The sequence below is a fragment of the Adiantum capillus-veneris genome, chromosome 2 (genome assembly GCF_014529385.1).
Source record: "Adiantum capillus-veneris isolate H3 chromosome 2, ASM1452938v2, whole genome shotgun sequence".
Classification (NCBI taxonomy): domain Eukaryota; kingdom Viridiplantae; phylum Streptophyta; class Polypodiopsida; order Polypodiales; family Pteridaceae; genus Adiantum; species Adiantum capillus-veneris.
The window spans coordinates 84,807,973-84,880,061 of record NC_140932.1 but is presented as its reverse complement, the minus strand read 5'-3'; the positions used below and the strand labels follow the sequence as shown (position 1 = coordinate 84,880,061).

At 41.6% G+C, this 72,089-nt stretch overlaps 1 pseudogene; it reads right to left on the bottom strand.

The window, feature by feature from the left end:
- Nucleotides 1–33,908: 33,908 nt before the first annotated feature.
- Nucleotides 33,909–50,599, bottom strand: LOC147463101 (uncharacterized; annotated as a pseudogene).
- Nucleotides 50,600–72,089: the final 21,490 nt, after the last annotated feature.

The window sequence follows — 72,089 nt, the reverse complement described above, 5'->3', positions numbered from 1 at the left end:
ATAAGCCAAGTGCTTATAGCTCCTTCTAACTACCACTTTCGAGTCTTACCATACACTGAGCGAACTTTATCGAGCAAAGTTTAAAACCAAGCAAGACTCGCCACAAACAATGAACACTCAAAGCAATTGAACACTAGTTTTATACAAGATATCCTCCCCTCTATCTATGTTTAGGGTGTGGACCCATGGTTGTAACACGTCAAGTGCTTGATAGGTGTGGCACACCACTTACTACCACTCCCTCTTGTTGATTTCTTGTGGAGCTCTGATAATCAAAAACATCACACACATTCCCTATGACCCTCCTCCAAGGCCACTAGGGTCATAGTACTGGATCACTGCTTTGTATGGGAGCTTTAAAAAATAATAATCTTTAATATATTATCACTAGCTTAAAACATAAAAGCCAAACTAGATTTCAACAAGAAAATTGGCTTAAACAATGGATGAAATTAAAATTACATTATTTTTCTTGATAACTGAAAATCACTTGCACTACATGGTTGTGTGCCAACCCAATGAGTCTTTTCTCTCTCTCTCTCTCTCTCTCTCTCTCTCTCTCTCTCTCTCTCTCTCTCTCTCTCTCTCTCTTTTCAAGGCATCACAAAATAGCTTACGTTTAATGTATTTTTCAAAAATCTATGTCAAATTTCAGGCTTGTCTTGACAAAAGAATGTAATAGAATTTAATGCATTTAAGTATAAAAATAGATGCAGCCTTCAAAAATTTGATCCATAAATTTAGATAAACTCTTGTTTGACCTGCTGTCTATTAAAATTTGAACATTGTTTTATGGGTACTAATTGCCCTAGTAAGTGTCTCCCATTTTGTTTCATTCCCCATCGGCAGGAATAAATATGCATTCCACCATCTACACAATCTTTTAAAAGTCTTATCTTGTACTATATTGGAGGCTAACAATTAAGAGATTTTTTATCATCTTTTGTCTAGGGCTACCAGACATCCTTCATATCTAATTGCAAGGAAACAACTGGGAGGAACCATCTCTCTCTCTCTCTCTCTCTCTCTCTCTCTCTCTCTCTCTCTCTCTCTCTCTCTCTCTCTCTCTCTCTCTCTCTCTCTCTCTCTCTCTCTCTCTCTCTCTCTCTCTCTCTCTCTCTCTCTCTCGGAAAAATCTTTTGTCTATATTACATTACTTTATATTTGTACATCTTTATTTCATCTTACAATGCATCAATGTACTTTCATATCTGCCTTTGCATTCATTCTCTCTCTCTCTCTCTCTCTCTCTCTCTCTCTCTCTCTCTCTCTCTCTCTCTCTCTCTCTCTCTCTCTCTCTCTCTCTCTCTCTCTCTCTCCAAGCAAGTTCATGAAGTGCTGGGCACAAGGGCCTACAATGGAAGACAGTGATTGAAATCCTATGTGACACAAGTGCATGGAATCCAATAAGATTCCTTTAAGGAATCTAGTGAATTTCCAAATTTTGGCTACTATTAACCTAGCAGTTTCCTCATAAAAGAATCTCATCATCAATAGAGATTTTTAGTAGAGAAAAATAGTAGTAGTAAGTGTCAGTGTTAGAAAAAAATCAGGGTCCACTGTATTTAAATCGGTTGAAATAGTAAAATCTTGGTTGAATTTTGAGGTTGCCTTTAAGAAAACAGGAAAATTTATGCAAGTTTTAGTGTAATTACCGGCAAAAGATTCAAATTTTGACCTGAAAACCGGGAGAATTTCATGTTTGCCCCTTATTTTCATCGGTTTCGGAAAATGTATTTTGCTAGCTATCATAAGTGTGGCAAATTTTGGTTTTGGGATTTATTAGACCATTGATTAGAGTGGGAAAGAAAAGGAAAGGGAGGGAGGGACGGAGGGAGGCCAATATTTTTCTATATGTGTGAACGAGAAGGGAGGGGTATAGAGATAGAGCAATGTCGTGCGTGAACTCGAGCTCAAAAAGCAAAGAGTCTCTCTCTCTCTCTCTCTCTCTCTCTCTCTCTCTCTCTCTCTCTCTCTCTCTCTCTCTCTCTCTCTCTCTCTCTCTCTCTCTCTCTCTCTCTCTCTCTCTCTCTCTCTCTCTCTCTCTCTCTCTCTCTCTCTCTCTCGTGCACATGTGCTTTGTATCTGCATCATCTCCAAAGACATTGGGTGTTGGACAAAGAGAGAAATGTCCAGCATGGCGTTTGATACACATTCTCTCTCTCTCTCTCTCTCTCTCTCTCTCTCTCTCTCTCTCTCTCTCTCTCTCTCTCTCTCTCTCTCTCTCTCTCTCTCTCTCTCTCTCTCTCTCTCTCTCTCTCTCTCTCTCTCTCTCTCTCTCTCTCAACCTTGAAAGAGGTCTGAAAAATCTTGAAAACAGTCCGCGGTGACACGGACTGTTTTGAGAAGTTTTGAAATGCTTAAACCAAATTAAAAAATTATCTTGGAGGAGTTTTGAGGTTGTGGTAAGCAAGTGGCAATAATTGAGGTCCTGAGCATGGCCGATTGTCAAGTTTTCCCTCCTCGAGACTTGTATCCTTGTCATGCCAAGGGTAGGACTATAGGAGGGCACGGCCCTGGCCAGGGGTCGATGGATACACATGCGATACAGGGACTATATATAGGAAGGCCAAGGGCCTATATATAGTTATGGTTGGGTGGTTAGTGGCATGTGTATCTCCCTATGTCCTTCACTGGTATCAAAGCTCAGGGGAGGAGAGAGGTATGGAGGAGGGGGAAGGACTCTCTCTCTTGGTCTCTCTCTCAATCACAGCAGCATGAGGCATGGCCTCCCTCTCTCCGGAGTCTTCTCTCTCTCCCTCGTTTTCGAGAGTAGGCCATGCATGGTCTTGCATATCATGCAAGCCGTGGTGTTCAAGGTCGGGGATGAGGCATACAGTGTGTGCATGAACTCTTGCCAGGTGGGGACGACGACGAAGGGATCCGCATGCAACAGCCCTAGCAAAGGAGGAAGGAGGCAGGTCGACCTACTTGAAACCAAGTGGAGGAGGGCTTGGCGAGGTCGCTTCAACCTGCTCGGAAGTTCACGTCACATGCGTGCAAGCCGGGGAGCCTCACATCGGGCACTCTCTCTCTCTTGCAAGCTTTTGTGCTGTCGCTGCACCGATGCCATAGCTCCAAAGAGCGTCTTTTCATATTAAAGCGCCCAACTTTAGGGCCTTTTAATTAAGCCAAGGGAGGTGCCCACAAGCTACCCCCCCCCCTCCCCCCCCTTTTTCATCTCTTTGTTCTCCGTTCTCGGCACCACGGGAAGCCACCGAGTTGGGGTGAGCAAACAACGGAGCAGTATGGGTTTTCAGCATGCAAAAATTTTGTAAAACTCAGAAACTCACAACACTTATCGAGTAAGTGCGAATTCACGAAGAAGTTTGTGGGAATCTCCGTAGCGAGACGGTGGCCTTCCAAGGCACGGAGATTCCGGATTTGCAGTAATACCAGACAAGGCACGGGCCCGAGAATTTCAGCTCTTGCCGGATGACGTGAATAAACTTTGTCTTTGATCTTCAAAGACCTGTAAGTGCATCCACAAGCAAGGCTTGCATTCACTTATGTGCATCGACCAAAGGGTTTCATTGCTTGTTGGCATCCACGGCTATGACTCAGACGGAGTCCAATTGGGCGTTTCTACCATAGTTGGCAATGAGCATGGCTCTCTTACAGGTTAAAATTCTCATGTTTGCGCTTTCACATTCTTGCAGTTTTCACAATTTTATGTGTGCAAGAGTATTGCAGACACATGTAATTATGATAATATTGGCTATGTTTCCATGCGAGACTACCTATGGGTCAAGTATGCCCATGGTCATTATGCCCACTTTTCTTGCGCATCAGGCAAGGCCCTTGATAGCAGGAGTAGATCATCTATTGCACCAAACAACAATGTCCAACAAGATTGGTCGGCAGGGGTGCTTAATGAGGGTTGTCAATTGCTTATGAATCATTTGACCTCGATGGAGCATGTATCACCTCTATTGCATATCTCTAACATGCATCAAAGGAGACATGCATGGCCTCTTACTGGACTTGTTGAAGGAAGCAAGTTCCTTGGCGTGGCCGACTCCTTGTCACGGTTTTTACACACTGATGGAGGATGCTTACCACATAGTACTGGTTAGTTTCAATTGAAATTGCTCGACACGGTCGATTCTTTTTGTTATGGTATCTACCGCCACAGGCTTTCATCACAAACATATTTATGTGAAGCAAGGCTTCAATCTATGACTCTTACATTGAGATTTTTCCTATTTGGGGATGCTATGAGCACACGCCTTTGGGGAATTTCTCCATATGCCTGCAGGATATTTCAGGCCAAATTTCTATCGTGCAACAGAGATGGATATGATCTACATTTGTGCGAGTTTTAAGCACCCATGATCTACATTTGAGCAAGTTTTTCTTCCGCCATTTCGAGACAACTATTTATAGCGGGATGACCAGGTTAGACCATGTTCAGTATTGTTTATTTTTCCATGTTTATATATTTACATTGGAAACTAATGCTTTTGTGCAAAGCAAAGTTCTTTGCAAATTTTACATGAAGCAAGGCTTCTCCCTTGTGCCAAGGTACTGCCCAATGACTTGGAATCATGGGTAGTGGCACAAAAGTTTGAAAAAACTGGCAAAATAGGGAATATCACCAGTTTAGATTGTGCAAGGCACTAATTGTTTTGGCTCTCACATTTGAGGCCATCACTCTCACCAAGGGCTTAACAATTCGTATGCAAGGCATACTAACCAAGCAGCATGAATTCCACCACTTCAGAGATTACGCTTCCGCTATCACACCAAACACACGGACAAATTAAGTTCTGGATTGTTTAAATTTTTGGTTGTTGTCAACACACAATACCACTACATGGAACCTAAATCTAGGACTTATTTCACAGGCAAAGTGCCATATTAAGTCATTTTTGTAAAGTCATGACCCCATACATGGTAAGTGGGTCAAGTTGTGGCTTGTGTTTTTTGTTCCCTCTCTCGATGAGAGTGTTGTATAGGCAGATTGTTGTATGCTTATAGGATAAGCTGCAAGTCAGGCATAATAGGCATCAGAGCACACATATTGGGCACAACATATACAAAGTGATCACTTAAGGAAAGTTCCTCAGCCTAGCATTTTCTCTCTCTTTCTTCTTTCTCTCCATAAATAATGCAAACTTTCTATGCAGATTTTGATACGTGTTTTGTTTGGGAGTCATCATGAGCCAAGGTGCTCTAACTCTCAAATAGAAATTGGGCAAGACGCCTTCTACATTAGTCTTCATCGTTTTGTCGATTGAACACTAATTGCCATGCACCACACACGCTAGCTAAGAGTCATCGTCAGATCTCGGGCATGACCCAACTGTTGGCATTCCTTGGGTAATTGTTCTTAAGATCGAATATATCTACCCACTGGACTACACAACGACGTTAATGGACAAGCAAGATTCTTGTCATTACGGATGTTTATGGTGTCATTTTTGCATGAAATGGTTTCAGTGAGACACTTGAGTTGAGTTTTTGATAACCATAAACTCAACTTAGCTGATTTCTACCATGGATGTTAGATGCAACATACCGTTGCGACAACTTGGCTGTCCATAAGAGCTAGGCTTTCCACTTGTGTGGATCTCCTGCTCTCTCTATAGCACTACAAGGGTCTATGGATGCATTGTTTTGGAGTAAGACCCTGTGGGTGCTTACTAAATCATCCCATAGGCATTGAGGATCACAGTTTGATCTATTCCCGTTATACTCTCAAGGGAAGAATTCCCCAATCTACCCCGCGGTAGCGAAAAAAATCAACTTTTCAAGTTGATTCTCATCATTCTGTACACGGTTAACTATGTTGGTTATCGTACCCAACGGGTTTGGATTGTAAAGGCAACACCCAGGGTTTCCAATGCAATGTTGCTTGGTTTTTTCACAAGTGGGAGATGTGCTCCTGTACATTTGAATACGGGTAACTGAACTTTCAATTTAATCCCCAGGGCCATGTCAAGGGTAGGTGGGAGAAAGTATTTTGGGCCATAGTGTCCAAAGTACATTATGCTGTTATGAATCTACTTGTCGGATTCGATTTGGCACATGTTTTCACATGGGATACAACATGGTCTAGGGACTCAAGGAGTTCGGTTTAGCCAGTGTGGAGCAATGAATGAGGGTCCTCTCACTCTTGTCGTCGCAGAGTGTTTGGAGTTACCTCCACACACAAGTACATCTTGTACTTATAGGATGTTCTTTTTCCATACATCCTTAGTTGAGACATATTCCACATGTGACGAATATGAGTCTCTGGCACTGACACTGGCACCCACTCATTCAAATATTTGTCAGGAAAAAGTACCTAGGTGCGAGTCACATCTATTTTCTAGACCATTTTTAGCACGATGTATCAAGAACAATTTCGGTGGCCAAAAATTGTCAGATACTTAGAATGATTTTTTTAGGTACAAGTACTACTAAACAACATTACAGATGGTTGTTTATACATATAGCAAGGCTCTAAGTTGTTAATGAAAAAGTTTCATTGTTTGTTCCTAGAAGTAATTAATGTTTCACCTCCTATTATGGTTCAAACGTTTAAGCAAGGCTTACAAATGATTTCAGCAGACAATATTTAGTTTCTTTTTTGAACTATTTACATTCCTCTTTAATGTGTGCTATGAGCGTCATTATCACCATAAGTATTGGCAAAGCTAATCATGGATATACACGTTCAAATCTGTTTTTTGCTAAATGCATGCACACTAGGTGTTATGGGCCCTAGTGTTTAGCAAAGGATGATTTGGAACGGCATGCGTATTCATCAAGTTGTTGCTTATGAAGCATTTTTGCACTCTGTGTGCAGTATCTCTATGAGATTACTTCTGGGTCTACTAATCACCAACAGAGGTCATGGATCGGTTTGGGTGTTTGTGGATTTTTCAAGTTAACCACAATGGTTACCCCTGACATTGTTGATTCCTCAGCAATGTTATACGATATTGTGATTCCCATTTACAAGTCATCTGGGCAGACTGTCTGTAAACCATGGGGGAAACACACCTCAGTACTGTTAGTTATCCAAGGGGATAGGCAGATTACAAAGTGTAATCTTGGGCTAAAAGATATGCAAAGTGCGTACATTAGCACCAAGCACTCCAATTAATAAGCATTTATTGCTCTACTTGGAGTTTACTTACTATCAGTTAACGCATGTTTGCCACTAAGTTTAGTCTCTTCATGTTTAAATCAGGCTCTCAACCTTGAACACTAGTTATGGTGGGGCTGTTTACTGATGAAATTGGAGAACAAGTCAGGGACTTACACTTGGCTGATGAGTTAGTTTAGCAAGTTACTTTCACGGAATATGAAAAGCGATACTCTTTCAGGTACATCTTTGTCGTGATAACTCGTTTAGCATGCTCATGTGCATTCTAAATGGAGTCTATATACTAGATGGTTCCAAATGGACAACAATGTACAAAATCAAGATGTTATTCATGATTTCATTGAACCTCCTACTACACCGTGTTTTCAGTCAAACAAATAGCTGGGTCCATGAATGATACCACTCTGGAAAACATTAGTGTTCTTATGAAGATCCTACCACTTTTGTTTTTGCGGAAAAAAACGCTTCTCCAAGGGGGGAGTAATGTCATGCCAAGGGTAGGACTATACCGATGGATACACATGTGGTACAAGGGCTATATATAGGAGGGCCAAGGGCCTATATATAGGTATGGTTGGGTGGTTAGTGGCATGTCTATCTCCCTATGTCCTTTCAGTCCTGCTCACGTATAGCGTGCTTGTTGTTCTTGTGAGGCCCTCAACGCCTTTGATGAATCTATGTCCGTGATTCTCTGTGTGCAATTTTCTTGAAAAGTTGGTTTTTCATGACATATCTCTCTACCAACTCCCCTTGTCACGTTGTTCCCTTGGCTCTACTTCTCTAGACTTTTGGGTCCCTGCTTAGCTGGGTTCATCTTCTCCTCATGCGTTCCTGCGTAGGAAATGATATGATCATGATCGATCATAGTAGATAGCTTGAGATTCTCTAATGAGTGAATTTGCTACTGCACTCTCCAATCCACCTGTGTAATTCAATGCATCTCGACCTATAGCTCTCTCTCTCTCTCTCTCTCTCTCTCTCTCTCTCTCTCTCTCTCTCTCTCTCTCTCTCTCTCTCTCTCTCTCTCTCTCTCTCTCATCTGAAAGTGGTCCACAAACTCCTGAAAACAGTCCGCGCCGCCGCGGAGGAGTTTTGCAATTCCCTGAATATTAAAGAAAAGGAGGTTTCAAGTCTCATTCACATGCACCATCACCCTTTGAGTAGAGAGGGATCCGCCGTGCGACTTGTCCCACCTCCACCATTGCTCCAATCGATTATCCTCTCTTAATTAATAGATCTTGCTAAACCCAAGCAGTGGCCACGTTATTGACTCATGTTGATTGATCTCACAAGCTCTTTTTAATGTGTGAGAATCTACTTCACCACGCTTTGTAAGTGTACAATCATGAGACAACTAACAAAAGCACGCCAACTACCATGCCCTCAATACCACCAGGGTGCTCCCTCAATGACACCATTGAGTACCATATGAAAAATCACACATTAACTCACAAATAATCCTTGGAAAAAAAGAGCAAGCAATACAGGAATCACTTATACCCACTTTCATTCGACAATGACCATCTCTTTTAGGCGATATGACCAAAGTTTTATGCACAGGACATCTTCTAAAACATATTGTCGGTATTGATACGCCCACCTCTAGGATGTATGTTGAGGTACCTTGGATGCTCAATTGCGATCCACTTTCATAACATTTGCAAATTTGTCCATAACTTTTTGTAATCCAACAACCCACTCTTACTGCAAGTCTACAAAACTTTGCTTGGACGCATGTCTAGATCATCCATGGGTGTTAGACATGATCAACTTTATTTCGCTTTTGTTCTCAATACAATCATTTTCCTTTATATATTACTCAAGAAGATAAATTGAAAAGCTTGAGAAAATTTTGACTACTTTACAATATTTCCCTCAAAATCCTGATGGTGGTCTCTTTCCTTTCCTCTTTCACCTGTGTGTGTGTGTGTGTGTGTGTGTGTGTGAGTGAGAGAGAGAGAGAGAGGCAATGTGGGAGTTTCTCTGTATATCCATTAGGAAATTCTGGAGGTCATTTGGAGGGCCTTATTGAAGAGAGAGAAAAGAAGGCATAGTCAATGAGCAGCAACCTTATGCAATGTAGAAATACATGGAAAACAATACAAAAATGAAAGAAAACGTTTTAAAATATTGAGTTTTGTCCCATTTTCGCAAGGTAACTTCCTCGTCTCACAAAGTAGGTCCCAATGCTAGTAGCCATCAAGTTCATGACACCTGACTACTGATTGATAGCTAACTCTCTCCCTTCATTAAAAGATATCCACTACCTTTATGAAAGGCTTTCAAACCTCATTCTCCCTCCATTTTACCTATGGCTTCGTCTTCTACCCGCCCAAGAAGTTCTAGAGGTTGCTCTACATTGTCCCCAACTAGCCTCACCATTAGTGTGCCAAGAAGACCATGTAGTAGCATAAGCACTATCTCAATCTCAAATTCTCTCACTACAGATAATAGGTGGCAAGAGCAGAGGATAAGCAAAGCCTATTCTTTGGTTCTTATGCAGCCAAGAAGGAGAAAAATCTCGAAAGCAACAAACATATTTTGTTATGCATGGAAACCAAGAGTTCTGGATTTCAAAGTCGAGGTTGGTAAGAAGACTGTGAAAAAAGTCTTTGTTCAACATGTTTTCACTCACTCTGATGTGATTGCTAATGGCGGTGATGTCTCAATGGTGCATAATCCATGGTGCAACTGTAAGTTAATCATTTAGCACTCCCCTATAAATGTTATCTTACATTTCAAATGTGAATCTTTTTTCTTCTTCTCTTATCACAGGTATATAATAAGGTTATACAGATGTTTGTATTTATTTCTATTCTATTACATTCACAGATATTTATCCTTCGTCATATGAGGAATCGGAGCCAATGGAGTGCATTATAGGTCTCATATCTGTGACCCATGCTCATATTGGAGTCTTGCAATATGCTGGCAGAACTAGCAAAAGCCTGGTAGACGAGGGTATTTTCTTCTATGACCATTTCTACCAGCTCAATCAAAGGAATTAGAGAGGAGTTTTGGTGAAGGTTCCACTACTAACCAATTGGAACTCCGTGGATTGGCCCGTTCCCAACACAACAATGAGTGAGGCATTGAGGAGCAGGCTCTATAGGGATGTTCAGAGGTCTCTCTGAAACTCTATACCCACTAAATTGGTGAAACTTGCAAATTTTTGTCCTATTGGTCTCTTTGTTGAGTTATTTCATACCTGCAAAGTACATGTTGCTAAAACTATGCTGCTCTGCAAATCATTTGATTCCCTCTTGTGTGATAAGCTTCTTGATCGAGGGTGGTATGTGAAAGAAACAGATGGCATATTGTGCAAGATTGCTCTTCACACTTTCATTGTCAAGTATATGATTGCGGCACAGAAATTAATAATCTCCTTTTGGTACAAGAGTTCTCACATTGTTGAAGGTTGCTATGTGCCTATGGATCAAGAGGCAGCAAGTTTGGCAAACAATGTTGTCATAGACGTGGAAGTGGTGGACAAAGACCTAAATCTTATGATAGTAATTACAATAAGGAAGCAATGCAATCTTTTGAAACTTCGACATGACATAGTGGAGGAGACTGTCAACATTGACTCCGTAAACTTTTATTTCTTGCTAGGCGGACGAAGAGTAATGCAACGAAGGGAAAAGCATTTTTTCTGTGGAGATCTTTCTGGCCGTATTCAAATTATGCGCATGTAATCAGCCCTGAATGGCTTCAACAAAATGTAACTTTTTTGACTAGTTTAATCTTAAGTGTTTGCTCAAGGCTCTCTCTCTCTCTCTCTCTCTCTCTCTCTCTCTCTCTCTCTCTCTCTCTGAGTATTCAAAATACATAGACAAGTACACAGTATCAATTTAAGGTATAATCAATGAATTACTAAGTACATTTCTAAGTACAAACTCCGATGTGCTCAATGGGCTTAAGTACATTGCTTGGAGGTATGGGATCAAAATGTCCTCTAGGTAAAAATCATGAAGATGCCCTTCAAATGAAGGTGGGGAAATAGTAGTGCCGGATGGATTAACTAAACCCTTTTATGGTGTGTCATCAATCAGCAAAGTATTGAGAACATCATAAGACACATTGATCTGTTCAAGGGCTTGTAGAAAAGTGGTACATTAGCTTTAGTTGGGTGGAAATGTCCCGCAATGGTATTATAAATTCTTTGACTATACACAAAATAAAAATCCGATCTCTGGATTTCAGTCAAATTGCAAACTATGGTTACAAGGGGATTCAGGCTATGGGCCTGCATTGAAGACCAGATAGCAACCCTAAATCGTGGAATCAAAAAATTCAAAAATTCCTTTGTGCCTGTTCGAATTAATACTTTGACATTTCCCAAGCGTAAACTACGTAAATTGAAGAACTCTATATGTACATTGTACGACTCGTAGCAGCAACAATCCATTCAGATCCAAGATAATCAGTATCTCCAATCATGTGTGCATACATACAAGTAGTTAGAAACAAAAAAGCGTATATTATTTAAGTACAATGGATATTACCGGAACAACCATATCTACTTGAAGCAAGAGTCCATACTGGTCATGTCTATTGTTGACATTCTGTTGCTGAGTGTTGATGTTTCGTTCTGTATTGCCAAGGGTATCCACCTCTTGTGGTTGTGCAGTACAAGACTCTTGTGTTTCCATGGCCGAATGGTTAACCTGTTCTATAGTCTTTTCCTGGCCTTGATTTGCAATATTGGCCTCCTCCTCTACATGGTCAAGACACTCTATATCTTCTCTCGACTTTGAAGAACTCTTCACATCTGCAATTACAGGAGATTGGACTCCTTGATTTTGATCATGACCCGCATTTTGTGCCACAATAATAGGCACTCCCTTATCCTCCTCTGCTTGGCCTAGAACCTCTGTTGCATTCCTCGTCTCTGAGAAGCATTTTACATCTGCATTTTCAGGGGCTTGGTCTACTTCACATTGATCAACCCCAACTTCGGATTTAGCCGCTCCAACTACAAAGCTTATTGGTGTCTTTTCCTCTAATCAAGGATCAGTTTTAGGAATTTGGTTTCCAGTGGTGGAAACTGGCATGAATTCCTCTGCACCGGTCATTGTTAAAGCTATACTATGGTCGTCGACAAAACTGTCTTCTGCATCTAAAACTCTTGGTGTTGATAGAGATAGTAGATGTTGAATCATTGAAGCGCAGTACCTCTGTAATTATTTCAATGTATAATTTTCCAAAGCATTCTGCAAAATTAGGTTAGCTTGTGGTCATTACTTTAATTAATAATAGCACCATGTTGGTCCATACCATAGCAAGGAAATACCTTTGACATAAATGATTTAGAGCAAAAAAACTTTGGAGTATGTACTCTACATGGAGAAGACATCTCCAACCACATGAATTTGGATTCGTCTGATTGGGCACTTTGACAGCTTTAAAGGTGGACTTGTTCATTATTTCCATAGAGCCTTCCATAGACATGAAGTAATCTTTTTACACATCTATGAATAGTGAAGGTTATTTGTTATTAACAATATTAAGTTCATCAACCATGCCCCAAATAAACACTAAAGGTTTTATCAACACTTGCACTCTTATCTCTGAATGTGTTGCTTGTATGGAGTTGATAGTCCATATCACTTGTTTGTACAGTTCTATGCATACAAGGCTCCAATGATTATTTGATTCGTTTGGCAACACCAGAGTTGTCACCTGAAGGATTGAACAATGGGCAAACCATCTCTCCAATGTGCCATGAGGAATGTTCTTTATATGGAGTGGCACAGACAATTGTGGATCTAAAATATAAATTTCATTATGGGTTTCTTGAGGGAGCTGGATTTTTATTAAGCTACAATCAAAAACAAGGATTTAATTAGAGGCCAAGTATCAACAAAAAAAGATCTCAAAGGTAGATAAGAGCACTTACTTTAGGCATACATAAACAATAGTCGGTAATTTGTGCATTTGGATCTTTCAATATCCCAATATCAATAGAGTCTAGTGCTAATTGCCTACTACCATCAGCAAGAGGAATGGTTGCTAACAGTTCTTCTATCATGGAATGTAAAATATCATTGTTTCTTTCATTTAGGTTTGTGGTAACTTGCCCATAATTTCTCCTATGGGCCTCTTCATCAACAGCAGCAGACTGTATCCTCTTTAACTTCTCTGCTTCATAGTGACGTCTTTCTTCTTGCTCCGCTCTAGCTCTAGTGTTCACCTCATGAGAAACCTCATGAATTTTAACCCCTTGATCCCAGCGGCTTGGTGGTATTAGCAATATATCTTTCATTTTGGGATCAATAAACTCATTAGGGATAAAGAGCTTATCGTATCTCCAACACACTCTCTTGAGAGTCTCACTGTCCTTGTCCATTATTGTCACTCGGTGAGCATGAGCAGCAACAATAGTAATATCATTAAAATACTCCAAACGAAAATCTTCTGCTGCTTCTTGAAGACACAGCAGGGCAACAGCCTTCCACCTCATTGTACTAGCACATGCTTCCTCACAGGTTTGCCTTACTGCTCTTTGGAAAGGAAGTTTAGGGACACAAAGCTCAATACATTTCTGAGCTTTCCTTATCTCCCTAAATAAACCTATGTTTCTTTGAATATTCTTCATTCTTGGTCCCTTCAATATCTTCATTGGTTTACTTGAAGTTTTCTTCTTACTAGCAGACCTTCCACAAGCTTTCTTTGCAAGCCCTCGTCCTTTCCCTGCCTTCCTTGCTGTTGCCTTGGTTCTTACTATTCCACTAGAAGAGAAAAATGCAAAGGGTTTCTCTCTCTCTCTCTCTCTCTCTCTCTCTCTCTCTCTCTCTCTCTCTCTCTCTCTCTCTCTCTCTCTCTCTCTCTCTCTCTCTCTCTCTCTCTCTCTCTCTCTTCTAGAATCACGGTGCGCGGGCCAGGTTTGACATGGGCTAATAGCCTATTGCACGTCGTGATCCACAAAGTGGAAAGAGCAAAATTTGAAATTTACTTCAAGACTTTTAGGCAACAAGCCCCAATTATATTGATTATTAAATTGAGTCTAAAGTAGAAATCTTGAGATGTAGAATATACTCTCTCTCTCTCTCTCTCTCTCTCTCTCTCTCTCTCTCTCTCTCTCTCTCTCTCTCTCTCTCTCTCTCTCTCTCTCTCTCTCTCTCTCTCTCTCTCTCTCTCTCTCTCTCTCTCCCCCCCCCCCCCCAACGGCCACCCCTTTTTCTGTGGATCACGGCGTGCAGGCTCATCTTTAAGCCAAGCTAGTTGCTTATTGCACGTCATGATCCACAAGAGGATCGAGAAAATTTTGTAATCTAATTCATGCCTTTTAAGAAACAAGCCTTAACAATTTTGTAGGACTCTCTCTCTCTCTCTCTCTCTCTCTCTCTCTCTCTCTCTCTCTCTCTCTCTCTCTCTCTCTCTCTCTCTCTCTCTGTGTGTGTGTGTGTGTGTGTGTGTGTGTGTGTGTGTGTGTGTGTGTGTGTGTGTGTGTGTGTGTGTATGGATCACGACGCGCGAACACAAAAACAAGCAAAGAGAACAGTCTATCGTGTGCCGTGATCCATTTTGTGGCACCTCTCTCTCTCTCTCTCTCTCTCTCTCTCGCTTCAAAAACACTATCTATCACACTCTCTCTCTCGATCTCTCTCTGTCTTTCTCTTCCAAACCTAACAGACAATCAGAAACTCTAGCTCCCCCCCCCCCTCTCTCTCTCTCTCTCTTTTTATCTCTTTTTCTCTCTTCATCTTTTAAAACCACTATGGAAATACCTCTCTTAGTGGAATTCAAATGGAAGAAAACGTGTGTAGGAGCCTTGTGCCTTGGTTGCAGAGGATGCCTCGGTTGTAGGTGCCTCTCTGTCTCTCTCTATCTCTCCCAGAGGTTGTATTTTCCGTTAGTTGTCTCCCTCTCCTTCTCGCAGAGGTCGTCTTTGTCAGATTCTCTCTCTCTCTCTCTCTCTCTCTCTCTCTCTCTCTCTCTCTCTCTCTCTCTCTCTCTCTCTCTCTCTCTCTCATATCATGAAATCAAGTGTGCATTTGTTACTATAAATGTACACGTATTTTTGGGTTGTTAAAAATCACTTATTTGGTCGTATCGCCCATTAAATGCATGTCTTGTAACATGTGCTCAATATATGCGGCTCGCATCGTTAAAAACGCCAATGATAATATCTATTATTGCATGAAAAGGGGAGAGGAGAGAGAGAGAGAGAGAGAGAGAGAGAGAGAGAGAGAGAGAGAGAGAGAGAGAGAGAGAGAGAGAGAGAGAATAACTTGAGAGAGAGAGAGAGAGAGAGAGAGAGAGAGAGAGAGAGAGAGAGATTAACTCGTGTGGTCAACCTAATTACAGACCGAGAGAGAGAGAGGAAGAGAGAGAGAGAGAGAGAGAGAGAGAGAGAGAGAGAGAGAGAGAGAGAGAGAGAGAGAGAGAGAGAGAGAGAGAGAGTGAGATGGAGAGAGAGAGAGAGATATTAACTCGTGTAATCAAGCTAATTACAGATAGAGATAGAGGCTTGAGAGACAGAGAGAGAAAGTGAGGAAGTGGGAAAGAGACACCTAAGAAGGCCTCTGCCTCCTTCAAGGTGTGGGAATCGGAAGCTTGAAGACTTTACCCTACTCCAACAACAATGTCTAGTCTTGGCAAAGGTAAAGTCAATCTCTTCAGTTTCATTATATCCTTAGTTTAGTTATGTTTTTGGATTGTGCTTCAAAATGTAAATGATCATTTCACCATTAAAATATCATCATTGGATCACGGCACTGTTATGGAATTGATATTTTGATATTTTATGCAGCCGACAGGTGGAAAAGGCCAAGGGTTATGCAAAAGGATAATATAATTTATCATTTAAGTGCTCTTTATGAGCCATGGCCAATTATTGCCCGGCCGGTCAATATGTATTCATTTGAGCATTCACTAATCTATAAAATAAATACGTGCAAGAGGAAAAGTCTCACTCTTGCACACGGGGAGATTTCACCCAGTGTCTGCATTCTTCTTCTCACCTCTCCTCTCTTCTCTCTCGCGTGCGGGCGTAGCACTCCCTTCTAGGAGGTGCGTCTGCACGCGCCTTATTGCTCTCTCTCGCACTCTGTCTCCTGCTGTTCGTGTATTTCGTGATTATGCGTCTACGTGGTTTCCAGGTATGTCAATTAGTCTGTGTTATGGTTTGTAGTATGCTATTTCGGGTATTTTGCAGGGAACTCCACGCCTCCGTTTGTAGCAGTGGTATCCGAGCTGCGGCTACGTTCCTGAGATTGCAGATTCGGATAACCAAAAGCTAAGTGCTCTTGTTTCCTTTTGGTTTTCAAAATTTATAATTATATGTCCTTGTTTTACATTATTTTTTATGTTTTTATAAAAATTTGGCATTAATTCCTTATTAATTTGTAATTAGTGGAAGATATCTGAATCAGACAATTGGAATGACAAGTTTATACTATGAGCAAAGTTTACACAATATTAACATGTATATATATATATTAATAAGCACGATAAATATCGTCATAGGATCTGTATAGTAGATGACGAAGAAGAGTAGTAGGAGAAGGATTGGAGGTGTTCTGTCATAGGTAGGAAGAGGAATTAAAAATAACATAAAAATTTAGCCTATTCTCTTGGGAATCTACCCCAAGTTAGGTCCGGAATTTATAATTAAGGAGGGTATTTTTTGTAATACAAACATAGGAGATCCATCGTGACAAGCAGATGCATAATATTGCGAACAGCATGGCAGACAGAGCTCGCATGCAGCATGGCCATAGTTGACCTTGACAAAATACACCAGCCCTGCATGAACACCCGTCCCTCTAGCATTCAACGGCCACCTGCCAAGCGAGCTATGGCGATAGCACATGTGCTGCTACTATTGAGCATGTGTGTGTACGGAAGGTTTTGGCGAGCCAAGAATAATAGAGAACGCAAGCAGTGGACGAGGCAGTAACTCTCTGTGATCAAGCACTAAGTCTCTCTCGACTCGTGCTACCAACGGGCCTCAAAATCTCTCTCCTCATGCAGCCGCCACCAACCATTCCTAATTTTGGGTCGTCTCTCAATATTCCTTGCTCGACTCCCTCACACCAATCATGCACAACCGCCTCTCTCAAGCCATGCGAGTCACAACCTCTCAATGCTCATGCATCGACTCCCGTTTTCCTACCTCAACCACCCAATCTCTCTCTTTGTTTCTCTGTCTCTGGCCGCCACCTGGAATCCGTCTCTCTCTGTCTCTCTTTTGCTGACGACCCCTTTCTTGTTCACCAACTCACTGGGCATGCAGACTTTCTCTCCCTTACTTGGCATTCAATTGTTTTCTTTTCTAACTCTTGGTTGATGCCGACCAGCCATCATGGTTACCACCTACTCAGTCTCTCGGAGTTCTCCAACCTCGTGCTCTCACTCAGTTGCCCGCAACCACCACAAGCAGTCGACTCTCCATGCACACCCCCCCCCCCCCCCCCGCCCCCCCTCTTCAACCCCAACTCACTATGCGTGTGTCTACGTAGGAGCAGTTAGCACCTCACTCTGCTTCTCAATTGGCGACACCATTTGTGCTGCTGGTAAGGACCAAGCTTCATCCCATCCCAAGTCTTCAATGTCCATCAAAATTCGGCGCATAAGCTTAGGAATGGCTAGCGTTGGGGATGCGTTGCACAGGAAGTATTGTTGCTTAAACCTTTCCGTCCTCTGTGGTATCACTAGGATAAAATATACTAAAAGTCTGAGAAGCCTGAAGCCCTTGAATGTAGGTGGGTTGCTTTTTCACGATGATCATCGTTGAAATCATAAAGGTCAAAGTCATTAGCAGATGCCCTCGCATTCCAAATCCAAAGGCTTATGGTCTTCGTAGTTTTGGTATAACGTCATACGCCAAAGCTTGGATTACTTCTCCGTTGCTCCATTCGCGGCTGCCGCTAGATTGTGCTTGCACTTCACCAAAAAAAATAAAAATGTATAGGGTACACAATGTCGTGCCTCACAGTCAGTCCGGTCCCGAGCGCAGCATCTCGTTCCTACTCCACAATGTTCTCCAAGCATGTTAAGGGTTTCCACAAATGCCTCTGTCTGTCAGAATGTCAGACCATGGTTACCCACAACATTAGTGAGAGCTCTGCCTCTTCCCTCTACCTCACTATCAACCTGCAGCATTGGACACGTCAATTGCAGATTTTGTCCGATTACGCGATGGCTCTGAGGTGGTTGTTTTGGACGCCACCAAGCATCAGTGGCACAAGTGCAAGGAGCAGCATTCAAAAGCAGCAGAAGGCCAACACTCTCATTTTCAGCTCCCCCTCCTTTCCAGAGCTCTCTCCATTGCGTACCCACTCATCGCATGTCCACCACTGTCTCGGCCCTGCTCGATCCTCGTGTAGTCAATACCTCTCTCCCCCAAGTGGACTGCTTACAGAGGTGGACATTGCTAAAGCTCCTCCCTGGCAGCTGCAATACTCTCTGCGAAGCCGCTCGCTGTAGCGCATTCTCGGGCATCCACGGTGATGATATTGGCGATTAAGTCTATTTCGGGTTGTAGCTTTAGTGTTCTTACATTTAGTATTTTATTGTCTTTCATTTTATTTTGTATCCAAACATTGGATTAGATTCATCAGGACTGTCTGAGTTTGATCCCATGGTCTTCTGGAGACCAATAATATAACATTTCATTTTTGTTATCTCTCTTCCCCCTCCCACTACGACTCGTTCCGGTGGCAGACATTGAGGATGCTCTTCGACGCCCACTGCAATACTTTCTCCAATGCCGGAGACCCACGCGCATTGTCGATGACAATATTGTCGTTCATCCTTACAACTTTCAGCTTTTAATTTAAAACTTTCCTTTACTTCATTTGGTTTTTGCACCCACACATTGGAGTCGATCCACAAGGATTGTATCACTTTGGTCTCATTATTCCTATATCACTTTGGATTTTGCCCACGTTTAATATAACAGTTCCTTTCATTTCTCTTTCTCTTTCTCTCTCTCTCTTCGCTCCCCACTCAAAATTTGTTACTATGGCTAATAAAATCTCATTATAATGTGACCAATATCTCTGATATATGTTGTTTTTAAATAAAATTTTTCTTTAAATTTTCTTTACTTGGCATAACGGTTGCCTTGATAAATCCATCCTTCTCTTAGGGCTTGAAATACCAAACCCAAATTAAAGGTCATCAATAATTAAAATGTACAAAACAAATAGCTCGTGTAGCCTAGAGATCAAGAATACAATTTGGTTTGAAAACATAGCTATATACTTATAATATATATATATATATATATATATATATATAGATAGATATACATTATTATAATGCATGTTCTCTTCTATTACATGTGATGATGCCATTGTTCATAAACCTCTTTCCAGACAAGAAGGATAAGCTACCCGCTAATTGCTTTATTGAGAGAAAAGTAATATTTGTCCACAGGTCGTCGTGAAGTTAGTGGTACTTAACCGCTTGAATAATTCTAGAGTTTGTCATGAATATAGATGTTCCATACATCAGCGGAATTTTGATTTTATTGATAGTCTACCCGTCTCAAGGTGCACATGTCTAAGGATCCTCATTTCTTTATAAAGCTAATCACCGTACTCTCATATCAATGAACCTCCGGGTAGCAGTTTTGTTTGCAATGTTCTCTGCAGCATTTTAATTGTCCTTGCTTTAAGATCTCATCATTATAAATCATCTCTCATCTGCTCATACTGCAATGTACTTGATTATTATACTACTGTGATAATATTCACCTTCTCAACTCTTTTGAAAGATGTTTTCTTTTTGGTATATATACCGAATAAGCTGAAAGAGTTTGCAACAAGGATATTTTGCTTCTCTACATTCTTTTACGACATGTGAAAATTGACCATCACTAAAATTGTGTCTTATGCTTACACTGAATGCAATTTCTATCGAGATGAATTGTCATTAAGTTGTACAACTCCCACGAGAGCTAAGGTGCTTTGGGATACTAGACAAACCGTTTGTAAGTACTTTTTTTACCTAAGAATACTGCAATTTTGTGTCAAACAAATAGTAAATAGTTTTCTATTTTATGTCTAGTCTAGTACATTGGTCACTTACACACAGATTCGCTGGTTTAGGCAGTGTGTCAATGCTCATCCTAGTGCAGATTCGCCGATTTAGGCAGTACACCAACAAACTGCAGATTCACAAATTTTTTAATATCAAATGCGGATTCACCGATTTAGGCATCATTAGTGCAGATTCGCCGATTTAGGCAGCACGTCTTATTGGTGTAGATTCACCGATTTATACAACACCTATCACAAAATCATGCTACAGTGGCTGGCCACCACTGTAACTGGTATATTTTGTTACCCGGGTACATCATGAAATTGATTTGGATTCGGACTTATATTGTGGAATTGGAATTGGATTGGGATTTGGTATCTACTGCTTATTACGGCAGTGTTTATATGATGAGACTTGACATTACGAGAATTGATTATGATGAGTGTGACCAATGATATCTTGATTCATCAGGGTATGACATATACTGCTTATTCTAGTGTATGGGACACTAGAATAGGTAGTATGTGGATGACGACAGGCATAAACAATAATGTCTAATTTTATAAATTTTTTCTTTGTGATAATTTCAATATAGATTTCTAATCACTATTTTTGACAATATTGTTTGCAGATTTTTATCTTCGCAATTGAGGATAGTTGCTTTCCAACGGAGAGGTATGTTATGGAATTGATATTTTGATATTTTATGCAGCTGACAGGTGGAAAAGGCCAAGGGTTATGCAAAAGGATAATATAATTTATCATTTAAGTGCTCTTTATGAGCCATGGCCAATTATTGCCCGGCCGGTCAATATGTATTCATTTGAGCATTCACTAATCTATAAAATAAATACGTGCAAGAGGAAAAGGCTCACTCTTGCACGGGGGGAGATTGCACCCAGTGTCTGCGTTCTTCTTCTCACCTCTCCTCTCGTCTCTCTCGCGTGACAGCGTAGCACTCCCTTCTAGGAGGTGCGTCTGCACGCGCCTTATTGCTCTCTCTCGCACTCTGTCTCCTGCTATTCGTGTATTTCGTGATTATGCGTCTATGTGGTTTCCAGGTATGTCAATTAGTCTGTGTTATGGTTTGTAGTATGCTATTTCGGGTATTTTGCAGGGAACTCCACGCCTCCGTTTGTAGCAGGCACGCCGTAACATTATTACGATTCGTTTACATACTCCGCATGTCGTGATCCTCTCCTAATGTTTACAAAGGGATTTTTTATATAATAATATTGTAGGTATTTCAATGTATGAAAGCCTGCTTAGTGGATCATGGCACGCCAGCAGAGTTTTTAACGTTAGTTTACATACTCCATGCGCCGTGATCCTCTTTTGATTTTATACAAACATTTTTCTTGAAAATAAAATTGCTTTGATGTATTGGTAGCTATTCTATTTTATGATAGCCCATTAAGTGGATCACAATGCGCCTATAGCTGTGGATTTTTGTTTATGTATTCTGCACGCCGTGATCCACTTGTATGGCTTTTACTCCTCACAAATATAACCCAGTTTTGCATTTAATCCATAGTAATCATCTTATTTTATTGTCTATATGATTAGTTGGTAATAATTGTGAGATACCTAGTTATAGTTTGTTCAAAACTTATATGATCATTTGGTGCTCTTGTTTTTATATATGTTTGTTGAAACTTATATTTGTGAGTATGAAATAAATGACAAGTTTAAGATCACATAGGAGGAAGAGGCAGAAAATAGATCCCGAGTGCATTGTTGTCCAAGGAAACCTTCCAAGAAGATTGTCGAAGCTGTTAAAAACATCAATGAAGAGGAATGTAGACTTCACAAAACCCATTGATATATCTGTTGGAGAGTCTGCCATTAGTTTGGAGGAGCCTGCTCTAGGTTTGGAGGAGCCTGATCCTCACCCATCTATAGAAATGGAGTCCCCTTCTACTCCAAAATTTATTGTACCCAACTCACTAAAGAGAGAAGTGGATTTTTCAGCACCTACTTTGCAGAGTGCCCAATGTGTTGCAACAATCCAAAAGAAAAAAGAGGCAGTTATTTATGAAGACCCTACAGTGATTGATGAAAGGCTTTTAAATTTTGCAGTTTCGTCTGGGGCTGGTGATAAGTTTGATTTGGTCTCCTGCATTTTTAATTCTCCATTTAATCTTGATGTGTTTATAGCTAAACAGAGTGAACACTTGAAGCTGGAAGTAGAGAAGTTTGAGCTTCACACTCAAGAGGGCAGAGTTAATGCTCGTGAAATGGTGGTAATCCATTTAAAAGACGGTGATCCTAAAAGACAGTCTTACAAGAAGTATAATCAATTGTCTCTTATGTACAGGCCCCATTGATATAGCTTACATGAACGGGAGTGCAAGCTGATTCAAGAATTCTTTGGATTTCTAATATTTTTAAATGGATTATTTACAAGTCTTATGAAATATCCTAAGGAGGTCATGGAGGAACAAGATTTACTAGCAGATGAAAAAGAGGAAAAGAATGAGGAATATATTGAAGTGACAGAGATAGAGGAGTCCATTGATCTTGAAGAAGAAGCAAAAGAGGTGAAACGAAGAAATCTTCTCTCAGTGAAAACCTCAAATATCAAGCTACCTCTAGATGTGTTAGGTTTCAACGAGCGGCAAGGTACCTTAATGCTACTAGGAGTGCCAAAGATTAAATTTGGAGATAGGTCATACATTTTCCTTCATGATATACAAAGTATTTTTTGTTTGCGGGAGGACTTTGCATTGGCCACTATCTCCAGGAGGAGAGGAATGGATTTGTTTCAGATGACAGTCGTGATGACGAGGCAATGGAGATATCCAGTAACCCACTGGACTGCCCTAAACTCTGCTTTGAAAAGGAAAAAAAGTATAAAGAAAGCCTTCTCGATGAAGCCACATTTCAAACTATTCAAAATAATCTTAATCCATCAACTAGTAAACAGGATATGGAGGATTGGTTTAAGTGACCAGCGTAGGAGTCAACCGGATCAATCAACCTACGGAAGGAAGATATTTTTTTGCAAGATGAGAGTTTCATGGTATAAAATCCTTCCCCCCCCCCCCCCCCCCCCAATCTCTGTCTCTCTCTCACATACGCAAACACTTCTTTTGTTTACAGTCATGGATTGCTGAAAAGGACGACCCATCCTAATCTTCCACAACGGAATGTCACAAGAGGGGAATACTGCAACCTATGCTTTCAAGACATTATCTCGCTTCTTAGGTGGTCCAATGCTGCCACAAAATGCTGACAAAGTTATTCTTTTCCGGCAAGGTTTTTGGGAGAGAATGTTTTGGTTGCTCGACAGGATATACTGGGGGCCGTGCATCATATTACTACACATACACAGCAATGGCATTATCTTTAGGGAAAGAGAACCCTACTGAACTCTTAGAGTATGGAAAACATTTAATGATCAAATACAAGGGCGAGGTTCCAAATGATATTTGCAAATCATCAAAATGTTGAAATAGTTGTGGTACATATTGATTTTAATTCTACAGGCATTTGTGGTACATTCGATAATCTAAACTCTAACTCTCTTTTTCCACCAATGATTGGCATATTGCATTGTCTCTCTCCACCTGATTTGACTTTCAAGAGCACTTGAGTTGTTGAATGCGTCTGCTCGCTTTCTTTTCTAAAGTTGCAAATGTCTGATTGCCTGTATGGTTGCTGAAGAGGCCAACACTTGCTTTTGTTGCATGCAATGAATGATTCTGCGATAAAACCATTGAAATAACTCCTTCAGACTGTTTGCCTTATTTTGAGAGCGTCCATGCTGTGTGTGTCTAAAGTAGGAATTTCTAGCCATGTAATGAGACTTCTCCAAACCCTGGGTATTCTACATACCTAGATTATACTTTTGAATGAAGTATGGCAAATGATTAAAAATAATGTGCTGCAAAAGAAGAAATTTATTTAGAAATTTAAACACAAACTTAGTACTAAGACTATCTGAGGTGCTTTGAATTTACCATGTAATGAGTGATTTAAGTGTCAGTTTGTGCTATCTTGAAGGATTTTTTCAATAGAGCTGAAGGTTCTGTTTAAACTTGCTGAGATTATCCTACAACCAATCATCATTCTCACACCTTTGAAATAATATGTCAATGGAACGCCACACATCACCCTTTGCATTGCATGTTGTTGGCTCTTGGTCTTTCGCTGCTAAATGAAGTTTTTTCGAGTGCATATACTCAACTTTGCTAATGTAGGTAGCGTGATATACTCTCCCTCGCTTTGTTAGCTTCACATCTTTCATACCTTGACGTTTAGATAGAAACCGGCGTGCCTTGACCCCACGTATGGATGGTTTGCAGGATACTTCTTTCTCATTGGTTGACCTTTTTTCGTCCCGCTATATTTTCACATTGCCCCCATGTAGACCAATATCTGACAAAACTAGTTCCAAAGTCTCTAGAGCCACTTGTCGTTCAAATGACTTTTTGATTTTCCAAGCAAACCCAATGTACAGATATACCAACTTCTCTACAATTCGGCAGAGACCATGCATTGTACAGCTATGGATATTAACAAGTGGTTAATCCCAAACTGGTCGGAAATTAGAGTCTTGATTGTGACGAGCAGGAGCCTTTCTCCACCACTTTGGGTCCATCACTTTTGCAGGCTCCATGCAATACAAGCATGGAGACTTTGCCATGGCACCCATTCCACAATTATACATACACTTCAGTGTTTTGAGGTCACCTGCAAGATGCCATTGAACTTGAAAGTCTCCTCTCCCATCTACAGCCAATACCTCTCCTCGATTCATTTGCCTATCAATGATATCTGGAATAAGGGTTTGATGGAACACCCAAAATAAAATGTCATGGTCTTCTTTCTTTGCCTGCAAGATCAATCCTTATGAGATACGAAAAGTAAATCTAGAATTTAGGTACAATAGAGGGCTTGCTAGAGCTGCAAAATTGGAGATAACTGGATTACCTGAAATGCACCAAGCCACCATATGTTTGTTTATGATTGAACACTGAAGTATGAAGGGTCATCAGTGGGACATTTGGAAAGGGCCCTATTCATTAATGTGATTATAACTCGCTCTAGCTTCTTCTTTTTAAGAATCTCACACTCATCTAGCTTCAAAACAAAATGTAGAATGCCACCAGTCTCTTCGAATGTGATATTGTAGAACTCTACCATTCTAGTTTGCAACAAAGTGAGGTCCATGAAGATATTGTTGTACTCATCATAAGTGACAGTAGTTCCATGTGAGCTATAAATATCTTGAATATGAAATGGACATCCAATGAGGTCTGTCTGTTCATTATTGAGCTGTAGTCTTTCCTTCCAAACACTTGCAGTTGTTGGTAAAAGCTTAGACTTTATTCCCTTCTTGACAAACATGGAAGAGATAGATTGTTGAATAGTTGAGTAACCTCTTTTACTAACTCCAAGGGAGTCCAATGTACCCTGTATATGTTTGGCAGGCATTGCATTCTTTGAAATGAATCTATCAACGACATCTCATTGCAAAACCTTAAACTTTTTGTCATGCATGATATTCTTTGCAAGACCACTAGTTATCAATGGCTTTAACTGGTTTCTTACATTGGCCTTCGGGTCTATGTTTTCTTTGTCTGGATAGATGGAATCTCTACAAAGAAATCATAACTAACATAAACAAACACAAATTAATTTAAATTAATTAGACGGTTTACAATGCTCACCTCAATGCTTAGATTCTTTTCTTAAGGCCGACAGAGCCTACCTTCAATGTTTCAAGATTCCGTAGTTTCTCCTTTCGCACACGAGTGCCTAACATTGTCTCTTTGTTTTGTAATGACCGTACCTTTGTTTGCAAGACCTGTGATTCTTGTGTGTGTTGCATTACAGTCTTTTGGTCCTCATGACGCAAGTTTAAAAGTCTCTGAATCTCATTTGCTTGGTGCTTCACCATGTCTTTATAAGTTTCTGATTTGTTGTTTAAAGCTTTACAGCAGCCAAGCAATTCATTCTCTCCATTACCTACAAAGGTCAATAAGTTAGTGGGATTTGAAAATGTTGGGAAAGCATTTGTGATGGGATTCAATGGATAGAGTGAGCCTTTTGTCCAAATATCTAAGTGTTTTGCTCCCTCTCCTCTGAGTCTTTCTGTCATGAGCGGTGTCACTTTGATGTTAGTTTTGCCTCTCTTACACAGTGGCGTATATTGGGGATCCAAGTCAATGTGTAGATGATAGAAGGGTCTTTTAAGGAGGGCATTTGTGGGGGTGGAAGAAGAAGTCATGTGTGCAACAGGGCAAGAAAGGGAGGATTTCTTTAAGGTTAGCGCACAAACAGTGAGAGAGTAAGGAGAGAGCAGGTTTGGAAGGATACGTCCTATTTCCTTTAGTCATACATTCCATGTACAAGAAACTCCCTCCAATTCCAGGACGTTCATTAAATGCAACTGAAAACAATTTATTCTTCAATTATCACGGCCGTTATGACACTATGGCAAGAATCTACTTGTAAGTGCACTTTTCGAATGGTTATTCCAAGTTTACATTTGCTTTTACCATACCTATTTTCTAGAGAGAGAAAGTCAAAATTCTATTTTTCTTAGAAGGCCCTCCAAATGCCCTCCAAAATTTCCTAATGTCTTGCAAGCCAGGAAAGGCAATGCATGAAAGCTAGAGATTGAGGCAATGTCTCAAAGTAGTGTGGGCAAGGGGAGGAGGTCAAAATCTCTCCAAGGAGGTAGGTACAGAGCAAGCCCTAGCGCCTCTCTCTCTCTCTCTCTCTCTCTCTGTGCCCCAAGTTCTTCTACAAATCTTTTTAAAACTATTCAGCCTTGGCTATTGACGTTTGTCCAAGTCATCACTGGGTGGCTTTGTGTTCAACCAAGTGTGCTACAATGTCCCTACCGCCAACAACCTCTCACTGCTCAACATAGGCATTGCATCGTCAGCCCTTTGGGTGGCAGCTATCAACACGGCTACTTGCGCTGCTTCTCACAAGATCTACCACCACCACATGCGGTGTCAAGGCTTATAAATAATTCCATCCATGCAGATGTCCTATGAAAATGGGTTGTTAGAGTAACATGCGATGGAGAATCTTTGAAGGAAATTATGTTGGAGTTTATATATATGATTATTGACCATCAATTAAGGCAGGTGTCACACTTGGGCAAGGATGGCGAGCCGACCATGTCAAGGTGGGGGACAAGAACAAAAAGCAAAAGCTGGCCTCCAGCAACCTTAATCTCTTAACTAACTTCTCAAGGCTAGTGACCAGTCATACAAGGCATCATAGGACGACATGATGGAAATTGATATTTGACAATTATCATAGAAAATGAAGTCTCTACCATCTATGCAACCACGCTTTGCTGCTAAAATGAGCAACTTGTATTAGAAGGCTTGATATGACAACACATTTTTTGGCCCCAAACAGAGAAATACTAGGGTGGGTTCTTGAGTGATACAAACCTAACAGGGGGATTAATAAAAGTGTAATCATGGACGTGCTCTCAAGATTTTCCTCGCTCAAGGTGACAAAAGAAAGAGATCTTCTTTTGAGGGACAATGAAGGTGTCTTCCCAACCAAAGGTCTGCAAAGATAACCTTATTTTGCCTCTCTTTGCTGGAAATTTTCATATGTCTTTTAGTGGTTCTTGTGTTCCTAACGCTCTTGCATTACTAACCATAATGCACTAGCATTTAGATTCAGTAGAGGTATCATTTATAATACAAAGAGTTAATCAACAAAATACTAACGTCTACATAGTGTCATAAAAACTAATATCTAATACTCCCAAATGATTTTCTCATGTTAAACTGATCATTTAATATGGGGAAGTACCAGGGGAGTAAAAGCTAGAATATTGGTAAGGCTGCCAGACCGGTCTTTGTAAGGGATCCAAAGGAGGGAAAAAAGGGATCCAAAGGGGGACAAGGGGACAGTCTGCAAAAGAGCAATGTGCTTCAATGGGGCTTAAAAGACCTAAGGTTCAACCCATTAATACTTCCATAAGCTAAAGTTCCTAATTTCATTGTATTGTCCGAGGGCCAAAGTAGGGGAAATATTGATGGGTCATACGAAGACTAAAAAGTCTTCCCACATCCCTAGGAAGGAGGGGGCGAGCCCTTATTGTAGGGGATGAGAGAGAGAGAGACACACACACACACACTCCAAAGCTCTCCCTTTACACAAAGGGAATACTGGACACATGTCAGGCTCCTAGCCCAATTGCTCCCAATCTCCTCTCAAATTCTGTTGGATGGCCATAGAGGTGGACCAATGAGAATTAGGCTAGATTAAATTTAGTCTAATCAATTTAAAAATGCTTGATAAAAGAACCAATATAAATTTAGCTCCCTAAAAGACTATTGCATAGTCTACCAAGGGATCCAATGAGCATCAAGCAGCCCAATGGCTTACCTGATTTCTATTGGCCAGAAGACTAAGAGGTCCAATGAGAGTTTAATTGAATTATTTAATTACCTAAATCTCTCACAAAAGAGGAAAGGGGGACACTTGTCACAAGGCTAGCAATTATGCTTCTAATTTGTGATTGGCTAAGCCCTGCAGGAGCCAATGGGAGGCCAGCATGAGTAAATAGCAAGAGAGGTCGACCAAGAAGAGGGAGAAGGCTGCATTTTACTCTAACACAATGCTACACACACACACACACACACACACACACACACACACACACACACACACACACACAATTCATGTGTGCAAGAAGAAATCCATCTCCTTCTCCAAGCATTGAGAAGTAGAGGCCTACACCAATAATTGTTGGCTATGGAATGCAAATCCAACCAAGAGCCAAGCTTCAATGGCATGCTCACCTCCTCTACCATGCTAATTACTAAGCTGAACTATGCTATAGAGTGATTATGTGAGGAGAATAATTCTTTCTCATACACCTTCTTCCTCTCAATCTTTCCTCATTCCGTGCTAGCTCTCACCATTTTTGAAGGTGTGTGAGGTCTTGGGACTGAGGCTAGGGACACTAGGTGTGTTTTTCAAGCATAATTTGGTGCATGAAGCTTCCATCTTCATTGCACCAACGAGTTTTATCAAGGAACACAAGAATTGTATTGTACAAAAGTCTCCTTTGATGGGAGAATCTATAATACAAAGCCTTTATGGAGGGGGGACCAGCTCCATGTAAATTCGGTCCTCAACTATTGTCAATTGTTCTATTTCTCTCTCTTTTCAAGTATTTGTCAATCCCAAATTAGCTAGGTGTAAATTGCTATGTTGCTTTCTCAAATTAAGTACTCTCTCTATGCTCATTAGGAACTTGTTCTTAATGAAATTCTCACTATGTTATCAATATCCTCTACACATAAGTTACTAGTGCATTAAATGTTACAACATAGTATGGACCATGTTTGTAGAATTGAGTGAAATTTCTACATTGGAAATTTCTTTGGTTGTGCTAACATGTTGTGCACCTCTTTCTAACTCAAACTTCATTATAAATGGCTTCTATATGGGTGTACTTAGGATGAGTTCTTTAAGAGGCTCTATGTTTAATGAAGTTCAAAATGCTATTAGAGGTTGCACGTCTACATAAGCTCCTTGATCTTTAATTAGATTAGTTTGCTCAATGTTTTATTTTCTCAAAAAATCTCGCTCGCCTTTTGGAATTGCCCCCACTTTCAAGTAGTTTGGTGACCGCTTTCAATTTTGGTGACCGCTTTCAACCACCTTCAAGTGGAACTTGAAATTTTACAAAGTGCTTATATAGGTTGTCACCATTTTCAAGTAGTTTGATGACCACTTTTAACCATCTTCAGATGGTTGGAAATTTGCCAAGTGCTTATATACGTTCTCACCACTTTCAAGTAGTTTGATGACCGTTTTCAACCCTCTTCAGGTGGTTGGTAATTTTCCAAGTCCTTTTAGCCCCTTCTGACTACCACTTTCAAGTAGTTTGATGACCGCTTTCAACCACCTTCAAATGGAACTTGGAATTTTGCTATGTGCTTACATAGGTTCTCACCATTTTCAAGTAGTTTGATGAGTGCTTTCAACTATCTTCAGGTGGTTGGAAATTTACCAAGTGCTTTTATAGATTCTCACTACTTTCAAGTAGTTTGATGATCGCTTTCAACCAGCTTCAGGTGTTGAAAATTTGCCAAGTGCTAAAAAAGATTCTTACCACTTTCAGGCAGTCTGATGATCACTTTAACCACTTTCATGTGACTGCAATTTTCCAAGTTCTTTAAGGTTCTTCTTAACACTTCCAAGTGGTTTCAAAAGCCAAAAAGTAGTTCCAACCACTATGAGGTGGTTAAAACCGCTTGGAAATGGTTAAAAGCCACTTCAATCATGCAAAACCACTTCTGAGAGGTGCTACCACAAAAGCTACCTTTAAATGAATTTCTTCCACAACTTTCATCACTTTGAGCTGACTAAAATTTTTCCAAGTGCTAATCAATAAGTTTTTTTTAGTGCTTTAACAAACCTAAATTTTGGTTGTGACAACGTGTAGGTACTAGTTTCGATTAGGTTAACCACTTTTGGTAGGTTTAACCTCTTGCTTAGCATTTTGAACCATTTTAAGTTTTTGTACATTGCTACTGCTATCTTTAAAATACAACAGTGTTAGCTCACATTATCTCATCATTTCCTCCGTTCTTCCATAGGTAGAATTATATAGACGATTTCAAGACATACATCCTACCATGCACATCTCTCTTAGATGCTTTGAGAGATAGTTCTAATCTCATACACCCGAGGGATTCACTCTATATACAAAACGGGATGCCACTTGCGAGCGGACAACTTTGATAAAACCCCTATATACGACTCATACTAGGGATTATGAACCCCCTTTCTACGCTTATACAACAATCAATGAAGAAAACTATCATACCCCTATCTTACATATAAAATTTATGCCTCACATGATCTAACTGAGTAAAACTAGTCAAATAGTGTATAGCATAGTGACATGGAAGGATTCACTATTAGTAATGGGAGGATGTCACATGCGTGCATCCAAATTATAGAAACCCCCTTATGTACAGTATCTAAAATTCTAACATACTCCCCTACATACATACAAGATATGGACGTTCTCGTAATGAGCCATTTCACCATATGGAGTTTGTACGCAATGTAATGGCCCACTATTTTATGTATACTAGTAACATGACACATGCTTTGCGAAAATACATGTTGAATTGTAAATGATCAGAAGTGTAAATTGTAGTGTTTTCATTTGAGAAAACAAACCACCATGAAAAGTAAGAAATAAAATGAATACTAGATTAAAATAAACCAATTGATTCAATGTAATTTTTCAAAAAGCGAACAACATTTCCTTTGTAAACTGATACACATCTTAACCTCAAAACAAATGATTCTAGCTACCTACTCAGTAGGCTTCCCACATGGGATATAAAGCACACACAAAATGTATTGTTCTCTATATAACAAATAATGGCAGGTCGAGAGCAAAGACATTATGCTGACGTAATCTAATAGTGTGGCAAGCCATCATGCACGGAAACATCATGAAGCTTGGTGTAAGAATCTCTGATCATGCCATCCACTTCACCATTGCATTTTCATTGATTAGTTGAAAGCTTGTTTGTAAGGTTTACATACATGTGTTGTAGTCACCTTATATGAACAATAAGGTGGGAAAAAAGTTTTTGTACCTCTTTTACCAACGAAATCGTCTGAACCTGCCCCGAGACACAACTCTTTTCCTTCTTCTAATCTTTTGGTGTGCCTTGAAAATTACAAGTACTAAAAAGCTCATGCTTCTTACTGCTAGCAGTTATTATTTAACAAGAGATAAAGAAATGCAAGGATACAAAAGAGAGAGAGAGAGAGAGAGACTTTGAGCGTGTGGGAAAAGGAATGAGCATCGATAATTGGTGTAGACCCACCCCCTCCCTCTTTTGAAGTTTTCCACATGGCTATGGCTCTTAAATTTTAGGACTTTGTACTACACCTTTCAAGAGTCCATCTTTCTTTTATAAACATGCTAAGTCTTGTTACTAGTCCAAGTCTCCGTTGGGTTCAAAGTGTTGCACATAATGTAGCTTCTTGCTAGGCTTCCACAAACAAGAAATTGGCCAAGTTTAAAAGCACAATTTTTGTTGCTAATTTCTATCCAAACGCATTCAACAGGATAGCTTATGAGGACATACAAGATATTCTCTACATCATCACGTATGCTAAAGGTTCATAGATACAACCAAGTGTCCACATATCCTACTCGCAATGGCCTCCTTTAGACTTACCCATGGCCAATGTCACAAGTTTACAGATCAACTGTCTTAGAGCCTACTATACCAACTAAACAACCTTTGCTTTACAATACAAAACTTTTGCTTACAAGGAATCATACACATCACACAAAATGAAAATAATTACACCTAAAGTGTACCAAGCAAATGTTGAATTTTGACAAGCTTGACTAATAATTCCACTATTATCATAGAACTTCCAAAAAGCAACATACAAACATTTGACATAAATCTTCTAGAAAAATAACATACAAACACTATGCAATAATTCTACATCCGTCGAGAAATAAGCAAAGGACTTCTTAGCTTTGGGGGCTTTGACAAACAACTAGCAAGCTTGTACTGTCATGGCTCAGTTCCCGTGTATATATTCTTTGCCTAAAGTAGGTTGTGAAAATTTACTCACTTGAAACTCATTGACCAGTCAACCCTTATGAAAGTCACTTAACAACTTCCGTACACAATTCCCCCAACTCCAACCAAAAAATTATGATCCAAATGATGAGATCCATCACAATTTAAATTCCTCCAATTCTATGCATTAGAATCTACTATTGTCTTGCTGTTTAATAATCTTAGCTCAGAGGCGAGCCCCGTATGTTAAAGATCTCCCAACTACTTGCTAGACCCAAGGCCTGTGATGTTAATTAAAGTATAGCCACAATGCAGATCCAAAAGTATCTCCACTTGTAATAATGGTACTTGGAGAAATAAAGACATACAAACTACTACTTTACCATATAGAAAAGAGCTATTTTACCATGTAGAAAAGCAAATCTACCATGCTATCACATGACTATTGTATAAAATCTAACCAAGATTCTATGATTTTAGCCGATTAGAATAAACTGTACCCCTATTTTTTTCTAACACTAATTGGAAATGCTTTGGTCGATATGTAAGACAAATGTGTCATGAGATTTCTATTTGCAATGTCGACTCTCAAAGCACCTTGATTGCAAGATATGCCAAACATGACTATTGCAAGAAGCTCTACGTCTTCTCTGTGCTTTAGCAAGGCTACATCAACCTCACATGGGGGGGGAGAGAGAGAGAGAGAGAGAGAGAGAGAGAGAGAGAGAGAGAGAGAAGCCCCAGAGAGAGAGATCCTTAAGTAGAATGACAAATGAGTTAGAGAGAAATAGAGAGCACTAAATATAAGAGACCTCCAACAATAACTTGTGTGCTTATCAACACTTATTGCACTGATTAAAACCCTCTCAATCAATAACCCATTACACCCAAGACCAATTGCAACATCACGAAAGTTGATCGAAGGCGCTCCCATAATAGCAAAGTGAAAAAGGCATCAAATGTGCACAAGGTTCTAACACCCGCACCCGAAGCTTCAGTAAAACCTTATTGGAGCTACCCCACATAGAAGCATTGTTCAAAATAAATCATCTCTCCAAACATACAAAATTCCTTTGCTTGAAATAGCTAAGGGGAAATTTTAGAAATTTTTGCACCTTCATAGCTAACGTGAACTTGGACACCAACATGTCCACCATTAAAAATTCATGACCATGGTGGAAAAATGGTGGGGTGAATTTAAGCAAGTACATCTATATGGGCCACCATCAGCTTCGACAACCAAGAGAAATCTATTCATACTGATACGCACCATTTAGCCAATACTTGCGCTTCTTGTTTACATTGCCTTGAGGCGGTGATGTTGGGGATGCAGGTAATGACATTAGCTTGAAGACATCCGGAACAACAGAGAGATCATTGATGTTATGATCTAGACCAATAAACAGGTAGTCAAATGGCCAAGGCTCATCAGCAACAGGACATGTCAGCTTCCCAGGCCCTCGAGACGCACCAAGGCCAGAATGTGTCAAAGGGGAAGGCATTTGTGGACCCAATGCCACACTCTCCTCCTGAGAAGGGCTGAGCTCATGCTCCTCTAGGAAGTCTAGCTAGCAAGGCAAGAGTGCTCTTCATGAAGGCCAAAGCCCGGTATGTTGCTTTCCTAGAGGAGAACCAAAAGGCAAACGAGTAAAGCTCAATAATTAAATCAACAAAAGGCAAACACAAGAAAAGCTCAATAATCAGATCAACAAAAGACATCACAAATCTACAGTATTTTAGAAGATAGTGCTTGCACAACTATGGAGACACAAATAATGACAGATAAATAAATGTTGATTCCATTGTTAGGAACATCCTAAAACAAACTTGTTGTTCCTTCTGTGACATGTGAAATACATTTACTGGCAGCTTGCTATCGACTCAATGACTTTAACGGACTTCAAGCAGCAATGCAGTGCTACCTTGGGAGGCGACAAAGTTCAGCCGCTATCACATCATCTAACACCAACCAGATCAGAGAGTAGCTTGTCAAGCCTCCATCCAAAGGCATCAGAGTTGAGATAATCAGAGATGCTGCCATCCTCAACCGAAGATGAGGCATCCACATCCATCATCACACTATCATTGTGACTATTTTTGTCATTATTGTTGTCTGCTACTACTGTTGTTTGGATTCTTGTTGTTGGCCTCTAATTCCCGTAGAAGGGATGAGCGTATAGAACTCAAGAGATAACATCTTACTTCTCACTGTTTGAGGTGAGGGTGGGAGCTTGTTCACAGGTCCCTTTCTACCCATGCCACCATTATGTTTCCTAAGTCTCTCTACAGCCCAAAACAAAATCGTGGGCAGCAAAATTCTTCAAGGCAAAGTTGTTCTCCTTGAGGGAGCTAGTATACGTAGCTGGCATATGCTGAGTGCTTAGCTTGTCTCTTGGGCCGGGGGCAAGGTACCCATAGGGCTCATGCCAACCGTAATGGCTACCAAGAGGAGTCTTCTATGCTTGGTTGTGAGGGCATTGGAAGAATGCGCCGATAAATCGCAATCTCTACAGAGAAGAGCTCGGTCCTCGACGTGAAGAAAAAGGACATCTTTATCCTGAGAGCCAAGCAGATGAGCAGAGGTTACAAACCACTCTAAATCACATGGTCAGAACAGTATAATGAATCCAGATGCATGAACATACACAAACAAACCTGGCAAATGTCGCAGATAGCTGGTTCTGAGGTGTCGAGAATGAGGGTAACCGTATGATGCTCGATGGCCGGCTTGCTAGTAGCATGCACCTGCAAGTCGCATGCCAAACACAGCTCTGCCTCATTGGCATAGCAAACTGTCCAGGTCACTGCGCTTTTCACATACATCAAAAATAAAAGCTTTATATCCTTCCTCGGCTACGACAGAGCCTTCACGGGTATGTTGTAAGCCAAAGAAAAGAGCAGAACCAGGAAAGGAGATGGTTCATTTTTACTCTTCAAGCAGCACGCAGCTCTAGCCAATTTAAAACCCACTAGTATGGGATTCCCTGCGCATATTCTCTCCTCCGCTCTCTCTGTAGACCGCTCTCTGTAGAAATCCATGTCAACAGCTTGCAGTCCAAGGGTATCGCACCACTGCCTCCACCTCCTTCCGCCTCTGCCTGGATGCACCTGCCTTGTATGCCAGACAGAGTGGGCGACTACTGTTGAAGCCTCTCTCTCTCTCTCTCTCTCTCTCTCTCTCTCTCTCTCTCTCGCACATGCACATGCACATGCACATGCACACGCACACGGTCATGCTCATCAGCCTTTCCCTCCGATCTGCAGTTCTTTGCCTGGTCAGTGCAGCTCGATGGACCCGTCTTCTTGGTGCTTCACCCAAGAGCTTCTTGTAGATGACGGTGATGACTTTGTTCTGCAACGAACCGAGAGTTACCTTGATGCTTTCGCTCGTTTCTCTGGTGCTACCCCCCTACCTCTGCTTCGCCCTCTGCCGCCTCCAACCCTGTGCGTTCACCTGCAGCATTGCAGTCAAAGAGACAGCAGTGGCTCGCAACTTTCCCTCCATGCATGCGTCTCTACTAAGCGTTCCTTCCCCTTTCTTCCTTCCCCCCAAACCAAAACACTCTGTGCAGAGAGAGAGAGAGAGAGAGAGAGAGAGAGAGAGAGAGATGCTTTGCACTCCGTGCTTGTGCGACAGAGAGGCAGCTCCATTGTTGCACTCACCTACACGACACATCACATTTTACTGGCTACACTGTAGATGCGTCGCCCACCGCCTTCAGAAGAGGTGGAGATTTTTCGAGGTCGTCTCTTCCTTTCTATAGAGAGAGAGAGAAAAAAAAACCTTTCGAGGTCCTTTCAAACTCCAATCACTCCAGACTCCAGAGAGGATTCCATCAATTTTTTAAAATCGTCCACGCATTTAGGCAGGAGAGGTCCAAACCATGATTCAAAAGATACCAAATATATTTGATTGTCTTGCATCATCCAATCAAAAAATTGAATATTTTTTTAAAATAATGACCTTTTTTTGTTAGCAAAAAGGGAACACATCACTATGGCCTTAGCCCTTTGGGCAGGCCAAAAAGTGATGAAATCATGAGGCTTGCACAAAATGACCATTAGGAGATGTACATAATTAAAACAAGATAGAGAGAGTGGGGCCCTATCGACACTGGTGCCTTTTTGAGCGTGGGACTACCCAATCGCTGAGGGTTGCTATGCTAGCTTTTGCGAGTTGTTGGCATACGATACTCCGAGCGGCAGGCCATTAAGAGAGGGCACTACTGAGTAACTGAGGGCAAACTACACAAAGCAACTTTGGTGAGAAGGCCAAAAATGAGGAGGACGCTTTCAAGATAGCTAAGCGCCGCTAGGGGTTGAAGGGGCCTTACATGAGAGAATGACGCGAGAGACGGTGAGAACTAGATGATAGGGAATGCAAAGGATGGCAGGAAGAGCAAGCAATATCAGTTTGCAAACCAAGATAGGGTTGGCAGGAAGAGCAAGCATCAGTTTGCAAACCAAGATAGGGTTGGCAGGAAGAGCAAGCATCAGTTTGCAGACCGAGACAGGGTTGGCAAGGCAGCAAGTGGGGTGCTACAAAGGAGGATAAGGAAGGTAGTCCATCAAAACTAGCAATCGTGGAACAGGCAGCCCAAGGAGTGGGATATCATCGAGCATGGAATTCATTCTGAGGACTCTCTTGTGGAGAGTGACTGATCTTGATGGTGATTTCTTCCCTGCCCAAAAAACTCTCTAGGAAACTGTTGCGCCATCCTCTCTATACAACATGCCATCATCAGCCCTCTCTATAGTGCTCTTCCCTTTTGAAGCTAGCCTCCTCCATCCCACTCTCTCCTTTATGCTCTCTGCATCATCCCTCCGCCTTCCTGTAGGTGTCTCCTTCCCTTCTAGTTCCTTGCAACTCGTCACCAGCCAGCTACTAGCCCTGGCCACCCCAATCTTCATGCACCTCTCGACCTCCTGTAACGAGGCAGTTTGGCTCCCAACCCCATGGCGATCCCCAAGTTTGCACCATCGATCGGCAACTCACCCTTTGCCCTCGGCTTGGTTCAACCAAACGCTCTCCCAATCGTTCTCTACCGTTCCCCTTGGTAGTGCCATGTGCTTCTATGCAAGCCCTTGGCAGCTCATTCTCCTCGACTCTGCAGCCCAGAATTTCTTTTCTCTCTCTCTCTCTCTCTCTCTCTCTCTCTCTCTCTCTCTCTCTAATAGAGGATGCACATAGCACAGACCAAAAGGGGAGGATGCACAGCCGACACATGAAAAAAGGGGGAGGTGGTAGAGATCAGGAAATTGAGTGAAAATTCGGCATCTCATTAGATTCCATGTGCTATCATTAGCTTTACAATAATGGCCACGCATCTTCTTTTTGCCCTTATCACCAGAATTGCCAGACGAAGTGCTGCCAGCAAAAGCATTTGGAACATAAGTTTTGCCACTCACAGCACAACCATAAGAAGTGGCTGCATTACTGTTACCACCTTTTCTTTGAGAATCAATAAAAGCCTGTTCAACTGCACGCTGCCTAGTCTTGTTTTTTCTCGAAAGTGACTCTTGCAATAGCAATGTGCATAATGCATCAAACTTGACAACTTTTGGATTTCCTTGGGTCATAAGTCTCCAAGTACTAGCAAAAGTCTGGTGGGAATCTGGTAAGGCATCAAGAACAGTCTGCACAAGGGAACTGTTTGAAATGACTTCACCTGCAAAAATAAATTGCTCATTAATATCCTTGACACTAGCAAGGAAAGTGTCCATATCATCTTCCTCATGCATAATCTTCGACTCTAACTCTTTACGCAGCAAGGCAATTTTAGCCTCATTGCGACTTGCATAAAGACCAGCCAAAATACCCCAAGCCTGTTTTGCAGATTTTGCTGAACGGATGTGAGGAACAATGGTGCGCTTCACAGACAACGCAATCAATGCATGAGCCTACACATCCTTAACATCCCAACGAGCTTGTTCTGTCGTACGCAAAACAATTCTAACAGCAGCAATCCTTGCAGCAAGACCTACAAACATCCTCAACATCGCCTACATCTTTAGAACCGGGACATACATCAATGCCCTGCACAATGTTCCAGACGCCCTTTGACACAAGAACATGTTTGCATCATATAAGCCCACATAGGGTAATTGTCCCCATCCAACATGTCCTCAGCAGCAAACATCTTGAACACATATGTGTTGTTGTTGTTAGCCATCGTAAATGTTGCACCTGATGTGAAAATTGCCTGAAAATAGGAGAAATAGAGCGAGAACAACACATGCTATATAGCACAAACCATAGAAGACTATAAGGCACCTGTTATGCAAAAAACGGCATTGACAAAAATTTTGCACAAAATGACGAAATTGCCTGTGCAGACCTGTCTGTAGTGGAAACGGAGGCTGAAATGAGCCCAAATAAAAAATCTGAGCAGACCAAGCTCTACGAGATTTCCCGAAATAATTGTCCACCTGCGAATGCTCGCCAAACCTCACTGTAATCAGAGAAAGTGAGCAGGCGTGTGCTAGTCCAGCTAGCGACAAAGCCCGGGAGGACGTAACCTGCTCTGATACCAATTGTTGGAATTAGGGTTGCAGAGAAAGGCACACAGCTTGGAGAAGACGAAGGAAGCTCAAGGCACACAATAGAGAGTGTATTACTTAGTGTGTAATGGAAAGATAGATAGCCCTAGAGTGATGGACGTATATACGATGCACAAGGGAAAAAACCTCCTAAAGAGGGAAAAAATGCCTCGGCGGTCCTAGTGTGTTCACACACATCACTACCACATGTATATGGTAACAGCAAGTGCATCAGTCCGTGATGAGGGAGAGAGCGAGTTTATCTCCGTCAAGGGAAAGACGCAAAATGGGTGTGTGGCAAAGTTGAATACTAAAGCTCACAAGAGGGGCAACCCATAAAGATTAGAAAGCAAGAAATGGATACCTTTTGAAACAAAGGCGAGAGTTTAAGAGTGGGATGCATCGGTGGCAATGGCTAACCTCGACACTCACACATGGCACGTGTGCACATTTGGACAATTGGAAGGGGTCCCATACGATCCCACCCATAAGGGATCGATGGTCCACTTTACAAGGTGCAATAAGGCAATTCTCTGTGGTCAAATTGGGTGTGTGAACTATCATGGCTATTGTTGTGGCTATTGTGAGTTGCATGAAGGTGAACTCAATAGACATTATGAAAAGTGTTTTCTGGATGAATTGAGTGTTCATGTACAACATCCAATTTATGGTGTAACTTTCCTTTACCAAATCATAAGAGCACACCAATGCCAAATGGTAAAGCAATTGCCTTGGAAAGGGTAGATTATGTGACACGAACCCTCATCCCACCATTTTTTCCCTCTCCCTAGCAATTGGACACTTAAACATCCCTTTCAATCTTGAGCAAAGTTTTGGTTGAGAGGTATCATTTCGTGTCAAGGGCAATGTGACAACAAGGGTAGGACCAAGGGGGGGCACGGTCAGCTAGGCATGCTAATAATAGAGGTTTCCTAAAGATAGCTTATGGAGTCTATAAAAGGGAGTGGTTGGGTAGAGAATAGGCATGTAGAGTTTCCCTTCTCCTTTCAGTGGTATAGAGCACGCTCAGTTTCTAGGGAGGGGAATGCATCCTGTGTGTGTGTGTGTGTGTGTGTGTGTGTGTGTGTGCGCGCGCGCGCATGCATGCATGCACGCGCATGCATGCATGCACGCGCATGCTTGCAACCCTGCTCGTAGTTCAAAACTTCACATTTCAGAGGCTTACTGCCTAAAAATTGAAATGCATTATGCTACCTAATTGGTTAATTTAAACAAAACACCTAAGGTCAAGCCTCAAGGATGCATTTGTTCAAACTTCATCTTTGGATTCTAGAATAGCGACAGAGATAGACGCACACACACACACATATAAATACATACATATATATATATATATATATATATATATATATATATATATATATATATATATATATATATATATATATATATATATATATATATATATATATATATATATATATAGGGGGGTTTCCAATCAATGAGCAAAGAAAACCGAGGGAAGCCAATTTTTGAGCAAATATGAGTAACACCCTTGAAAAATTGCTGCAAGCACAAGCTATATTGAAGAAAACAATTATGTTATGATGGATTCTACCTCCTAACATCTCAATGCAAAATGGTCGTACATTTGAAATTACCACAAAGCAGTGGAGGCTTCAAAATATCATATCTCCTTACGTGTTGAGGCCCTAACTGTTATAGAATTGACATTTTATTATTTATTGCAGCTGACAGGTGGAAAAGGCTTGACAGAGCTAGGCTATTGCAAAGGATATCATATTTTATGTACATTTTATTATTCAAGTGTTCTTTATGAGCTTTGGCCATTTATGACCGACCGGTCAGTTTGTAACCAATTTGACCATTCAAGAAATCTATATAACAAATACGTGCAAGAGGGAAATGGTCACTCTTGCACGGGGGGAGATTGCACCCAGTGTTTGTGTTGCTCTTCTCTTCTCACCTCTACTCTCTTCTCTCTTGACGTGCTGGCGTAGCACTCCATTCTAGGAGGTGCATCTGCACGCGCTCTATTACTCTCTCTTGCACTCTGTCTTTCTCTGTTCGTGTATCTTGCGATCATGCTATCACGTGATTGTGCCAGGTATGCCGATTAGTTGGTTTTATGTTGTTTATTGTGTTATTTCGGTATTTGGCAGGGCGGCCACGCATCCGGCTGTAGCAGTGGTATCAGAGCGTGGGCTACGCTCAAACAATTGAAGTTTTCTATAATCAAAAGCTAAGTGCAATTATGCAATTTTATTTTGCTTCATCTCATTTTATTGTTTCTTTACTACTTGATGAGCATGATTCCTGTAAATGTTTAAAATCTCAAGGTAATTAAGTATTATCCCTCATCAAATTATGACGAGGAAAGATAATTGAATAATATAAATTAGAATTATGATATATATTACACAGAAGGATCTCTTCTAATGGCATGATCAATTAATTTAAGGCCTTAATTTGCTAATGTTGGGGTATAGGCGCCTGTGCCTTGCCCGGCCACCCAGAGTCTGGGCGCCCACTGACTTGTATACCTTATACATAGCATAAGTGTATAGGGGGCTGCTCACTCTTTGAGTCTCCCCACCCATATCTGTGTGTCGTGTGTCTCCTTCTCTCGCTCACTCTCCATCTGTGGTGCTCCCCGATCCCCTTCAATTGGTATCAGAGCGTAGGTGCGGAGAGAGCGCGTATGTGCACAGTCACGACTACAGCGGAGAGCCAGTTTCATTCCCGAAATTGCGTCCGCATGCGCGCGCACTTTCAAGAGTGCAAACAGGGTTTCGACTTCGGCATCGGCAAATTCAGCTTTCCAAGAGCGTTTCCGCCAGGCGTTTTACCCCCCTTTCGAAGCCATTCGAGCCAACAGAAACCTCGTTCGAGCTACGGTTGGGGAGCTGCATTTTTCAGCCCTCTTTTGGTAGTTTATGCTGCGTTTTTTGGGTCGAAACGGAGGTTTTTGGCATAGCTTTCACACCCGGACTTGGATACATGTGATCCAGGAGTCTACCTTGGGGTTTTGGCACGCTCCGGACGCGCTCGTTATATCAGAATTTTAAAATTCTGAACGCTGAATTTTCTGCAGCAGCAGTTGTTTATTGTGTGTCGAGCATTTCACACATGGCTTGCTCCCAGATGTGAGAGTGATATTTGCTGCAAGTTTCCTCACAGGTGGGAGGATACGATGTATGCCTTATGTGGTTTGATGCTCAGGGGAGTCTAGTCCCACTTCTATATCCATGGGAGATATTGGTCCCACACGCAAGTCTCGACGGCATAGAGACTTGACATGTTGGCATTGTGGACATAGAGGGCACATTAGGCGTCGATGTTTCAGGCGTTTGAGACAACGGAGACGACAGATGCGTGATGCAGATTTGGACATGACAGATGCTAGTGAGATCAGTATGGTGGTTACTGAGTATGCTTGTGACGGCGATGTCACATTTACATCTAGCTTGTCTTCAGACGATCTTATGTCTACGGATTGCATATCGGATTGCACATTGTCTTCACATTGGTTACTAGATTCAGATGCTACTTTCCATGTCGCGTCGCATCGTGAGTGGTTTAGCACGTTTTCTAGTGGGAGACTTGGTTGTGTGCACATGGCTGATGGTGCTGTGTATGACATTGAGGGTGCAGGAGACGTATGTTTGTCCTTGTCCAGTGGTATGAGATTTACCCTGCGTCATGTGCGTTATGTGCCAGATCTGAGACGGGATTTGATCTCAGTCATACAGGTATGAGATAGTGGATGTCAGATTTCGCTACGAGAGAGAGATTTTGTGATGCATTTGGGTTCGCTAGTGATTGCGAGAGGTGCCAGGAGTGGTACAGGTTACCCATTGCATGTGGATCACGGGAGAGACGGTGTTGTCTCTATGATCATGCAGCCAGGTAGAGAGCGAGAGAGCAGGCGAGTCTCTTTTGCTTGTGGGTTGCAGGATGCTTTGCATGGAGTGCAGAGCAATGACCTTGCATGGGTTGCAGGGTGCTTTGCATGGAGTGCAGTGTAGTGAGCTCGTTGTGCACACAGTTGGGGCACGACTTGAGCAGTCACACAGAGAGGTGACAGAGTCAGACATGCATGCTTTGCTAGTGACTGAGCAAAGCAGAGAGTCAGTTGTGCGAGATACTTCTATGCAGGATAGACAGGTAGAGCGGTCTTGCTCTAGTGAGTCACGACAGGAGGACGTTGTGCAAGAGTCTATGCATACGGAGTTAGAGCATGAGAGCTCTAGTGAGTCACAGCAGATTGAGTGGTCATGTTTGCAGTGGATGATTGCAAAGGAGACTGAGATGTCAGTGATTATGCAGTCATTCCTTTCTATGCTCGACAGTGAGCATGGGGATATAGTTGTGCAGGATATGTCTTCCAGCAGACACCTAGAGCAGTTGGTTTGCTCTGAGGTTGCACGACAGGTTGATGCGTCTTTTGCGGACAGTCAGGAGATGCATGTAGCTGACACGCCTTGCCAGTCAGAGATGCCTATTGCCAGGGATATATATGTTGATGCATGCTCCGTAGAGCTAGCAGGGCCCGCTAGCATTGCATCGGCATTCGGTGGTCTCATGTATGAGATGTTGATCTTGAGACCGGATATCGCAGCTGCAGTGGGAGCATTTGCAGTTGGGGTTGTCAGTCGTTTGTTGACTGATGATGGCATAGTGCACGAGGGAGATATGCGGGTATTGCATACATACTTGCAGTACGTGTGCGGTATGTTTGGTGGTGTATGGACTTACACGGAAGTAGGACAGCCGGATGCATGCGATCACAGCCAGCCAGTGGGCATCGGTTGAGAGCGGTTTTCTCTCGCCTTTTGTAGTCTTTAGACTAGGTTCTCTTGCTTAAAGGCACAGTCGCCTTTAAGTGGGAGGTTGTTGGGGTATAGGCGCCTGTGCCTTGCCCGGCCGCCCAGAGTCTGGGCGCCCACTGACTTGTATACCTTATACATAGCATAAGTGTATAGGGGGCTGCTCACTCTTTGAGTCTCCCCACCCATATCTGTGTGTCGTGTGTCTCCTTCTCTCGCTCACTCTCCGTCTGTGGTGCTCCCCGATCCCCTTCAGCTAATAGGGTTAAATCTTTGACAGTGCGAAGAGAAGACGAGTGCATCACGTCCAAGATCATTAAGACCTAGTTGACGCCCATAGAAAAGGAGAAGCAGAAGAAGAATTTGATAGACTGTTGTAGGAATAAATGCAAGAGACCTTGGGGAGTGTTTGAACTTCCTTATGAGAATGACTGGGAGAATCACATGTGATCTGCTGTTGACAAGGAGCTCGATCGAGCTTAGTGGGAATGACCCTCATGCAATTTTTGTAAGAATTGCTATTAAGCCATAATAACATTGTATTTGTATTTTAATACCATATAGGGAGTACTAACATCCAGATTCCATGGAAGGTGGCGCAAACGAGCAAGGCTCACAAAACTACATCACTTTTGTTCTCGCTACAAGCATCGTAGCCAGTGCCAGCATGTCGTGAAGAGCACGCAGGGTGGCTGTGAGGGTCTACACGTAGGGCAGCAGTCACCAACCGACCACCAAGTAGCATACAACCACCAGACAGATAACTGCGGCCAAAACTATGTGTCTGTGGAGTTGGTGGTCAGCAAGGCTCCCATCTCTGATTGTACGGGTGTTTCTTTTCTCTCGCTAGGAGCATGCAAACCAGGTGTCTCAATATATATTTTTTTACACTGCAAAGGCGGCCACTCAGCTCACCTACGAGCATCTCTCTCTGTCTTCAGTCGCCGCCACACACGTCCTACCTAGCTCTAGCGCCCACCATGCACACACACACAATCAGTGAGCCGCCCTTGATCACTGGGTCTTTGTGGAGTACACCACAGCCACAACACCACAGCCACAACTTTTTTTTCTTTCTCTCCCTCTCGTTCACGTAGCGCATGCAGACCCCTCGAAACTCTCTCTCTCCATGCAACCATCCAGCGCTCGTTTCCTTGCCTCTCGCATGCCTTTTCTACCTACCGCTGCTCAACCACCAGTATTTCAATCATCTCCTATATCCCCTCAGTCTCTCACGATGCCAAATTTTCAGTTGCCATGCAGACCTCACCAACCTTGCCGCACTCACTCTCTCTCTTTAGTTGGTGACCACACCGATGGCTACACACACACACACACAGTACTACCATGCGGGCACACTCTCTCTATCTGTCGCTTCGAGTAGTCAACACAGAATATCAACCTCACGACCCTTGACAACACACTCTCTTTCTCTGCCCCTCATTTGCATGGCTATACACAGACTGCACCGCCCACCAACTTGCCTTTTCTCACTTGTGAGTAGTAGCGAAAAAAGAGTCTTTCTCTTTCTCTTCAGCCACCAAGGTCCAACCTTCTCCCTTGACTGCATGGCGTCCACAACCACCCGCCTCTAGATCGGGAGAAGATATGCATGCCGGCGCCCAACCACAACATATACACACACACACACACAAGTACAAGCTCAGGCTGCTATAGGGCATCGTCGTCATCGTGACATCTGTAATTGATATCATTGCTGATGCTATCAGATATTGTCGCCAACGATTGAGTGACTAGGCTTATGTATGGTAGGTGGGTCCGGGTTCTCATAAGCTGCGCCCTCCTGGGTTCTGTTCCCGCGTAGCTTCTACATTTTATTCATCTTCCAGTACACCATTAACAGAGTCCCATTATGTTTGGCATCGAAACAGGTGAGTTGGGATCTCCAAGTAAAAGCCAACATCTTTGAGCATATCAAACATTCCATGAAAGTTTGTGTGGGGATGATCTCCATGCCAATCAATTAGTATATCCTTTCGAACTCCGAAAACATCACACATTTGAGTATTGCCTGATCGCCCACGCTCCCTCGACCTCCATGAAACCCTCATCCAATTTGCAACATGCATCCACTGTCTCGTTGGCCAAGGCATTCCCCCCCTCGGGCCATCACTGGACGCACTTACACGCCTTTAAATTATCTCTTTCTTCCCACACGAGTACAACAATGGTCTCAAACAAGTAGAATAAAGATCAAGGCTATGGATGTTGGCACAGATAAGGTTAAGCCCATTGTACCAGCTTCTGTACCTACTGTACCTACGAAGGCAGATGATAGCAAAGCCTTAAATCACTCAGTTGGAATAAAGGGAGCAGCTGCAAAATAAGACATCCTTTCCCCCCCCCCGCCCGAGACTACTTAGAGAAGCGGAGATCGACAAAAATCTTAGGTGACAAATGCAATACCTTTTGCGACGACGCCCAATGTCGGGCATCCGCGGGACTTGACGACAATGACGCTGATTTTAGTTCATTTTTCTATATAGACATTGTATTAGATCCATAAGGAGTGTATTAGTTTGCTCTTATAGGTAATTTGTATAAGTTGCAGACTCTCATACTACATACCTAGTACAAGTTTAGAAGAGAAGCTTAAGTTTTTGGTCTTGCCAGACATTTTTTTTGCGATGCATATTCTTTTACATATTTTGATGTCTGATTGACAATGTCCGAAAGAGCAACTAAGGTCAAATCAATTTTGCATTGTTTTCTTTATTCGTGGACCAATCTACTATTTACAGTAGGGCCTTTACTTGATGTATGCTCGTGATATCATGACTAGACACTAGTATGCTCGTGATATCATAATTAAACACTAGCCAATGCCTTTTACACAATAAATAAAATAAAATAAAATAAGAATAATGAGAACTACTTTGTTTATTCCAACAAAACAATCGTCAACATATCAATTTCATTTCACTTTCTAATTGATCCAAGGCTAATCATAATAGATGTTTGTAAGTAAGCAGTAAGTAATAGTAGATGTCTGTAAGTAATCAGTATAATTTTGACTCTTACATTGACCTATACACTCAAATCGAATCTGCTTCGTACATTTTTTCTTCATGACTCTACTTTGCCTCCGCTATTAAGTTAGAACTGCAACAATTTTCTTTCTGCTCAGTTGTCTCACATTTGTCTCAGTTGTATACTAATCCCCTCTGTAGTTGTCATTGCAAGTTTCTGACTAATTATTAACCCCACACTAACACATTTTGGATCTATTAGCTATACTTTAGTGTAAGTTCGCTAGTGCAGCACTTGTACCCATTCCTCTTTTCGTATTTCATTTCTATGCATTGTACAAATGTTCTAACTTGAATATTCAAACATTGTTAAGGTCATCACTTCTAATTATATTGAAAGAAATTTTTATTGAGATGATTTGTCTATAAGCTATGCAGCTACTCAGGCGAGTTAAGGTGCTCTGGGATAGTGAACAACAATTTGTAAGGGCTTTGATATACTGCACTGTGATGTCGGCAACGTGGTAAATATATTTTCTCCTTTATGTCTAGCCTAGTCCATTGGTCACCAACACACAGATTCGCCGATTTAGGCAGTGTGTACATACTCATCTTGGTGCAGATTCGCCGATTTAGGCAGCACATTGATAAAATGCAGATTCATGAATTTTAAACAATATCAAATGCAGATTCGCCGATTTAGGCAGCACAATAATAAACTTCAGATCTATAATTTTTTTAAACAATACCCAATGCAGATCCGCCGATTTAGGCAGCACACTGAAAAATTACAGATTCACAAGGGTAAGTGCAGATTCACCGATTTAGGCAGCACGTCTTATTGGTGTAGATTCACCGATTTAGGCAACACCGATCACAAAATCATGCTGTAGTGACTGGCCACCACTGCAACTGGTATGATTTTGTTACCCGGGTACATAATGAAAGTGATTTGGATTTGGGCTTGTGGAATTGATATTGGACTGGGATTTGGTATCTGATGGTTATTTTATCACGACAGTGTGTATGTGATATGACTTGACATTATGAGATTAATGATGAGTGTGACCAATGATATCCTGATTCATCAGGGTATGACATATACTTCTTATTCTTGTGGTATGGGACACTAGAATAGGTAGTATGTGGATGACGGCAGGCATAAGCTAATGTTGTTTAGTTTCATATATTATGTGATGTTTTTGAAACAACATACTAATCACTATTTTTGACAAGTATTGTTTGCAGATTTTTATCTTCGCAACTGAGGACAGTTGCTTTCCAACGGAGAGGTATGTTATAGAATTGACATTTTATTATTTATTGCAGCTGACAGGTGGAAAAGGCTTGACAGAGCTAGGCTATTGCAAAGGATATCATATTTTATGTACATTTTATTATTCAAGTGCTCTTTATGAGCTTTGGCCATTTATGACCGGCCGGCCAGTTTGTAACCAATTTGACCATTCAAGAAATCTATATAACAAATACGTGCAAGAGGGAAATGGTCACTCTTGCACGGGGGGAGATTGCACCCAGTGTTTGTGTTGCTCTTCTCTTCTCACCTCTACTCTCTTCTCTCTTGCCGTGCTGGCGTAGCACTCCATTCTAGGAGGTGCATCTGCACGCGCTCTATTACTCTCTCTTGCACTCTGTCTTTCTCTGTTCGTGTATCTTGCGATCATGCTATCACGTGATTGTGCCAGGTATGCCGATTAGTCGGTTTTATGCTGTTTATTGTGTTATTTCCGGTATTTGGCAGGGCGGCCACGCATCCGGCTGTAGCACTAACAAAGTCTCAAGTCACAAGAGTACATATAAAAAGCAATTAATTATGTCATCGTAGATAGCTATGGTCTTCCACCCTCTTATCTGAAATCCCTTTCCTCATCATCAACCGAAGCTTGGCTACTCTTGAAATTCTTTCCTTGCATTAAATTGGCATGCAAGAGAAAGCATTGCATGTTAAAACCTTACAGATGTCAAAAGTGCAAAGGATTTAGGGGTTAACATGAAAGGCCTTCTTTTGAAGCTAATGGGCATGTTCTTTTTTGTTGCAACATGTAGGCCAAGTGCGTTTTCTTACGGGTTGGGGACAAAAGTCCATGTCAAGGGAGCCTTGCCGAGGAGACAACTTCCTTTAACTCTTTTTGGGCTTGCAAATTGCAACAATAAAGTACTTGTTGTACACACAGGTGCGCCGAGAGAGAGAGAGAGAGAGAGAGAGAGAGAGAGAGAGAGAGAGAGAGAGAGAGAGAGAGAGAGAGAGAGAGAGAGAGAACTGAATGTGTATGTGTTTTTGTCTTCGTTGCGGTGAGACATTGGGAGAGACCATCTGAATATTGAACAAGCATGGTGTGTATGACCTCTCATACTTTCTCGCTAGATTTTTCTATGGATCGCATAGATAAGCCATCCCAACAGTCTTGTTGCCTTTCTACTTACAAGGTAACAAAGAAAGGAGACTCTGAAGCCCAACTAATTATTACACGGTTTACTCTAGTATCCTATCTTCCACATCCTTTTCAATATTCTGACTAGCATGAACCATTGCTCTCTCTCTGTCAAAATTGTCAGCATGAATCGGTGCACCATTGAAGGGATGATCGAGGCCGCCTTGAGGAATACAAGCCTTGAGGCAGGCTTGTATTCCTCACTTAGTATACATTGATCTCCTTGGACACAACGGGAATCATGAGACAAATGGAATTTTCTCTAATTTTCTTGGATTTGCTTCTCGAGTTGAGCCTTATTGACAAAAAGAAAAGGATGAGCAATGAACACTCAATCGCGAATACCAATCATTACCCCAAGCGCGAGACCCAAAACTGAGGTTTTTCCTGATAGCTGTGTGCCTGTTTGGGAAAAATCATTTTTCCAAACTTACAAAGATCCAAGAGGAAATTTTAGAAAATTAGGTTATTTAGCCCTTCCCCTTTTCTCTCTACCTTTCTTGGTTCATTCTAGAATGCTTCGAAATGCTCTGAAGCTTGAAATACATGAATGCTCGAGTCTGCTTCATTGGTGCCAAAATATAGCGCGGATGCTATGAGGTAAGGATTGTGTACTTATATATGGCCTTACTATGGGCTTTGATAATAATCAACATAAACTTTCCATTGGTGGCTTATAATAACTCCATGAGATTGGGTACCAGGGTCAAGTCAATGTGTTAACCGGTGCTTAGGCAAATTTCTAAAATAATCTCACCTTTTTCAAAGTGTGTGGGACCTGTAAGTTCTAATAAAATAAAGTTAATGGAGTTTTTTTTATAAAAAAACCGACAACCTGCCCCTTGTGAAACATGTCGGAACCATTCCGCGCCGGTGCGGAATGGTTCCAACATGCATCCCCTACTCCTCATGGGCTGCGCCAGCATGCTAAATCTCTCGCGCGTGCGCGTGGGCAGGCTCATCAGGGCTCTCGGAAGCCAATTAGCAACTAAAGTGGCTGGAGTGTACCAGCTCCACGTTCCTCATCAACTCCATCTCCATTGCCGCGAGCACCGCCATAGAAGAGCGTTGCTCTATCCTTCACCACCCGACAGCGTCCATCCTCTCTACCCCTCGCCGTTTCCAATGGCAGCCATGTCAGCGCCATGCTGGTCAGTAATCTCTCTCTCTCTCTCTCTCTCTCTCTCTCTCGTACGTTGTGTGTGTGTGTGTGTGTGTGTATTGTGGGACTAAAGGGGGTGGTGCTGGTCATGATGTAGGTGTGGAAGCCGTACGACAACAAGAAACTCGAGACTCTGTCGTATCTGCCGCAGCTAAGTAGCAAAAGCAGGTGGACTCCAAGCCCTTACTCGAAATCGCACTCAGAAAATAATGGCGTCAGTACGTACCTCAATCCCTGTTGGAGATGCTTTCTTCTTCCATTTGTGAAGTTCATCTCGACCTGCGCACGGAATCTTTCTCCTGGCATGCACAGATTCTTCAATCACAAAGTGGGCGATTTTTTTCTGAGACTAGTTTCCGGATTGAAACAATAGACTCAACCACTTCAATCCCTTCAATTACGGAGAGAGAGAGAGAGAGAGAGAGAGAGAGAGAGAGAGAGAGAGAGAGAGAGAGAGAGAGAGAGAGAGAGAGAGAGAGAGAGACCTTAGATGTACTTATCTAGATTTTGGAGCACTCAAATGACGAGCTCCTCTCAACGTTCTGAGAATTCTTCAAGGATCGGACTCCGAATATGCAACGGTACTGGTAGTGAGAACTACCACTTGAGCTCAAAGCTACCTCTTGTTGTGTTTCTCCTACTTCTTGGTTAGAGTCAGCCAAGAGAGACAATGTGACATGCTTTAAGGTTCTCACTGCTCAACACTCATTCACTCACAAAGAAAATCTTTAAAGATGCGGGATGAGAAATTTTGACAGAGCTTGTGTCACAAATGTTGAGAGAGAGGAAGAGAGAGTGAGAGGGAACTCATAGACAACACTGGTCACAATCTCACAAGGAAAATTTTAAAGAGGCGGGATGATACGAAGGGGCGGGAGCCTTGCCAACCAAAAATAATGTTTATTTAGATTTGAACGTTAGCTAAGCCTAATAGCAACAGTAAAGTCTTTAAACTTTACATTAACATGATTAAGGCATCCTGATTCCCCATTCCCGCTATCCTTAGTCCTATTCCTCACTTCAAGAACATAATGCACTTTAAAATTCTAAAAAAACTATATAACTTTTTTATTTTCCCTTACATTTATCTTATCCTTGTATATTCAAAAGGTAGTTTACCTCCTCTTCCTTTGCATACACTTAAAAAACCTAATAGGTTTTTTTCTAAAAGTTGCCAAAACCCACATAATTAATTTCAAGAGGCAGATTTCAAAATTTTTAGGAGGGAATAAACTAAACCGAGGTTTGTTTCGAGCACCGACATGTGGCCTTCAGTTTCGGTTCAAGATAGTATAAAAGATATAGGCTAGATCTTCAAGCATCTAGTACATGATAAAACAAAGAAAACTATAGGGAATAGTATGTGTGCCCCCCCCCCCCCCCCCCCCCCCCCCCCCACCCACCAAAAAAAAAAAAATGATACCCCCTCCCTTATTTTTAAGCGTGGGAGATAAATTATTGGGGGCCTGGCCCTAACTTATAGGCTTATGTAACTTGTAAAAAAAACCCCTCCCTTGCACTTACATGGTGCGGTAAGTTTTCCATGGTGAATCCCCCGGGCTCATACACCACTTGAAAAGGTTTTCTTAACCACTAGCAAATGATTTTCAACCTTTTGCAAGTGGTTCTCAACCACTTGCAAGTGGTATGCAACTCACATGTGGTTTATTCAACACTCATTTCCATATAGTTATAATCTCATACACCACTTGAAATAACTTTCATAACCACTTGTGAATGGTTCTCAACCACTTGCAAGTGGTCCCCAGTGCACATGTGGTTGATTGAACACTCTTATTTAGATAGTTCTAATCTCATACACCACTTACAAAAGCTTTCTCAACCACTTGTAAATGGTTCTCAACCACTTGCAGGTGGTCCCCAGTTTACAAGTGGTACAACTAAAACTTATTCCCACTTATACGTGGTTTTAAATCAACTACAAAAGCCCAAAGACAAATAGCTAAAACAATATGAAACCAACTTGTAATTAGACAACTTGTAAGGCACAAGGAAAAAGTCAATTGAGTAGCAAATTGGGTTTTGCATTACAAATAAGCATATAATTCCCAATACAATTTCAAATTCTCCATGATGAGGTACACTATCAAAGCCATCATAGATATTTGCATACATCGTCTTAAGTATCTAGCTCTTAAGATTTCTGCTGAGAATCACAAGTCCATGCACTTTCGTATTACCTCCAAGCACTTTTAAAGCACAAGTGATCTCTTAGCTCTTTCCAAGCACTTATATGAACTTTCTAAGCAACATTGAGCACTACAAAGCACCTTTAAGCAGTTGCTACGCTGCTTTGTCACCACTTGCTAGGCACTTTCTAATCACTTCACAACACTTTGTACCTCTTTCTAAGCACTTTGAAGTACTTTCTAAGCACCATTGACCACTGTATAGCACTTCTAAGAAATTGCTACACCACTTTATGTACCTTTTCTTGGCACTTCCTAACCCCCCCAATGGCATTTTGAGGCTCTTTCTAAACACTTTGAGGCTATTTCTACGCACTTCTAGGCACTTGCTTAGCACTTATAAGGATTTTCTTAGCACCATTGAGCATTATGAAGGACTTCTAAAAAGTTGCCAACCACTTGCTAAGCAGTTTCCAATGACCTTGTAAGAACTTTGTACCTCTTTCTAAGCACTTTGAAGTAATTTCTAAGCACCATGACCACTGTAAAGCACTTCTTAACAGTTGCTACATCGCTTTTTGTACCTTTGCTAAGCACTTTCTAATCCCCCCATAGCACTAGGAGGATCTTTCTCAGCACTTTGAGGTTGTTTCTAAGCACTTCTAGGCATTTTCTAAGCACTTTCTTAGCACCATTGAGCACTATGAAGGACTTGTAAGTAGTTGCTAACCACTTGCTAAGCAGTTTCCAATGACCTTGTAAGCACTTTGAAGCTCTTTCAATGCACTTCTTAGCACCTCTGAGCACTATGAATCTCTTCTAAGCAGTTCCTAACCATTTGCTAAGCAGTTTCTAATCACTTGCTAAGCAGTTTCCAATGACACATGTAAGCACTTTGAAGCTCTTTCTAAGTACTTCTAAGAAATCTCTAAGCACTATTGAGCACTTGTAATTTCAAGTCGAGCCACCAATTCAAGTGAAAAGAAGTTTGCCTTGGCTCCTCCATCAAAGAAAATGAGGGCTTTTTGATCTTTCACTTTGCCCTAAGTGCGGCAAAGTGATGTACTTTCGTTCATCTGATTCGGTTTGGGCCCCATGCAATGTGATACCAGTTCTGCTTTCATCTCCCTTTTCTGCCACATTCCTCTGCTGCTCTAGAACTCTCTGGCTTGTCTTCAGTCTGTTCTTGCTGTGCCTTTTTGGGGAACTTTGAAGAGACGTGTCCAAATTCCGTGCAACCAAAACACTTCCCCTCTTTGAGATAGATAGCCCTTTCTCTAAGAGTCAGTCGGGGATGTGTATCTTTCTTTTCTTTGTCCTCGGAACTCTTTCTCTTTCTACTTTCATTGTGAGAGTTTTGTTGGGTTCTCTGAGATCTCATCAGTGGGGTACGTCAAATTTTTCGAATGTATCGCAAAACCCCATTTCGCATGACCCATCAATCCTTGAATAGAATTCGACTTTTGTTCCAGGCAGTAGTCTCGGATCTCTGTAGGAAGTCCGTAGCAAAACCGCTCAATCTCTTCCTTTGAAGAGGTTGGTAGAAAAGAGTTCCAAAATCTCTCGCAATAAGTATCCAAAGAATCTCCCTTTGGTCATCCGAAGATGGTTCCAAGCAGTTCGTATATCTCGTTCATACTCCTGAGTCAACCAGGAAGAAAATAAAGAGCCTTTTGAATTTCAACCATGTAACTGGAGCTTCCTTCCTCAGAAGAAGAGTGGACCACCATGTTCGAGCATCTCGAAACCCAGAAAAGGATTCAAATTTAATCGACTGTCCACCTTTAAATTCTTTTTTTTTATTGCTCTTGTCTTCGAGGAAGTCATATTGGTTGGCTGTATAGGAGTGCTTCTTTTCAAGAGTGCTTGTCCATGTCTTTCTGCGAGTACATGTTCCGCTTTTTAGCACTCGTTTGTCTTTTCGGCTTTCCTTCCTACCCGAGAGAAGAAGGGATGGCCACAAGCCCATCTCAAGTAAATCTTATCATTGGGTAATTCTTCAGGTGTCTCGCCAATCTCGGGTCCCTGGAGTACTTAATCAATCTGTTCACACATATGCCAATTTGCAGTTGATGTTTGTACTCCTTTCTGGCAAACTTGTCCAGAAAAAAATTTGCCCAAATCTTTATTCTTTTCTTCAGTTCCCGTGTCGGATTTTCAACGTTTCTTTGCCTTCCCATTGAGAGGTGTCATCTCTGTCAGATCTTCCACGAGAACCCATGTGTAATCTGGGATTCTTTATGGCTTTATGCCCTGTAAGACAGAGCGATGAAGACGGGAGCATGCCTGATGCAATGTATGAAGGGTGGGGGTGGCTAATAAGTCCGGGTCTGGACACGAAGGTTCTTTCTCAAAAGCTGTGTGCACTGCAAAAAGGATCGGATCCACTGTAGAAGAAGAATCTTTATGTGATCTGATACCACTGCTACAAACTTGGACACCCCAAGTCAAGATTCTACCCCGACACAATAGAGATTCACTTCAAAACACTTCACAGATCAAAAGAGAGTCAACACGGCCCGCCGTAGTTCCATGCCAAGAGGTATTGGCCCCAATTCGGCAAAGTCAAAATTGGTCTTGTAGTCAATTTCTCTTTCAAAGTCTAAAAGGCAGTCACCTCTGTGGGTCCCCACGAGAAAGGGACTCCTTTCTGTGTCAAGATATGCAAAGGGGAAGCAACCTCTGCAAAAGTTTTTTGATGAACCGCTGGTAATAAGAACATAAGCCCAAGAAGCTTCTAACTTCATGGAGGTTCTTCAAATCGGGCCAATCACGTATAGTCTCAATCTTGGCCCAGTCCATCTACACTCTTGCTGTTGAGACGATGTGTCCTAGAAAGTGTATCTCCGGTAGGAAAAATTCACTCTTCTTTGCATTGATCACCAACTTGTGATTGTGCAATGCCTGAAAGACCTGTGTCAGATGATCTATGTGTTCTGCCTCATCCTTGGAGAAGACAATAATGTCATCAAAGAAAGTTCCAACAAAAGATCTGTACTCTCTGAAAATCCTATCCATCATTTGGTTGAAGGTCACTGAAGCATTGGAAAGGCCAAAAGGCATCACTAGAAATTCATATAAATCGAAGGTTGTTCGAAATGCTATCTTGTAGACATCTCCCGGCGTGATTTGGATCTGATGATATCCGCTTTTCACATCAATCCTGCTGAAACAAGAGGATCCTTGTAGTCTATCAAGAATATCATCGATCCTTGGAATTGGAAATCTGTTCTTAATGGTGATTTTATTGAGAGCTCTATAATCAATGCACATTCTCCAAGATCTGTCTTTCTCAAAACCAACAACATCGGAGAGCAGTAAGGTGAAGTACTCAGCTGGATAAGACCCTTTCCAAGAGGTCTTTGACTTGGTTTATAATCTCTTCATTTTGGGCTCGGCTCACACGGTAAGGTAGCCGGTTCAGTGGTGTGCTTCCAGGTATCAGATCAATGGTATGATCCTCAGGACGAGCATGTGGCAACTCGCCTGATAGGCCCTTGGAGAAGCAATCGGCATGAGTGTGGAGAAAATCTTGGTGTTCTTTATCAAGTTCAGACATATTTGCCCTATGTTCATCATTAAACTCTTTCAAATAGATCGAGTAAACAAACAGACTGGATTTCATTTGAAGCCGATATATAGGGACAGACTCGCCCTTCAATTATTTATCAAGTACAATGTTTTTGCCCTTTTCAGTAGTCAATGTCGCTCTTTTCACCCGATAATCGACCATGACGTTATTCTTATGGTATCAAGGGGTTCCTGGAGGACATCACAACCTTCCAAGGGCATTATGTGGAAGTCCTCATTCCCCAAATACCCTTGGTAATGCAACCAAAGTTTGCAAATGACAAGTTTAATGATCATGTCCCTGCCGGGTGCCGCTAGAACTGCCTCTCCTTGTGGTCCCATCCGATCGGGTGTAATCTCGAGCCGCACCGCCAATTCAGGTGAAATGAAGTTGGCCTTGGCTCCTCCATCAACGAAAATTAGGGCTTCTTGATCTTTCACTTTGCCCCATGCTTGGCAAAGTTCTGTACTTTCATCAATCGTGCTTGGGTCAGTACTCATGTAATCTCGAACGAGTCCTGCTTTCATCTTGCCTTTTCGTCCATGTTCCTCAGCTGCTCTCAAACTCTCTGGCCTTTCTTCATCTTGTTCTTTCTGTGCCTTTTTAGGACACTTCGCGGAAATGTGCCCATGTTCCCCACATCGAAAACACTTCCCCTCTTTGATGTAGTTGGCCCTCTCTCGAAGAGTGAGCCGGGGTCATGAATCCTTATCTTTCTTTTCTTTGGGCCTCTTCTTCTTTCTACTTTCATTATTAGAAGTATGTTCGGTTCTCTGAGACATGATCTCATATGTGGGGTAAGTGAGATTGCCTTAATGTATGGCAAAACCCCGTTTTGCATGACCATCAATTCTTGAATAGAATCTGACTTTTGTTCTAAGCAGTGATGTCGGATCTCTGTAGGAAGTCCGCAGGAAAACTGCTCAATTTGTTCTTTAAACGAGATCTTTTTAAATGAAGAAGCTGGTAGAGAAGAGCTCCAAAATCTCTCGCAATACGTGTCCAGAGAATGTCTCTTGGTCATCCGAAGATGATTCCAAGCAGTTCGTATATATCGTTCATACTCCCGAGTCAGCCAAGAAGAAATAAAAAGCCTTTTGAATTTCAACCAGTTAATCGGAGATTCCTTGTTCAGTAGAAGGGTGGACCACCATATTCAAGCATTTCCCTTTAAGAAAGAGGTAGCCCTCCGAATCTTGGAGTGCTCTGAGTAATGGCCTCCAGAGAAAGCTTTATCAAACTACTCTATGAAGGCCAGAGCCCTCAAAGCATCTCGGAATCCAGAAAAAAAGTGTCAAACTTAATTGATTGCCCACCTTCTTTAAATTCTCGAACTTTCTTGCTTTTATCTTTGAGGAAGTCATACAGGTTGGCTTTATAGAAATTCTTCTTCTTTGCGTAAAATCTGTGATCGTCGAAGTCCGAACTATCTGAGGACAAGTCCTTTGTAGAACTGTCAAAAACTGGGTGAAACTTAGGCTTCTTTGCCTTTTTCATGGCCTTTTCGAAGCTTTGCTTTTCGCTTCACTTTTTCCCTTTTCTGTATTCTTTGCTCGAGTCAGAAGAGCTAGAAGAACTGTAAGAAGAAGAAGAAGAAGAAGAAGAAGAAGAACTGGATACTCCTTCAAATCGTACACACTTCTTTTGCTTCCTTGCCGATGCAAAGGTAGATTGACGACAAAGAGGTAGCCCTCCAAATCTTGGAGTGCTCTGAGTAATGGCCTCCAGAGAAAGCTTTATCAAACTACTCTATGAAGGCCAGAGCCCTCGAAGCATCTCGGAATCCAGAAAAAAAGTGTCAAACTTAATTGATTGTCCACCTTCTTTAAATTCTCGAACTTTCTTGCTTTTATCTTTGAGGAAGTCATACAGGTTGGCTTTATAGAAATTCTTCTTCTTTGCGTAAAATCTGTGATCGTCGAAGTCCGAACTATCTGAGGACAAGTCCTTTGTAGAACTGTCAAAAACTGGGTGAAACTTAGGCTTCTTTGCCTTTTTCATGGCCTTTTCGAAGCTTTGCTTTTCGCTTCACTTTTTCCCTTTTCTGTATTCTTTGCTCGAGTCAGAAGAGCTAGAAGAACTGTAAGAAGAAGAAGAAGAAGAAGAAGAAGAAGAAGAAGAAGAAGAAGAAGAACTGGATACTCCTTCAAATCGTACACACTTCTTTTGCTTCCTTGCCAATGCAAAGGTAGATTGACGACCCAAATAACCAGGGAAGTCAGTACCTTTCTTTTGCTTTTTGTCGTGATTTTTGGCTTTATTGTTCGCGTCAAAGAGCTAATTGATTCACGTATCAACCACCTCTTTCAATTCTTGCTCTGTAAACATCCTTGGAGTAGGAGGTTTCTTGAGTGCCTGTTTGGTGGGTGGCTCTGTGGCCTTCTGCCACTACGTGTGCACCTTGTCGAAGGATGTCTGAGTCAAAAATTTTGCAAATTTTGGATCCTTCTCAATGTTGATCATCATCTTTTTCACGTCATCAACCAATTGTCGACGTTCCATCTCTTCAATCTCTGCCTGAGTAGGCCGAGGTGGGCCGTACTCTTCCTTTGATTGCTCATGACAATCTTCTCCTCGATCTCCTCACGCATTCTCAAATGCAGAAGAAGTCAATTGATCTCTGTTTGAATCCATAAGTGTCACGAGAAAAGGATCGGATTTCTCGATAGAAGAGAAATCAACCGCTCTCTGATACCACTGTAACAAACTTGGATACCCCAAGTCAAGATTCTACCGCGACACAACAGAGGTTTACTTCAAAACAGTACACACTTCACAATTAATTTGACACAGCCCGATGGAGTTCCGTGCCAAGAGGTATTGCCCCCAAAGATTGGTGCCCCTTTTGGTATTTCTTTTTGTATTAATCTGTGTTCAAAGTACAAGTGAGTGGGAGGGTGCTCACTCTCAGACTCTGAGTCCAGATGCTTTGAGAAGTGAGAACCCTGCCCACTTATTTATAGGTTACAAGGGATGCCCAAAAGCAGAGCCGCAAGCCCTTAGGCTTCTTAAAATAAAGCAATTGGCTCAAAAGCTGCCAAAATCAACCCATGTAGATTCGATCATTTATGGCATGGAAGTTCCGTGCAAACCTACAAAGGGAGGTTTATTGGGTGATATGTGGAGGGGAGTTCTTCATAGCCTTCAAATACAAAGAAGAGTCACCTAAAACACTAAGGATGTATTGGAGTTCAAATTTTGGTGTTTGAACCCGTAGGTCGGAGTTCTAAGCACATGCATCTAGCAGGGAACCAATTAGATGTATCTAAAACACTATGGATGACTGCACCAATCTATTGTTGTTGATTGGATCCTGGACAGGATGTGTTCCACAGTTCATTATCTTGGAAATATTTTGGATGTGATGTGTTCACAGTTCACAAATGGGGATTCTTGAACGTAGTGAAAAGGCAACCAATGCTCAAGATGGCATTTTTCTAAGGTACAAAGTTGAGGGTAGCAAATCCGAGGTATATCCAGTATTCCAAGGCCTTCTACTTGGTAGCTTCTCCATCGACTTGGTCTCACTATTGATGTCCACTATGAGCTGCAGAGAGAGTGTTAGAGTTTTGGCATTTCAAGTGAATTGCCCAATGTGGTCCTATTATTTATTTTGGCTTTTAGGTACTTACTAGTATGTGACCCCCGTGATGCTGCAACTAAAGAAAAGCACATCCTCTATTCTTAAAACACAATTTCCCTTCTGCCAAGTGGAAAATTTAGAAAGTTTTTTTGGTGTTGCCGCTATGTACTACCAAATATACGATCGATGCTCCATTATGTATGTACACAATCTTTGTCTCATATGCCAAGAAGTTTCTCTATCTAACTAATGATAGTAGCACCAACACGGTAGAGAAAAAGTACCTTCAAATCGTTGGATGCACTATTAAGGGCACTATTGACAAAAATTATCATCCCCATCCTCTCTCTCTCTCTCTCTCTCTCTCTCTCTCTCTCTCTCTATATATATATATATATATATATATATATATATATATATATATATATATATATATATATATATATATATATATATATATATATATATATATATATATATGTATGTATGTATGTATGTATGTATATATGCCATGAGTTTGTTCGTCCATGTTAATATCTTACATAATTCTGCATGCGGTTAACACGCAAGTGCACATATTTTCTTTAAGAGAGTGTCTGTCACTTTGCATTAAATCAAAACAGCTTAGATCTGATTTACTCAAGCCATGGTGAAAATACCACACGTCAACCAAATCATGATATCTTTATTTAGCAATCCCTAGCTAACAATCTCCTCCTAATACATTTATTTGACACATCAATGTCCTAGATGATGCCACATGCATGATCACATTTGGCAATATGGCCTAACTTAGCATTCCATAGAATAAAGATGCTTACATCGAAAGAATGGTAGTAATAAAAAATGAGCAAGATGATGGGATGTGGGGATCTAAGGATTCTTTCAAGTATCTCTGCTCCGAACATGAAAACAATCTTTTGCTGGTAGAATATCTTACTATCAATGTACATGTTTACATGCATGTGTTGCAAGAAACAAAAAGGAATTTTTTTTGGCATATTGTTATTATCCATCTTGGGTGTAGGGCAAGGCTTTGAGCACTAGAGTTGCATATCTTAAGTGTTGACAAGGAGGCCAATCACTCAATTTCATCTCCATTATGCACCCAAATAACTTTACCATAAGAGACCCAATCATTATAGTTCGGTGGTTTTTTACATTCTTTACATCCCTTTTTTTTTTTACATTCTAAAGGTCCGATGGTCTGATTCCTCCTTGGCCAAATATGAAACTCTTTATGCGATACATGATGGCTTCGGAGAGTAGAATATAGCCAATCACACTATCCCCGTTATGTTTTCTACATGTAAATCCGTTGGTTCCACTCCACAAAGATATACCATTGAAAATGAGCATACCCATGCTATTGCACATGTGTAAAAGTAACTTTTAATAGTGATCCTTTCTCGTCCATTGAAGTACGATCGTACAAGTAAACTTCCTCCAACTCCCTTGAAATGTATGACTTATCAAATTGTTGAGTATCATGTTGCAATTTTTTTGAGCGAGCATTTATATCGCCAAATACAATAACATCACCTTCGCCTTTGAAATAAGAAATGTCCTTTACTAAATCAGAAAATGGATGATCTCTATCTATGCAAGCGTAAAAGGGGAAATCATGATGAGCAATGTAGCAACCGGTTACAAAAATGGGTGTCTTAATTTTAAGCCATACATAACGTTTGTACTTGCCATCTTTCACAATTGATACAAAATTTTCCAATCCTTTCTTATCTATACATGCTATCCCTCCTTGCCCTCTTTGTTGCTTGAGATTCTTTGACCACATCAATGAATGTACATTGTAATCCTCCAAGCCGTTAATCCTTTGTACATCATGCTCCCAAGTTTCAACAAGAAGTACAATATCCGCTTTGATTGTTAGTTCATCAATGCTAACCCCCTCATTCCATGGGCATCCATTAGAATTTTAAAAGCATTATTTTAATTATAACTCGGCCTCATAGGTCACACATCCCTATTTTCTCGGGGAACTTGCCTCCTCCTTGGGCACATGGTCTTCGTGAGAGATCTCCTCGTTTTTCTTATTCTTTTCTTCATATGCCTTGAGACACATATTTTGTTGCTTAATAGTGTAATCTTCACATACGAAACATTTTGTATCCCTCAAATAGATCCAACTATTATACAAGATAATATTTCGTTTGGTCTCATTCTGCATACTGCATACAATTGGTCGCTCTCTCGAGTGAGGAGCTCTTTGCTTACCCACTCTATGTGCTCCATAGAACATAACTCCGGACATGGCAAAGTGGGTTTTGAAGAAATATTTTATAACAATGGCAAGAGAAGGAGGTGTCTCTAACTTCTCTTCAGGAATTCCATGAATAAAAATGTTCTTTGAATGTCTCTCTCGTTCCTTGAACTCCTCCACATCCACATTCTCAACATTCTTTGTTTGAGCCATAGCTTGCACGAGAGAGGAATTAGAAACCACATTGCTACCACATACATCAGCCCAAGACTTGTTTGTGCATACATTTTTCATGCCGCATACATTCCAACTCATGGTGTCAAATTTCTCCTCTTTCAATACATGGTCATGCTCTACTTTGCTCATGTGCTCCTTCAAAGCATTCAAGTCCGCAAGAGAATGTTTACATTCCTTGGCGTCCTCTTCAAGTTGCATCAAATGTGTTGTTTACATCTGAAGTGTTCTCTTGAGATTTTCATTTTCAACCACAAGAACCCTTAGCGTGCCATTCTCTATTGCAAGTGCCCGTAAGTCTTCACCTTGTTTGTTTACGGTCTCTTGCAATGATACCAAGTACGCCATGATCATGGTTTTCGATGTCGTTGGTTGAATGGTTGTGTTGCTATATCCACACTTAGAAGATTTTGGATCTTTTTCTTTAATGGTTTTGATCATGTTGAACAAGAAGAACCCTTGTGCGTGCCGGAAGACAGTGTATGTAAAATAAGAGACGAGAGTCAGCTTTCACGAACCTGTTCACTTCAAAAATGCTGCTACAACAACACCGTTCATAACTCTTAAAATTTCTATCTTTACATCATTGTGTAGAGGGCGTCGTGCTCTTCGATTGGGGCTATAGATCACCCAACTTGGAGTTGAGATAAGGAAGTAATGATCAAAAGAGTGAACTATTATCTACTAAGTCAAAAAACGGTTGCACGAGAGAGAGAGAGAGAGAGAGAGAGAGAGAGAGAGAGAGAGAGAGAGAGAGAGTTATGAACCAATCAACTTTGGCAATGAATAATTGAGTGTGTAATACAATGTAGGCAAGGGGTTACTTATATGGATGAAAGCATGTATTGGTGGTACCACTGTTTCACTTCTAGGGGGTACCTCTTGAGACTACTTTGGAAGGAGAAATGTGATTTATTAAAAAGAAAAGGGTAAATTGTAAACCACTCATTGTATGGGAGAGGTGGGTCACTTATTGCATGTAACGATGAAACCTAATGTCCTTCTCGCATGTCCCGTTTTTTGCATTTCCATTCCCACTCAAAAATTCCTTTGTGGGTGCGCTTGAGGAGCAGCTCTACTTTAGACTTGCTTCATGCTAGGACTACTTTCTTCCTCGAGGAGTTGTGTTGCACTAGAAAGGTAAACCCTAATCTCTATTCGAGTTGCTCTCCATGCATGTCATTCAGATTGCTTGTCGTGTTTTGCATGTCCCGTTTCTGCATTCCCACCATGTATGAATTAGTAGCTTGATACTCAAGCTACTCTACATAATTCATGTAGAGTAGCTTGATACTCAAGCTACTCTACATGAATTAGCCCTTCTCTTCCTTCTTTGCACATGTCGCACTATGAAGTCACATGTCCACGGTTTACCAAGCCAAAGGACCTTGAAGAACATGATGCAAGAACTTGCATTTGAAGATCAGACCCCTCCACCTAATGAGCTAGCAAAGCAAAGCAAACCTCTACGTAGTCTAGCAAAATTGGAGGTAACGAGGGTGCCTGACATCCTTGTTGAGTATTCTGCATCTTACTCAGAGGTGTCAACTGTAAAGTGTGAGCTTTGTCCTAAGGTGTGAGTCAAGGAGAGGAGAGTGGATTTATCCCACATACTGTGGAGCAAGGCTGTAGAGCTACTTAAAGCTCATTTCTTGAATCAATAAACAAAAACTCATTTTGCACTACATGCTTGTCTATGGTGAGCTTGTGCTAAGCTAAGTCAATACTCAAGATTGTGTTTATGAGTCCAAGCTAATCTATCTTGGAACCTAATTCACTTGAGTGATAACTTTGCTTACACACACTCACACACTTGCACCATGTTTCTCTTTCATCCACCATAGCTAGCACGATCCAAATCCTCACATTTGGTATCAGAGCTATGGTGTGCTAGCTAGGATTGTCATTATGCATTAGTGTGTGTTAATCATTAGCATCTCCATTAGATGGATTAGCACTTCATTATCACGGCCCATTAACATTCTTCATGACTAGTTGCATCTCACTAATTAGGCCTTAATCTAGTTGTGTGTGGGCATGTCCTTGGCACACCCAAGAGGCCACTACCCTCCATGACTAGATAGGTTTGATTAGGGAAAAGATTCTATCCAATTTTTGCGTTTCTAAGTCACTTTTGTGTCAATTTTCTAGTGATTTGCACCTCCAATTAATCTCACCATTTTCGCAATTGCCTAACAACACTCACATCCTATCGAAGTGCTTCTCATTACCTTTCCATAGAGCCATTGATTGCTTAAATTGCACCTCATTTGGCTTCTCAATTAATCTCACCAAAATCGAGCTTTGTAGCCCTTAACCCACTGTTTTGCAAGCTTGAATTCCAGCCTTTAATCAGATTTCCAAACTGTGTGTGTGTGTGTGCCTAAAGGAGCATTTAATGTTCACCACACTCTTGTGAAAAAAACAAGCCTAAATAATCTCGCTGTGTGTGGGAACCGCCTATTTTTAGGAGTCAAACACCTTTTTTGAGGGCCCGTCCCCACTGGGCGGACCTCAAAGAGGCGCTCAATTGCATTGGATGCGCAGGCAGGTCCGCCACTGGCCCGATCGGTTGTCGGCCTTTTGCGCTCGCCCGTCCGGCAGCAATTGATTGCCTAGCAAACGACTGCGAACGGCGGCATTTAAACCAACTGTGACCGATTGCACGCCCCCGCCGTCCGGCCAACGGACCTCAACCGTGGTGCTCAAGCCTTTTCTAAGGTGATTTCGGGTCCGCCCCTACGGGGCCCCCCTTCCCACGGTGCTGCCTCAAAGGACCTCAAAGGCTTGCCTTGCCCACTGGCCTTAAGCATCGGGGCCCGCCTGCCTACTATATCCAAGCCTCAAAGCTCAAAGGTAAGGACTTCAAGGCTTTTGTAAGCCGCTCTTCCCACGTTGCTGAAGCTTGACCAAGCCACTGCTTGGGACCGCTTCCCGTGCTGCTCCAAGGCAAACCTCCAAGAGACTTCAAAGCCCCCAAGAGGCCCAAAGCTCCCAAGCTCAAGGTATTCCCACGTCTTGGCTCCAACATCTTACAAAAACGGTGCTTATAATTGTTAAGCAAGTATTTCTATTGTCAAGTCTGAGGTGGAAACAACAACAAATTTTGCAAAGCTTCGCACTCCAAGCCAACTATCGAATCTTCAAAGGCTCATCCGAGGCATCAAGGAAGAACTCAAAGGTGTATGTGAAGGGTGACTTCACCTCGAGTGAAGAGGTACTTCACATTTCATTAAGAAGATATTAAAATTTCAAATCTTGCAGCCAAGCACAACAAAATTCTTGCAATGTATGTAATTATATTTGTCTACATGGATGACATTGTGTGCTTTTGTAATGGGATAGACATTGGCATTGGAGAGTCTCCAAATTGCTAAAATCTCCCCATGTGTGAAGAATTTGTGACAAATTGTATGAGAAATTCTGCATGCTTGGGCTCTCGGAGTATAACCAAGATGGAAGAGAGCATTAATTTTTGCATCAACCTTTTCATAGGATATTTTAGCATATTGTTGCATGTCATTATGACGCATGGAATAAAGCCTGATTGTACCACAAAAAGGGAGATAGAAGTACTTGTTTGAGGGGAGGATACAAAGTCAGACCATGAAGCAATTAGAAGCAACAGCAGAAGCAACGAAGGCAAGAGACCTGACAAAGGATCAGCTCACATAGTAGAAGACAAGAAGGACGAAGAAGAAGGTAGCGTTTGGGAAGACCCATTTTGAAGATGCAGACTCTCTACTTATAGGGGAGGACTTTTTCCTGTGTGGATACCAGCTTATCATCCTGTGTGGACATCACCATCCTTTGTGGATTGTTCTTGTGTGGATTTTTTTACCATCCTGTGTGGATATCACCATCCTTTGTGGACTTTATTTTCCTGTGAGGCTGAGGCCACAGGCGGAGGTAGTTCTAGGGGCACCCGGATGGAATGTTGCCATTACACCGATCATTGGCAAACTTCGTTTGCATGTCAGGGGTATTTAGGGCACAAGGACTTCTACATAATGCCCTTAGGAAGGTTGTGACGTCCTCCTCGATATTCCTTGGTATCACAAGAACAACGCCTTGGTTGACTATCGGGTTGAGAAAGTGACTTTAACAAATCAAGGGCAAAGAGATTGTACTTGATGATATTCAGTTTCTTTACTCGATTTTTTGGAGAGAACTCCATGATGATTGAAGGTCGAATGGGGGTCGAATATGTTTTCACCTTGATAAAGAACGCCACAATTTTTTCCACACTCATGTCGATTGCTTTTCTCAGGGCGTACCGTACGAGTTCTCACCATCTTGTCCTGAGGATCACACTATTGATTTGATACCTGATAGCACACCACCGAACCGACCACCTTACCATGTGAGCCAAACCCAAAACGAAGAGATTATGAACCAAGTGAAAGACCTCTTGGTAAAGAGTCTTATCTAGCCGATTACTTCACCTTACTTCTCTCCGGTGTTGTTGGTTTTGAAGAAAGACGGATCTTGGAGAATGTGCATTGATTATAGAGCTCTCAATAAAATCACCATCAAGAAAAAATTTCCTATTCTGAGGATTGATGATATTCTTGATAGACTACAGGGATCCTCTTGTTTTAGTAGGATCTATTTGAAAAGCGGATACATTAGATCCGTATCACGCGGGGAGATGTCTACAAGAGAAGTTTTCGGACGACCTTCCATTTATATGAAGTTTTGGTCATGCCTTTGGCCTTACCAATGCTCCAACAACCTTTAACCGAATGATAGACAGGATTTTCAGAGAGTACATATCTTTTCTTAGCACTTTCTTTGATGACATTATTGTCTTCTCCGAGAATGAGGCAGAACACAGAGATCATCTGACACAAGTCTTTTAGGCATTGTGCAATCACAAGTTGTTGATCAATGCAAAGAAGAGTGAATTTTTCCTACCAGAGATACACTTTCTAGGAACATCGTCTCAGCAGGCAGGAGTGCATATGGACCGATCCAAGATTGAGACTATACATGATTGGCCCGCTTTGAAGAATCTCCGTGAAGTTAGAAGCTTCTTGGACTTACTACCGGCAGTTCATCAAAAATTTTGTAGAGGTTGCTTCCCCTTTGCATATCTTGACACAAAAAGGAGTCCCTTTCTCGTGGGGACCCACAGAGGTGACTGCCTTTCAGACTTTGAAAGAGAAATTGACTACAAGACCAATTTTGACTTTGCCGGATTTGCAAAAGTCATTTGAAGTATATTGTGATGCTTGTGGTCGTAGTCTGGGTGTGGTCTTAATGCAAGAAGGCCATGTCATTGCCTATGAGAGCCGATTGTTTTCAAGGCCGGAATTGACAGCATAGATTTATGAGAAAGAGCTTTTGGCGGTTATCCATGCTCTTACTCAGTGGCGACATTACCTACTCGGAGCCGATTTTACGGTCTTCACTGACCATCAGAGTTTATGCTACTTCTTGTCATAGAAGCAGCTTTCAAAAAAGCAAATGCGGTGGACTAACATCTTGTCACAGTTTCACTTCTAGATTGTCCATGTACAGGGACAAAATAACTTGGTGGCAGATGCTTTGTCCAGGAAGCCGTTAATCTTGGCTATTTTCGCGATTCATGATAGAAGCTTCAAGGATATGGTCAATCAGTACGCCACAGATCTAGATTTTTTGGATGTATTCATACGAATACAAAACGGGGAGGTAGTAGCAGGATATTCCATACGGGATGGCTATCTGATGAAGAAAATGATGTTGTGTGCTACACAACCGTTGAGGGAAAAGGTTCTAACCGAATGCCACTATCCACCATTTACAGGTCACCGCGGCATTGATACCACCTTGAAAGGTGTGGAGGGATACTTCTTTTGGCCGAGACTCAAGACATGGACGATTTTGTATGCAGTGAAGAAAATAGTCAAGCCAAATCATTTAGCGAGATTGTTCATTGCCCAGACATTAGGAGAAATATGAACCTTGCATGGGCCTTGTAAGGAATCCTAATTTTTAGGGATTAAAGCTAATGTTGTGTGGGGTTAAGGGGGCAAGGGCATTGAAGAAGGTAGTTTTGAGTAGGCTTTTCTAGCCTTTTTTTAAGACAAATGTAGGATGCGGACCTAAGGGGTTACTTTCTCTCTCTAGCTTTTTTTAAAGTGAAGGAAGTATATGGGTGTGACCACATCAGCAAAAACGTGGGTCACTAAGAGTCAAAATTTGACTTTTTTTATAAAAAAAATCATTTTTACTTATTTTTTACTTAAAACTCCCTCCCAACATATATACATATCCAAAAATCATTTTTTGACCCATTTTTTAACCCACAAGCTTAGAAAGTCCATTTTTTCAAAAATCTTTTCCCCCAAAAAGTAAAAAACGCTTTGTTCTCTCCTACTCCTCTCTCCCTCTCCTCTCCCTCCCTGCCTCTACCTTCCTCCTCCTCCCCAATCTCTCCCTCCCCCCCCTCACTCCTTCTCTCCTCCCATCTTCCTCAACCTCCCTACCCCTCCCCCTCTATCTTTTCATCATTTGCTTCCTCACACAATAGCTTCCATGGTGCTCATGGACATCACGAATGGTTTTCTTCCACCACCACGTACTCCGCACACCAAAAGCATACATATTTGCTTACTCACGGTATTTACAACGAAGACCACTAGTGAGGGTGATCAAAGGTCATCACAGGAGCGTCGCACCGCTTGTGAGACCAATGTTGACATTTGGGTGGATGGCCATTTGTACCCTTACGATCCTATAAGCCACTTCCATCCATCGTTTAATAGCCTTTCCACATTTCTTCAATTTCTTGGGAGGGGAGAAGCAAGATTGTTAGGCTATTGCAAGCAGTTGTGTATGGGTGCAGGTGCTTCTTTGCATATGTGGATGCACGAATGTCAAGCTCTTCACCTCAAGACGACAGCATTACAAGAGAGTGTTGCCTCTTTGAAGAGGGTGGTTAAAACTCTTGAACAAAAAATGCAAGAAAAGGAGTCCCACATCCAGAAGCTTACTAACACCATCACATACTTGAAAGAAACACCCCTTGGTGCAAGGGAACGCAAACGCACGTATTCATCCATTGAAACTCTTGCACATTCGGGAAGAGCACGCAAACGACGAGTTACACCCACAAGGTGATTTGGTCTTTACTTGCATGATGCATTCTTACTTCACACTATTTTCTAACATTTATGTTTATTTGTTGCTAGAAACTTCATCCAAGAGGCATGCGGTGGAACAAGCCAAGATGATCGAGTCAACTTTCTCACTAGTTGTCTCAATACCCACGATGGGATTTCTATCTTACAATCACCTGGAGTTAAGCACATTAAGGATGCAGTCACCAAGGACCTTATGCGTAAATTGAGAAATGCGGTTAGTGATGATGATGTGCAACAAGCTTGTGATGAGGCTGGAATGAGCACCAAAGCCTATCAGGCTATTTTTCAACTCCTAAAGGATGCCCTCAAAGAGCATGGCATTGTGGAAAACCTATTTCCCGTTCCTCACAAGGTCAAGCTCGCAAAAAAGGCCACAAAAGAAGATGTGTTCTTCCACATTGGGACATACCTACACATCGAGGACACAATGCCAACTTCCCTTTATGCTTCGTGTGCAACAAAGACAAGGGGAAAAGGTAAGAAACAATCCATAAGACTTTCGGAGAAGGGATTTTCTCACACAATGTGGAACAGTATTTATGTGGATCTTAGAAGGCTTCAAGAAGCCATGCTTAGATTTTACGAGTTACCTGAAGAAGGTGACACACTTTACCTTTTTCTTTGGTATTGTTCTTATCATAGACTCTGAAGTTTAAGGTCTTGTCACTATTTATTTTTTAGTGCTTGGCACAAAAGTCGCTTTTGTGCTGAAACTCGATGAGTGTCAAATAGTTAAAGGCTGAAGGTTAGAGAGGCTAAGTGTCACTCTAATAAATGAGGCCCTTCTGCAAACCAAGCGAAGGGATTCAGTCGAGCCATCTCCCACCCTATCTTTTAGCGTGCAATCAGAGAAAGACATTTGGTGGTTGGGTGCTATTGAGGTGCCCAAAGAGACCAATCGAGTACTTTCATGGATTTTTGAGAGAACTCCATGGATCACAGAAGTAATACACTCCCAAATTACAGGTCAGAAGTTGGAGATTGAGGGTTTTGGTAGTTATGATGTGGAGTGGCACTTAGGTGGGGATTTGAAGACCATAAAGTGTTTGCTTGGCTGCAAACAAGGGGCTTTTTCTCTCATGCCTTGTCCATTTTGCACTCGAGGGTACAAACCTAATGGACAAAAATCACATAAGAGCACTGCAAAGGTCGGTTCCATGCTTCCATGGCAAGGGCATGGAGAACAAGGGTTAGATTGTCGTGATGTCAGAGACGAAGGTAGAGAATGGGAAGCGTCTATTCTGAGATGTCCCATGCTCAATGCCCCAGACTGTGATCAAAAGGACCACGCTTGAATCCAATCTTTCTATTTCCTCTATCGAATGTACATTTTTGTACATTACACGTATTCATGCGCATTTTTGATAGGCTATTGAAGCTCCACATTGACTACGCTTTCACAATGAAACCGTTGGAAAAGTCCCAGGAAGCGATCGAAAGAGTGGAGGTACTCTTGAATTCCATTGGCTGTCAGGGTGGAAATGTGTCTATCGTTGCTGCAAAGAACACAAGGGAGGCCCATGAAATTGCTCAACAAGTGTCAATGAGTGGACAAAAAGCTAGACACTTTTTGAAGAAAGTTTCCCAAGGAAAGCCAAGTCGATATGATGCTCAAAACAGCTCCAACCAGCAGGCAGGTAACCTTTGGGAGCTTTGGAAGGAGTTATGCAAAGCTACTACTGACAATGATTCAAATGACGAGCTTGCAAACAAGCGCAAGCAAGTTTGGGCACATTTTGATAAAATGGTCAAGCTTATGGGCCTTAACAGCACAACAGAAGAACAATGCCAATAATTTCAAGAAGCCTTGGAGGATTTTACCAAGGTCTTCACCCTTTATTGGGGTGAAAATAACATCACACATTACATGGTAAGCCATTTTACGTGGTGTATTTATTACAAGGGACTGTTTTTATTAAATAATGTGGATCGTTTACTCATGTGAACAACATATCTTGTTTGCGCATGGTGCATTTTTTATGCACAAGTATGGATCGCTTGAAATTTTTAGCACTCAAGGCATGGAGAAGTCCCATTATCGAGCAAGGGGAGTGTACTTCAAAAATACTCGACATGGTGGTGGAATGGTGCAATCCAATTATTTGGAGGAGATGTTCAACTCATTTTTTTGCACAACATTTGCTCGTAAGTTCACAATGGAGCGTGCGTGACAATCCAAGATTGCTATTGAAGTATGGAGTCGTCAAGAGCATAGCAACAAGTGGCAAATGTCACAAGGTCCCACCAACCATGATGCATGGCGGCGATGCAGAGTGCGACAAGGATCAAAGTGGATATTACGCGAGTCACTAAACGTGAACGCAGAGTCCAACTCTTAGCGACATGTTTATTTAAAAAATAATAGTTTTTTTTTTCAAAATTAGTGTGAACAGGGCCCTTTTTAAATGGGCCCTTATAAATATTGCATGCTCTCATAAACCACTCATTTCTTAAGAACAGGTGAGCTCTTACCGTACGAAATGGCACGCACCAAACAAACCGCAAAAGAGCAAACGTCTGCCAACAAAAACACCCTCCAAGGATGTGAGAAGCCATCATGGCTTAAAGGCACAAGAAAACAGCCAC